At 41.8% G+C, this 72,089-nt stretch overlaps 1 protein-coding gene across 2 annotated transcripts; it reads right to left on the bottom strand.

Moving 5' to 3' along the window:
* Positions 1-27,787: 27,787 nt before the first annotated feature.
* Positions 27,788-57,027, bottom strand: LOC148022126 (protein trichome birefringence-like 12). 2 transcript variants are annotated; one of them, XM_087697771.1, is made up of 4 exons: positions 56,206-56,348; positions 29,807-29,947; positions 28,949-29,198; positions 27,788-28,867 (listed from the first exon to the last, which is right to left on the bottom strand). In XM_087697771.1, the coding sequence occupies exons 1-4, from the start codon at positions 56,214-56,216 to the stop codon at positions 28,577-28,579; spliced, it is 693 nt and encodes a 230-aa protein (XP_087553897.1). In that variant the 5' UTR covers positions 56,217-56,348; the 3' UTR covers positions 27,788-28,576. The 2 variants fall into 2 exon arrangements, with proteins under 2 accessions (XP_087553897.1, XP_087553896.1); XM_087697770.1 differs by having other exon boundaries at positions 27,790-28,867; positions 56,329-57,027.
* Between the last annotated feature and the right edge of the window lie 15,062 nt (positions 57,028-72,089).

Here is a 72,089-nt window from a genome sequence, read left to right as displayed (position 1 = left end):
AGATAGGTGGGATATCTAGAGGTTCCTATTAATCTAGTTTTATCCAAGTCTATGAGGCTTTCTAGGTCACTAGATAAGAATACTTCATCTCTAGATTGTGTCATGGTGGTCACTAATTGTGGTGAGTCTTCTTGTTATATAGATGCTATGACTAGGGATGACAATCATAAGTGGAAGAGGGCTATGCAGTTAGAGATTGATTCTTTGGAAATGAATGCTATAAGGGATTTAGCTCCTTTACTTGAGGGAAAACATACATTTCCATGCAAGTAGATCGGTATCTCCATTTGATGTATTGCCTAAGTAGAAGGCAAGATTGGTGGCCAAAGGATTTAAGCAGGAGAAGGGGATTAGCTTTGATGAGATATTCTCTCATGTAGTCAAGATGATCACCCTTCATACTATTCTAGCTTTGTGACAAGAGAGGATACGGAGTTGGTTTAAATGGATTTAAAGACCACTTTCTTGCATGAGGATATTTACATGTAACAACTCGAGGGGTTTGTTGTGGAAGGCAAGGATCAATTGGTGTGTAGCCTGCATAAGAGCTTATATAGTTTGAAACAAGCTTCTAGTAGTGAATGGTATCATAATTTTGATGTCTTTATGTGGTCTCAAAGGTACATTAGAAGTGAGACTAATTATTTATACACTAGGAAGGCTCAAGATGGTAGCCTTATGATCTTGATTATTTATGTGGATGGCATGATCATTACTAGAAGTGAGACTAATTATTTACACACTAGGAATGCTCAAGATGGTAGCCTTATGATCTTGATTATTTATGTGGATGGCATGCTCATTACTAGAAAGTTTGCTATGATATCGAATCTTTAAAGATGGTAGCCTTATGATCTTGATTATTTATGTGGATGGCATGCTCATTACTAGAAAGTTTGCTATGATGTCGATACTTTAAATATGCTAGCCTTATGATTTTGATTATTTATGTGGATGGCATGCTCATCGCTAGAAATTTCGTCATGATATGGATGCTTTAAAGAAAAGGTTGCATGAAACATTTGACATGAAGGACTTGAGGAATGCTTGTTGGTATGCACATTATGCGAGATCAAGACAAAAAGATGCTCTATTTTTCTGAGAAGGAATACATTGGAAAGGTATTGGAGCATTTCAATATGGAGAGGGTTCCATTGCCTCCATTTTTGAAACTTAGCTAAGAGAACAACCCCAAGTCAGATGAGTGGGAAGGGTGAAATAGTCAAGGTTACATATGCATCTGTAATTGGTGGCTTAATGTACCCCATGGTTGCGACATGTATAGTGTTAGGGGCACAAATCCCTAGGACTCGAATTCCATTAGTGACCTTAGTTTCTTACTTTCATATATGGATATAGTGGTTTGAGATTAGCCTATATAATTGTGTCTTTAAATGTCATGGGAAAGAATACTTGTAGGCCAAGTGCACTAATTTTGTTATGCATGCATGGGTATTCCTAATGTGAGTCATATGGATTCTAATATATAGAAATGGACAACGCCATGCGTTTATGGTTGTTGTTGGCTGTTTTCAATGTTTAAGTCATGTTCTTCAGACATATGAATCTTTGTTTCTATATTATGAGATCATAAAAGGTTTTCAGTTATGAATGATGAAGTGTGAATAGAGAATATATTTGTGTTTACATTCTTTATTTTATGCATTCTTGTGTTCTTGTTGAGCATGCCTTAAACACTTTGGCGATCCTGCTAGTTTCATGGGAAAACTTCTCATGATTTAGGCTTCAAACCTGGGAAGAAGGAAAGAAATATGGTTTGCTAATGAAGGTAGAAATTGTGAGGGTCAGCTTGTGAATGAGAACAGTACTGGTAGTTATCTAATTGCTGATCAGAGACAACCAATCTTTTCCAAGAAGATGTATCACGTCATCTTTGCATAAGACACATCCTGAAGTCACGTTGTTTAAAGGAGGACATTTTGAATTTCTTATTCTTGAAGAATTCGATCTCTTCAAAAGTTTTCAATGCTAGGGATTCAAGGCAGATCACGCAGGTTTCATCTTTCAATTTGCAGTTCTTGCTTTTTATTCAAGATGAAATTTTTAGATCTCTTATCATTTTGAGAGATGGCAAGATGAAGCCATCATATCAGGATTTTAGGATGGCATATTCATAAAGAAAGGCGATCATGAAGTTCAAAGACAAGCAATATCTAATCTGCAATTTTTAGGACATCGTATTGCTATGAACAATTCTGTCATGTACTATATGTGTGTATGTCATTCTTGCAAATCAAATGCTATTTGTGGTTGATCTCAATTCAAGAAATAAAGGGTCTCTAATATTCAGGACAGTGTTTTTTCTTGATGAAGGCACAGTGTTTATGGAAGTCATTTCTTGATTAAGGCGCAAACCTAGAATGAACACTTATTAAATCAGGCGGTTGGAATGCTGATGGCATTGAGATCACATAAGGTGCCTTCTATGGCCAGTCTTTATCTCAGAAAATTACCCTTATTTATCCAATCCTATCCTCACACTAGGAGCAGATCTCGGGAAATCAAGGAGGCCCTAGCAAGACAGCAACAATAGGTTGCAGGGCTGAATGATAGGAGTGAGCTAGAAGGCTTGGGCAGGCTGGATGAGGAGCATTTTATTGATGCAGGGAAGACTTTTGTAGAAGGGGATACCTCTGTAGGTACCCCAACAGCATATCATTCCCTTGACACTTCAACAGACTCTCCAAATTTGTCAGATGATAAGGCACTATTACCTCTTGAATAGCAAGAGACTCCTCCTAGGCAAGCATTTGAGAGGCTACAGCATATAGTACTAGAAAGAACAATTTTGTTGAGGAATGCTAGAATTCCAACTCAAAGGGTGTTGAATTTTAATCCTTTACCACCTCAAAGAAAGCTTAAGAAGAAGACCATAATGAATCTGAATCAGTTAGTTAATCCAAAGGTTCGAGCATCTAAATTTTTGGGCAAAAGGAAGGAGGACCCTGATTGCCATTTGGCACAATTTGAGACAAGGTGGACATCCAATGGATTTAGCTAGATGTATGGGGATTAGGTTTAAAAACAACAGTTTGCTGCTACCTTCTAGGGAAAGGCCGTGGATTGGTTTGCCAGTATCGTATGGCATCCTTCAATTCATATGATGCTTTAAAAACATGATTCTTGGGCAGGTTCCGTAAGGACAAGACTCCGAAAGATATTCTTAGGAAGATTAAGAAGATCAAACAAAAGACTATGTTGCTAGAGGACTATGCCCAGAAGTTTAAGAATATGTTGAACAAGCTCGATACTAATGATACACCTTAGGTGGAAATGCATATCACTTATTTTATGAAGGGCATGAGGGTTAAGATTAGGAACCCCAGTGCCAATGTGGAGATGGTTCAAAATGATACTTTGGATACATTGATTAGGGCCACTATGAGAGTGGAAATGAGACTTGGAACTTGACGGGGAGCCTGAACTAAAGTTGGCTCTAACTCAAAAAACGCATCTAGGTAAAGCTGCAACAATTAAGAATGGTCTGCCAAGTCATCCTCTTCCATCCATTTAGCATCCATTGGTGAATAATTTGGAAATTTTACCAAGTATATCTTGGAAACTTTACCTTTGACCTTTCTTTTCTTATGTGCCAAAATCTCATCCATCTCCTCAACCTCAAGCTGAATTTCAATAGATATATCCTCTGGCACATCACCATGAAAAGACCTCAACAAGTTGACATGAAAGGCATTGTGTGTCTGCCAATGTGGAGGTAATTTTAGCCAATATGCCACATCGTTGATCTTCTTCTACACCTGGAAGGTCCTATACTATCTCATGCTCAACTTCGGATACAATCTCTCTTCCTTTCATCTTTTCCAACATTTTCTTTTCAAGACACAACAATACATAATCACCCTCTAGAAACTGCAAAGCACATTGTGGTGATCAATTGTCCTCTTTTTCTTTTCTTACAATCTTTTAAACGCGTACTTTATCTTTACATAGGCTACATCCAAGTTTTCCACATAACAATCAATCTCAAAGATATTATCCTTAGTTTGCAGAATAGGTGTTACCTTCTTGCTATCCTCAATCACCTTAAATGAAACTTTGCCTATGGAACTATGCATTGTGTTGTTGTAAGGAAACTTAACCAAAGGCAAATACTGCTCCCACTGTGTCTTGTGGTCTAAAACATAGCACCTCAAAAGATCTAGCACTGTAAAATTTACATCCTTAGACTGACCATCTATCTATGGATGGAAGGACGATGAGAATTTTAGCATGGTACCTATATTCTCAAACATTCCCTTCCAAAATAAATCAGTTATCCAAGGGTCTTGATCAGTAATGATCAACTCTAGCATACCATGATAGATGTGCTGCAAAAACAATCATGCCATATGATTAGCCTTTATTTTCTTCCTTGCCAAAATAAAATGGGCTTGTTTACTAAGCGTGCAAATAATATTCCATATCCCATCATTCCCTGTAGGTGTCCTAGGAAGCTCAAAAATAAAGTCCATTGCATTGCTCTTTCAAGGCATATCTAGAATGGGCAAGGGCTACAACAAACCCATCATCTTTTTCCTATCATAAATTTTCCTTCTGACATATGATGCATGTCCTAACAAACTGTTTTACATCATGCATCAAAGTTAGCCAATAAAAGAAATGCTATGCTGCCTTGACCATGGCATCAATACCTTTGTGTCCTGCATAATTGTTTACAGTGAGGACAGACCATCAAACTTTGAGGTACTTTCTAACATAGAAAAAGTTGCTAGAGAAGCATATAAGATGGAAAATTTTTCTCTTTATGTTTCACTTTCAAATATTGATGGTAAAAAGAATGTTGTGACTAATGCACTATCATGTAAGCCACAAATTTCAGCCATCAACATGGTTTATCACACTGAGTTGGATGCCATGAAATAGGAATATGTTGCTAATTCAGATTTTGCTAATGTTTATGATTGGCTTTGCAATGGCCAAAGGCATGAACACTTTGTGCTAAGAGATGGATTTCTGATGATGCATGGAGGACTGTGTGTCACAAAGCAATTAAGGCCCAAAGTTATTATTGAAAGTTGTCCGCCCTTTCTCCCAAACTAATTGAACTATGTCTTGTGCACGATAGAGAAGACTAGCACTACCCCTAGGGAGTGACCACCTATGAGAGGTTTTCAATTGCAGGTATTGAAGACTCCAACGAAAGTGTCGTTCGCTTTTCATTGACACCCAACTCTGAATTCTTATCCTTTATCATCCTGCAAGCCCGCCAAGAATCGTCATGTACAGAATCCCCAACAAACCAACACTTGTGCTGGCCATCAGTGCAATCCCCAACAAAGAACAGCCCTACCACCAACTCCAACAACCCTACCACCAGCCACCTAGGCCACCAACGTACCCCCAACGACCTTCCTCCACACTGCCACCAACACTCCTCCATGGCAACCACCGATGTCCCTTCCACCCAAGTCTTCAATGCATGCCAAAGCCTGCTACCTATGACGATGAGTGCCATGGGATTGGCACTTGTCTAAGAGGGGGGTAATGCTAACCGTCAGACGAACAAGGTGAAATTTTTGGAAAAGCTAAAGCATAAGAAAAATGCCAAGGAAAAGTGAAACGGAAGACAAAGGCGCACAAGGAAAATCTAGAAATACAGGAAGCGCAGAAAAGTCCCAAATAAGGGAGAAAGACGCACAAGGAAAAACGCAAGTCAATACTTTTGTAAAAGAGCACAAGCGCATCGTGATTTAATTTAAGGAGCGCCAGGCTCCCGGACTCTCACCCGTGCAATTTGTAAAGGTAGATGGGCGGTAGGAAGAAAGCTAGGAAGATAGGAGGACAATGGGAAAAAGGGCCTAGGCCACGGCCGGCCATGTAAAAAAGGGGATAAGGGGATGACCGTCCAAAAGGGATTTAGGGTTTTGTATATAAAGTTGAAAAGTGAATGAGAAGCTCATTCTTGTGTGTGGCCAAAAGTGGCTCTCCTCTTCTTCTTCTTCTTCTTCTTCTTCTTCTTCTTCTTCTTCTTCTTCTTCTTGCTTGCTTGAGCTTGTGCTTGAGAGAGGGAGTGTGGGAGTGTGAGGGAGTGAGTGTGTGAGGGTGAGGGACTGGGGAGGAGAAGCTCTCCATCTTCTCCTCTCTTCTTCTCTTCTCTTCTCTTCTCTTGTCTTGCTCGCGGCGATGGAGCTTGGAGCATGGAGCTTGAGGATGGAGCTTGCTTGAAGCTTGCACTTGGATCGTGGAGCTACCGGAGTGCATGAGAGAGGAGGTAACTCAATCGGCATGGAGGTAAGCTCACTACACCCGTAGATATGGATGGCGTGTCGACTATGTGAGAGGTAGCCATTAGTGCTCGGCTTGGAACGCTTGAACAATAAGCAGTCCGTGGGTCTTGGCGGTTGAGCGAAAGCTCCCACAGTGCACGGCCTTTAAGGCATAATGAGACTGATGACCAAGAAAGTGAAGAGGAATTTGATGACCAGTTCAAGAACTAGATGAGGACATCAACAAACTTCTTTATTGAATTGGCAAAGGATCCTCAATTTACCTGGTTTTTTAATGCTCCAAAGAAGGACATCAAGGGCAAGAAGAAAAAGACATATTCTACACCTTCGGATAGCAAGGTGCACCAAAGGTAATGCCAAAGCCTTCAGTTGAAGCTCCCAAAGATGCTAATGAAGCAAAATAGTTAGTACCTAGGGGATAAGGAATGAAAATGCAAGGCCATCATAGAAGTGCCAATCCAATGGATTTTGGATAGCCCGGCATGCATGCTATGATGGGACAGCTAGGATATTTAGGTGAAAGCATGATTTTTCATGCTATTGTTGGACAAGGACTGCACACTGGAATGTATGGCACAAATCCCTATGGTATGTAGCAGCCAATGCATGGTGTGCAAGGCCCAATGTATTTGGATATGGTTGAAAATATGCAAAACCCTATGTATGGGAGCATTGGCTTGATGCATGGGACACAAAGTAGCATGTTTGGTACTGCATATATACCCCGAATGCTTATGGGGCTCAAGGAATGAATAATGGTCATGCAAATGCTCTGTTTGGGATTGGTTCTAATGTAAATTCACCAAACACACCCTTTTTGTAGTAGAGCTAATGTGTGCTAGTCCTGAGTTTTTAGCCGACAAATTACAGCAATATGTCTTCACACAGTGAGATGGACTCAAGCAGTGATGATGTCTCTTAGTATGAAAATTCACACAGGAATGAAGGGAATGCAATGCTTGACTTTAGACAAGGCTCAAATCATGGACAACAAGTTGAAAATGTTGCTACTGGGCAAGATGCTTGACCTTCAAGGCATAGGGAGGCTGATGACCAGCAAAGTGGAGGAATTTGATAACCAATTCAAGAATTGGATAAGGACAGCAACAAATCTCTTTGCTAAATTGGAAAAGGATCCTCAATTTACTTGATTTTTCAGAGCTCCAAAGAAGGACAACAAAGGGAAGAAGAAGAAGATGCCTTCTACACCTTCGTGGGGATAGCTAATGAAACAAAACAATTGATATCTATGAGGCAAGAAATGCAAATGCAAGGCCATCACGGAAGTGCCAATCCAATGGATTTTGGACAACCGGGCACGTATGCTATAGCAGGACAACAAGGATATTTTGGTGGAAGGATGATTTTTCATGCTATGGTTGAACAAGGACTACATACAGGAATGTATGGCACAAATCTCTATGATATGCAACAACCAATGCATGGTACCTGGGGAACAAAGTAGCATGTTTGGTATTGCATTTGCACCCTCGAATGCTTACATGGTGTTATGCGAGCGGTGATCGAGAGCAAGCCTCACTCACAACCCGATAACGAGATGTTATGGAGTGCTGGTTGGGGTAGTTGACTTTGTCGGATACACAACACAATACAAAAATTTTAAAAGTTTTGACAGATACCACACGAACCACACACGAAAAACAAAACAGTAAACAATGCCTCTTATAGCTCAAGTCAATTCAAACCAAAATTCGGGTAGAGCATCACAACACCACAACACAACAAAAAAACCAACAATTTGAAAATAAACAAAGTGAAATATATTATCGTACCTTGAGCCGGCACTCAGCGCCTTGACACCCAAAAGCTCCAACTTCCAAATTGACATGACAAGAGCTCACTCTAGCATGCGACCCTCCACTCTCCTCTCTCACAAAATACAATTATAATCAAGGGGGAAGGCCCTTAAATCTTCAATCTCCTCTCCTTATATAGTTTTCTATCCACACCCACATACATTAGGTTTTTCGCTTTCAGCTTTTGGCTTTTTCTTTTCTACTGCTTTTCACTATTTTCGTTTTTTCTGCTCTATGCCTATTTGCAACTTGTTTGGATCATAACTTTGTCATTTGAACTCCAAATATAGTTGTTCGGGTACTCAAAACGATCAGAACGCATCTGATCGACAAGTCAACATGAGCAAAATTACGAAAATCCATCAAAACTGAGCAAAATTGTTGATTTTTGTAAATCACATCATTTTTCTCCATCTTTTATCTTGGATGACTTATTCCCTTCCTTGGCCTATTGTTCTTGTAATTGCACACACTTTTAGCATACATGTCCTCTTTTTCTTCAAGAAATACTCGCTAATGATGTAAAACTTACGACCTTTTCCTTTGATCCTTGAGTCTTTAAAATAAACATTCTCTAGATATGAACATGTTTCTTATGCAGTGTGCCCTAGCAAGAATATGGTTTTTTGAAATGAACTCCATGCCCAATCATTCATGATTTGGAAAAATATGCAATTTTAGATCCATGATATGCAACCAATCAATCGATGCTACACACAAAAATAATGAATGCATTGAAGAAATTGTGCCTAGTCTATCTACATGTGATCGTGTGTCATACAAAATGCAAACAACATTTCTTGATTAATTTAAAATTCCTTATCCTCACCTCTCAACTCTCATCAATAAAATATCAATCTCCGCTCCACCCATCCAATTCTCACAATCTCTCAGGAAAATGATGATCCTCAAAATGTTGACCAGATAAGAACAACCCATCTTACAATTGATGGCGTCCTTCACGACCCTCTAAACTCACCCAACCTCCTTACACACTCAACTAGAGGTTCCTAACTTGGTGATGAAAATCCCAAATATCGTGCATGTAAGAAATGTGTGTGCTCAATGACAGGTGCTCTCTCATGTGCGCGTGCATCAAAAATTTATTGCATATAGCTGCAGTGGACCTCATGCCGTGCTAGTGCTCAATGATGGTGCAAAACATGCTTCATCCCAACCCATGGCATGGAAGTATTTGATAAGAACAGGAGACAATCCCCGAGTGTAGTGCATCAACAAGTGCAACGTGAAGTGCTCGTGAACCCATTATCCCTGTGATGTGCAAAAGTCTCGACAAGAAAACATACCTAGCTGCTCAATGTTCGATAGCTATTGACAAACACAAGCTTCATCCTATCCGAAAAAATACCAAGCTCGACCAAGGCTATCAAGTTTCACACTCAACAAATCAAACAAAATGACAGAAACAAATCCTAAGCTAGACAAACACAAGAAATCCAATTGGGAAATAACAAAACAAACAGTCACACAAATAACTAAGCTAGTAGAAATCAAATCTAACTACAATTTTACTAAGGCTTTTCAGTTTTCACAAAAACGCTTGACATATTTAGCCCTTCCCCTAGTCTGTAAACATTCATGTGTAGCAGTTGCTTTTATAAAACGATGCAACATTTATGAGGCAATAAAAAATCGAATCCAACTCTCCATCTCTGAGTTCTTCAAATTCATAAATAAATAAAATCCATGACACACCATTCTCAAACCACTTCTAAACGGGCACACAAAAATCATCAACAAATTTCTCTTTGAAATCCTCAAAATTTTCAAATCCAAATTTCTCAAAACAACTCACATTGTCAAAGCAAAACATATCGTCACCCACAATGACAATCCACATACCCATCCCATCCTCCCATAAGAAAAACATGACAAAGCTAGGGTTTTGAAACAAGGTTTGAACCTTTTCTATGTTGCCAATATCAAACTTATCCACAAACATTGCAAAAATCTTAGAAAAATATATCTCTTCAAAACATCCATCCAAACAACTAGACTTCATAAAGTCAACTGTTTCTATTTCTTTATCACAAACATTCTCAAAAGACTTTTCACAAATAAGTACTTTAGGCAACACATTAAGGTCATTATCCTCATCCAAACACCCAATTGTCCAATTTTCTTCAACCTCACAACTTTTTTCACACTTTTTACCCTTAGTGTTAGTTTTCTCTTCCCTCAATTTTTCAATCCTTTCCAAAGCCTTATTCAAATTTTCTCTCACATCCTCTTCAATGTCCCTCTCAGGGTCATCAAAATCCCAATCAGAATCATCACAAACAACATCAAAACCTTTAGGAGAACTCAAAGAAACTAAAAGACTATCAAATGAAGTTTTCTCTTCGTCATTGTTGCCTAAATCAACCAAACAATTATCTACACAACTATCAAGAAGCATGAGGTTAGGTCTACTCAACACAACATCATCAACACCACAAACAAATGCCTCTCCACGGCTACTCAAACCATTAACAACCAACTCACAAGGCTCATCAGAGTCAACAACACCAATACCAGTATCACAACAAGAGTCAGAACCCAAAACCTCAATACTCTCTTGATCATCAAACTCACAACAAATCTCAACAAACTCATCATCCAACAAATTCGAACCCTTGACTTCATCTTGAAAACTTATAGTTTCTAAGCCCTCCCCCTCATAGTCTTCCAAAAAACTCAAAAATTCATCCTCAATTCTCTCTTCCTCTCTCTCAAAACTCACTAACTCAACCGCAACAGATGACACCTCCCTATTAGAATCACTCTCTCCTTCCCCCAAAGGAATGTGAGTAGCATGATAATGTTTCCTAGGTGCTCTTGATTTATTTTCTTTTTTCTTCTCTTTTTTCTCTCCTCTCTTTGTTTTTCTTCCTCTTTCCTCACCAGCCTTACTAGTTTCAGGTTCATCTCTCTCAACATCTCTTCTTCTTTTAATTGCAGGCATTACATCAACAATTTTATTTTCCTTTTTTTGATTTTCTAAAAGAATACAATTTATGGCACTTTTTTCTTTCTCTTCTTCGTTCAACTTAGGTTCTTGCAAGGTAGAATCATTTTTAATTTCTATCCCAAAATCATTCTGTTTGTTAGGAAAATTTTGAGGTAAAGGATACATATCCCCTCCTACTCTAGGCGGATAAGGACAATTTGTACTCACATGACCTAACTCTCCACAGGAAAAACAAGTCACCATTGGTCTACAAAAATATCCTCTACCATTTACTCCTCTTCCACATCCTAAATTTTTCTGATTGGTCTGTCCTACAGGTCCTCCACTTCCTCTTCCCCAAGGTCTTCCTCTCATAGCTCCTAATCTCATATTTTGTAATTGGCCAGACAATCGATCATGAATCTCTGGTGCTAATTGGGCATTTTGTCTCGTTAACATTTGAAAGTTTTGTTCTTGCCAGTTTTGGTCTCTATTTTCAACAGGTGTTCTAAATGACTCTCTTTTTTTAATTTTCTCAAATTTTCTCTCTTTTTCTATGGCAATTATCATAGCTTCTTCAAAAGTACTAGGTTCTTTAATTTCCAATTTTGTCCTCACCTCTCCTTGCAAAATTTCAATGAAATGTTTGATTTTCAACATTTTCAAGGCTCCCTCTCTTGGGCCTAAAGATACATTCCAATGATCCCAAAGTCTAGCGTACTCCATGGCAAAAAATTCTATGGTTTGGTCTTCTCTCTTTTTGCAAATTTCTATTTTTCTCCAAAGGTCCTGGGAAGTCTCAGTTTCGTTAAAACGGTTAAGGAACGCCTGCTTAGTTGCTTCATATTCCATAGGAATAGGAGGATTTCTCAATCTAAGGGTCTTTTCATAATCTTCAAACCAATTACGACCTTCATCCAACAATTGAAATTTCAGAATTTGAAGTTTCAGGGTTGAGTCATTTATTTGTTGGATAATACATCCAAGATCCATTTTTTCGAGAAATCACTGTGGATCCTCTCCCTTCTTATCATAAAATTTAGGAAAAGAACTAGCCATCTAATTACAAATAAGAAATCAATCCACAAATCATGTATAAAGTCAAAAATTTTTCAACACTCCTCAGCGGGGCACCAAAAAAGAGATGTTACGCGAGCGGTGATCGAGAGCAAGCCCCACTCACAACCCGATAACGAGACGTTAAGGAGTGCCAGTTAGGGTAATTGACTTTGTTGGATACGCAACACAATACAAAAATTTTAAATGTTTTGATAGACACCACACAAACCACACACGAAAAACAAAACAATAAACAACGCCTCTTGTAGCTCAAGTCAATTCAAACCCAAATTCAGGTAGAGAATCACAACACCACAACACAACAAAAAAACCAACAATTTGAAAATAAACAAAGTGAAATATATTCTCGTACCTTGAGCTGATACTCGGCGCCTTGACACCCAAAAGCTCCAACTTCCAAATTGACATGACAAGAGCTCACTCTAGCATTCGACCCTCTACTCTCCTCTCTCACAAAATACAATTGTAATCAAGGGGGAAGTCCCTTAAATCTTCAATCTCCTCTCTTATATAGTTTTCTATCCACACCCACATACATTAGGACTTTTGCTTTTGGCTTTTGGCTTTTGCGTTTCTACTGGTTTTCACTATTTTCGTTTTTTCTGCCCTATGCCTATTTCAACTTGTTTGGATCATAACTTTGTCATTTGAACTCCGAATATAGTTGCTCGGTTACTCAAAACGATTGGAATGCATTTGGTCGACAAGCCAACGTGAGCAAAATTACAAAAATCCATCAAAACTGAGCAAAAATATTGATTTTCGTAAATCTCATCATTTTTCTCTATCTTTTATCTTCGACGACTTATTCCCTTCCTTGGTCTATTGTTCTTGTAATTGTACACACTTTCAGCACATGTCCTCTTTTTCTTCAAGAAATAGTCACTAATGATGTAAAACTTACGACCTTTTCCTTTGATCCTTGAGTCTTCAAAATAAACATTTTCTGGATATGAACCTATTTTTTATGCAGTGTGCCCTAGCAAGAATATGGTTTTTTGAAATGAACTCCATGCCCAATCATTCATGATTTGGAAAAATATGCAATGTTGAATCCATGCTATGCAACCAATCAATCAATGCTACACACAAAAATAATAAATGCATTGAAGAAATTGTGCCTAGTCTATCTACATGTGATCGTGCGTCATGCAAAATGCAAACAAAATTTCTTGATTAATTTAAAATTCCTTATCCTCACCTCTCAACTCTCATTAATAAAATATCAATCTCCGCTCCATCCATTCAATTCTCACAATCTCTCAAGAAAATGATGGTCCTTAAAATGATGACCAGATAAGAACAACCCATCTCACAATTGATGGCGTCCTTCACGACCTTCTAAACTCACCCAACCTCCTTACACACTCAACTAGAGGTTCCTAACTTGGTGATGAAAATCCCAAATATCGTGCGTGCAAGAAATGTGCGTGCTCAATGACAGGTGCTCTCTCATGTATGCGTGCATCTAAAATTTACTGCATATAGCTGCAGGCAGACCTCATACCGTGCTAGTACTCAATGATGGTGCAAAACGTGTTTCATCCCAACCCATGGCATGAAAGTATTTGATAAGAATAGGAGACGACCCCCGAGTGTAGTGCATCAACAAGTGCAACATGAAGTGCTCGTGAACCCATTATCCCCGTGATGTGCAAAAGTCTCGACAAGAAAACATACCTAGCTGCTCAATGTTCGGTAGCTATTGACAAACACAAGCTTCATGCTGTCCAAAAAAATACCAAGCTTGACCAAGGCTATCAAGTTTCACACTCAACAAATCAAACGAAATGACAAGAACAAATCCTAAGCTAGACAAACACAAGAAATCCAATTGGAAAACAACAAAACAAATAGTTATGCAAACAACTAAGCTAGCAGAAATCAAACCTAACTACAATTTTACTAGGGCTTTTCAGTTTTCACAAAAATGCTTGACAATGGCTCAAGGAAGGAATGATGGTCATGCAAATGCTCCGCTTGGTGTTGGTTTTGATGTAGATTCAACAAATCTACCCTTTTTGCAGTAGCTAGTGTATGACAACTTGATAGCTAAAGGGGCAACAAAAGACTATGATGAGGGTGGAAAAGTAATGAAGTCTGAGTCCTTTAACAATGCAAAAGATAGGCTGAAACCTTTGACTTTCATTCAGCAATTTGATGCAGCCTATTCAGGGAGAAACTTCACCAAGTCCTCGAAGATTTGAAAGGCAGCCACTTTCTTGAAAGGGGATGCATTACAGTGGTGGTCCACTCTTTTGATGCAAGATAGAGCATTGTCAACATGGATTCAATTCAAGAAAATATCTGCATCGAATTGGTTGACAAGTACCTTTGAGGTGGACATCATGATAGCTTGGAATGAGTTGAATGAAAAGGAATAAAAGAATATTTCCCCATACACCATGAGCAAGTGGAAAAATATGTTTGTGGGCTCCCCAAAGGAATCGGGGATTTGTGCATTAAATCCAATGTGTTTAGCATGTCTCAGCTCATAGAGGCTACTCTACTAAAGCTAATGCTTTGCTACATGGGAAGGATTCAAGCTTCCTAGAGAGTGGGGAGAAGTTGAATAAAAAGTTGTTTAAGGCTCATAAAATGGGAAGATTTGAAAATTAGCTTGAAAAGAGGCCAAAATAGCAAAGAAAGGGCTTGAAAACATTGATATAATGGAGGGAATTGATGGCTGCAAATAAATGTTTTATTTGTGAACAACAGGGTCACATTGCAAGGGACTGTCCCAATAGGAAACAAGCTGGAGAATTAGAAAATTAGGAAGATTCTAAAGGAAATAAGCCCAAAACATCAATGGGATTGGTGCCCAATGTTGTTAGTGATCAGTCCAATGATGATGCTACTTAGTTGTATAGAGCATGGGGCAAAATTAGGGATTAGCATGCATTGATTTTCTTTGATAATGGTGCACAAGCCAACTTCATCTCTGTTGACATGGCAGCCCATCTAGGGATCAGAGAGGATGAGATGGGACCCATGTGGAAAGTTGGAATGGCATGTAAAGGCCATGTGGCCATGCAAAGCCTATCACATTGCTCATTGGAAAGCTTCAGTTGCATATACATGGATATGTGGGTAGCAAATAGTTCTTCATTTCTCCACTTGGGGTTGTGATGTATTGCTTGGTATACCATGGTGTCACTGTATACATAAAATGACTAATTCTCGTGCAAAAAAGATTACTATTCGACATAAGGTAAAGGTACTCACACTTGATGTAAAGTTGAAAGGTGAATCTGTCCTTGTTGTATTTGCAACTGCCATTCCTAAAGTAATGAAAAATCATCTTTCATCTCGCTTGGTTTTTACTAAGGATAAAGATGATAGTGGGAATGTCAGGAACATGTCTAGGTTAGAAAAGGATTGCATGTCATTTCTGAAAATGTATGTTGATTGCTTCTCTCAGTCACTTCTAGGACAATTGCTGCCTGAAAGGCCAGAAGATCATGGTATAGATCTTATCCATGGAAGTAGCCCACCTAATAAGCCACCCTACAGAGTTAGTATAGCCTAACAGGAGGAGATTATGAGTCAAGTGAATGAGCTATTAGAAAAAGGGTTGATTCAGCCAAGCTCATCTCCTTTTTGTTCTCCACTCCTTTTGGTGCAAAAAAAGGATGGTTCATGGTGTATGTACATTGATTATCATGCTATGAACAAGATCATGATAAAGAATCACTTTTCGATTCCTCGGATTGATGATGTTATGGATAGATTGCAAGGGCAACCATATTCAACTGCTGTATAGATTTGAAAAGTGGATATCATCAGATACACATTAGACTAGAAGATGTGCCTAAGATAGCTTTCAAGACATCTTTAGGATTGTATGAGTTTCTTGTTATGCCTTTTGGAATTATAAATGCTCTTGCCACTTTTAATCCGATGATGGATCACATTTTTAGGCCACATTAAGGATTTGTGGACACTTTCTTTGATGGCATGATTATTTATTCAAAGAAGGAGGTAGAGTGTCAAGAATCGCGCGATGGGGGGATTTGCTTGAGCTGCTGCACTAAACACACACTGTATACACAAGAGAAAGCTCACTCAAGAACACAAGAAGAGAGATGGAGGCCAAAACATTTTCTTGCTGATTTTTTCTTCTTCTTCCACACAATACACAATATACACAAAGTATAGATAAGATACAACATAAAGGAAAGTGGCCTTTTAAGTCAAATAGTGCATAACCGACTACACTAATCGATTGGCGCTATATCTTTTCCAGTTGTAGGTAGGTGTAACAAACTAAATATAATAAGTGATAAGTCAGTGGCCATGTGAGTATCATAATGACCACCAATGTGCTAAGTGTAGATGTGTGGACCCATCTAGCCAGGCGGTCCATCATTAATGTCTGCACGTGTTGAGCTTGCCATCTCAACATAGAGCATAGAAGACACTTGGACATTGTGTTGAATGAACTATGTGAGTATAAGCTAGTTATCAATGACAAGAAAAGTGAATTCTTCTTGCATGAAATCCACTTTTTGGGGCATATTGTATCTATTGATGGTATTCACATGGACCCTACAAAGGTTGAGGCAATACAATCATGGACACCTTTGAGGAATGTGCATGAGATTTGCAACTTCTTGGATTTATGTTCTTACTAAAGAAAGTATGTATACGGGTTTTTTGAAATTGCATCTCCATCGCATGCTTTGTAGAAGAAGGATGTGCCATTTAGATGGACAACAGTGGAAATTTTAGCATTTGAAAAGTTGAAGGAAAGATGACTTCAGATCTTATGCTTATGTTGCCCGATCTAAGGAAGCCATTTGTAGTTCAATGTGATGTATGTGTTAATAGCATTGTGACTATTTTGATGCAAGATGACCAAGTTTGCTTATGAAAGCCGAATTCTCCACAATGTAAAAAAGTATTTGCAGATCTATGAGAAAGAGCTTTTGGCTATAATTTGAGCACTGTCTATCTAGCATGGAAGGCATTATACAGTGGGTTATCAAGTGCACATGACGAGAAGGGGAGAGGTGAGGCATGCAGTGTTTGTTGTAGAGGGATGGCTCCCATGATGATGTTCATTTGGCCTCCAACCATTAGCAGATCTTGGCTCATGCTAAGTTGCGTGGATTGGTTGTCATAGAGTGGGACAGGGCTAATCCTCAAAAGGATAGACCGGAAAGGGGGAAAGGTGTATAGAAAGGGATGGTACCCTGTCTACACCATAAGAGATGTTGGTCAAGGCTTCCTATGTTGGTAATGAGGGTTGCATGCCCTCCCCTTGGTGGCAGGAATGGTCACAAAACTTCTAAATGTGTGGTGAGAGGAGGACCTGAGGAGCTTAGCTTGTCAAACCCAACTCTTTTCCCTCCACTTGACTATCATTGCTTGTGTGTGTTGATATTGTCTATACAGGGTCACAAAATTCATTGTTTATTTATGTACATATTTACGAATCCATGTCACTTCACGAGGATGAAAGCCAATTGTAGAACTCCGCCGGATTGTACTGGAGTGTGGCACATGCATCCAGTACTCATGGCAGCTTACTCAATACCGATAGATATTTTGCAACATCGAGTAGCATGGAACCTTGTCCGAGCCTACTAGCAACATGTAACTCCTCCTCAGTGAGAACCTTATCAGACAGAGAGTTCTCTTGGCTAGTTTCAGCTAAGTCCGTACCCCAAATGTCAGTCAGCACACTCGAAAGGAAGTTGGTGCTACATAGGTTGGGTCTCTTTGAGACCGCCATTTGGCCAATCGCTCCTCTGAGACTGTCATGATATGGGCCCCTAGTTCGGTCATTGCAACGTGGTTTTCACACCAACATTATTCAAATTGACTTCGACCCTCTGATTGTCGCTTTAGTTACTCTATCTCTAAGAGATTTGGTTGGTAGAGCACATCATTGAATGTTACAGTTAAGCGTAGTTCGTCGGCTTCCTCGTCAGAGATGAGTCGCATGCGTTCATACAGGAGCCTGTTATAGTGCTCGTCAAGATGTTCTTGCTCTTCCCAGGATAAGGAAAATGGCAAGTATTCTTCAAGCTGCTCTTTAGGGAATGCGCCCATGTCTACCAGGACATAGACACGTGCGAACACTTTGAGCTTAGCATCCAACTCAGTTAAGCATTCTGCGACACTTCTATGTTCAACGAGGGCTTGCTCGGTTGCTATCTTATGCAAGGTTCTAGGAGTTTGCCTAGGCTTTAGCATAGCTGGGGGCTCATGCCTAGATGACCAAGATTGGTCAACGCTAGGATTTCTTATGATCTTGGGGTTTCCATGTTTCTCCTGAGGCTTCGTTATTGCGTCATGGTTCTCCTTGGATGTGACTGGTATAAATTTGTCACCCTATTGTGACAGCATTGTATCCACTCTTGATTGGTCAATGCGAGTCTTGTTGTCGGTGGATTGAGTATTGCAAGCAACCATTGATGGTAACGACTGCTTTGATTTTTCAAAGCACACAAATGTGTCTGAGGTTTCACCGCTATTAGGAGAGGCATCAATGGGGTCATTGGTGGATGGACTCGAGGCTTTATTTTTCAGCTCTCCATCACTCTTGATATCAATGTTCTTGGGATCCACAACCACCTATAACTGATGTTGTTTTTGTTGTTTTCTCCTCTTTTTCTTGGTCAGTGAAGATGCATCTCTCAACGACTCAGGACCCTGGATTAGGTCAACTGTTGATGTGCTTGGTTGGGCCTCAGCATTCTCTTTCTCTAGTGTGTCCTCATGGGACATAGCCATGGCCTGTTGAATAGCCTCGCTAGGTTGTGAGGGTACAACTGCCTCCCTTTTTGGAGAGTATAGCTCTTCAGCCAATTCCCTTCTGTTTAACTCCTCCAGCCTAGGCTTTAGGCACTTTGGAAGTGCTTGAGTTGTCAAGGAAGTTGGTTGCGACACCTCCTCCACAAGTAAACTACCAAGGACACGTTCCGCAAGGGGCATTGTCACGGCCAAGGGCTATGACTATTGTGATCCCTGATTGGAAGTAGTAGCGGCTAGTCCAATGGGCTGGCTACTCTTGGTGGATTGCGGTGTCAAGTCCCTAGGGCTAGCGGAAGTGGTCGTCTTTTGTTGCCCTTTGAGCATTCACCTGTATAGATCGAGCATGAGTTGATGAGCTAATCACAATAGGTTGCACAGGCATATCCTTGGGCCGAGAGCTATGGATGGTGTCATGTCCCACCTCTTGGACATTTGGAAGCTTAGATGGAGATAGAGATTGGGATTGAGCAGCCGTCCTTGACGACTGTTGTTGTGCTTCCTGTGTCTGTTTGGGAAAAGAGGGTGTAGAATATCTAGGACTCTTAGGTGGACGTGGCACTAGCGGAATGATTTGCTCAAGGCTATTAGACGATTATGCCATTTTCTTTGTTGAGCAATCAGCCTTCTTATGAGCAACATTGTGCCTCTGTTGCTCATTATCCTCTTGGGAAGTCAAAAGGTCCTTGAGCACTAGTGGTCTTTGTGCACGCTCAATGGTTACATATGACATCTGCTTATTAAGCATACTAGGCTAAGGCTCTTTCTTTCGAACACTCATGTTTGGTTTATTGCCTCGAGACCTGGAGTTTCTCTTAGATTTCGTCCTATGCTTCATTGCTTTTGATGCAATCTAGCCTTCAGCTCTGATAGAGGTGGTTTAGCAGGGGGTTTTGGTACCCAACTCCATTGGTTACATGCATAATACCCTTGAGCACGTAGCAACGCTTTGGATATCCATCGTGGAGTTGTGCCGGCCCTCCATCGATGCTTTCGTCTATAAGGCTGGGACTTCTTTTGGGGTCTCCTATGATATTTGTAAGTCCAAAGCCCGTCCTTGGCATTGTCTCTTGACCTTCTTGTTTCAGGCATGGCTTCACTCACTAGTTCTCGTTATTCGACCTGTGCTTGTATCAACTCTTCCAACAAGTCCTTGCTCTCGTTAGCAAGCTTGACTGTTATGTCAGTACCCTCTTTGACTTTCCCTCGAGGTTTGATGAGGTCACCCTTGCTAAAGGTTGTGACTATCCTCACACTTGGTAGTGTCAGGTGTATTCTCTGTGCTACATAGTCGGCCTCACACTTGGTTGCCCTTTTGAAGGGTCTTCCTAGGAGGGTTTCCTTCCCGTAATTAGCACTATTTGGAGGAACATGAAATAGAATAGGCAAGCTTTCAGTTTCAATTGTCGCAAGGATTTTGCACTTCCCTATGAGCGCTTGTGGGTGTCCCCCGTAAGCGCTAAGAGTTGCATTAATCGGTGTGAGCTCTGGTTGGCCTAGTAGGGTCCATGCTTCATAGATCAAGATATTAAAATCTGATCCTTCATCAATCAAAGCATCAATAGTGTGCTCTCTTTTCGCGGTGAGTTTGACCCTAAGATAAGCATGTGGTACTATGTCTTCGTCTTTCGGGTCTTGGCTTGTAAATTTAAGCCTTCTGACAAATGCCCTTGAGTCCCCAACTACGCGACCAGATGTGGATTCTCCACTGATGTCTTGGATCGTCGATGTAGTGCTGTTCAAGAAGCATCTATCGTCAAGACTGTCATATCTAGTCATTATCGCTGTTGTAGCTTGATGTTGTTGCTTTCCTAGTCATTATCGATGTTGTAGCTTGATGTTGTTGCTTTGACTAGATGCAGTCTTAATGCAACAGGTATGTGTTTTTGCAGTGTGGCCTTTTTTCCCTTGTTGGCTAGATTGGCCCATTGATGTTCTAGGGTCTCTGTTTTTCTCTGTTCGAGTATGGGCTTTTGGTTGCTCTTTTGCAAGTGAGAATCCATGCTCGTGTAGAGCCATTACTACACTAGGGTCCAATTTGGAGGACCTGTCACGACACACGTTTTCTCTTCAACCTACTTGGGGAAGGTGCGAAAGGGGGGGGGGGTAGTCCCCCTCGGCCCGCAGAGCCGTTACCGTAAACACCATGCGCAATTTGGAGGACCGTTTATAGCCAAATCTTGAACTACTTGCTCTAAGTTTCAACCCAGTGATGGATCTGTGATGTGCCTTTAGCTCTACGTAGCCTTTGGGGTAAATTACAGGGTTTAGATGCGTCAAAATTTGTGTTCTAGATACATGTCCGACTTTGACAGTTTTCTATCTGATTCTCATATGTCCGATTTTCAGGAGTCTGATTATCACAATCGGACGTCCAATTTTGGATTGGTCCGATCGGCCTAGTGGTCCGATTTTTTGTCACGTCCAATTTCTAGAATCAAACATCTGATTTTGACAGGCATCCGATTCTGACTGGTCCGATTCCTTGTGTCCGATTTCTAGGGTCCAAGTGTCCAATTTTCAAAACCGGACGGTCCGATCAGACAGGTAAAGGTGGTCTGATTCTAGGAATCGGATCGAAAAAGTGGTCTGATTTTCGGAGTCGAACAGTTCGACTCCAGAAGTCGAGCAATCCTATTCCGGGACTCGAACGAATTGGTCCGACGAAGCGGACGACGGCCCGCGGGTTGCACGCGATACCTCAAGGTCAATGCCTACTCCATGGAATCGTCGTCTGCCTTCCAAATAGGTGCAAAACAATAGAAGGAACTGCCAGGCATACCTGGAATCAATGTGGGGTTCGAATTGATCAACACTTCAACGATCTCCCCGCAGCTCTCTCTCTCTCTCACTCTCTCCCTGGCTCTCAAGCTCACTCTCTTCTCAGAAGGTAGGATGTCAAATGGGATCTTTCCTGGTTCCCTCGGCCTCTTATTGCCCCATCCCAGCCTGCTGTGACCTCAGAAGTTAGTCCCTCATACTCTTCCAGCCAGAAATCTGAATCTGTGCCCCTATTTCCCTGTTTCAGCCTGTTATACAGCAACAGAAAACCCTACTGTTTGCTCCAATGTTTTGCTCCTATCCTTCTTGAATGCAAGAAAATTTTATAAGAAAAATACCTACACTACTCCATCATGCTTTCCCAAGTCCAAAACAACAAAAACCTACTTACTAAGGAGATCGAATACCTCTTCAAACTCCCTCGCTTCCTACCTATCTACCTCAAGCACCGGTTCAGGGAAAACCCAACTTCAATGCTCGATTCGAAGCGCGCAAGTGCTCAAGGCTTGAATCCGTTGGTCCCGGCAACGGAACCAAAATGTGGGAGCTTTCGCTCAACCGCTAAGACCCACAGACCGCTTATTGTTCAAGCGTTCCAAGTCGAGCACTAATGGCTACCTCTCACATAGCCGACGTGCCATCCATATCTACGGGTGTAGTGAGCTTACCTCCATGCCGATCGAGTTACCTCCTCTCCCGCACACTCCGGTAGCTCCACGATCCAAGTGCAAGCTTCAAGCAAGCTCATCCTCAAGCTCCACACTCCAAGCTCCATCACCGCGAGCAAGACAAGAGAAGAGAAGAAGAGAGGAGAAGATGGAGAGCTTCTCCTCCCCAGTCCCTCACCCTCACACACTCACTCCCTCACACTTTCACACTCCCTCTCTCAAGCACAAACTCAAGCAAGCAAGAACAAGAAGAAGAAGAAGAAGAAGAAGAGCAGAGCCACTTTTGGCCACACACAAGAATGAGCTTCTCATTCACTTTTCAACTTTATATACAAAACCCTAAATCCCTTTTGGGCGGTCATCCCCTTATCCCCTTTTTTACATGGCTGGTCGTGGCCTAGGCCCTTTTTCCAATTGTCCTCCTATCTTCCTAGCTTCCTTCCTACCGCCCATCTACCTTTACAAATTGCACGGGTGAGAGCTCGGCGCTCCTTAACTTAAATCACGATGCGCTTGCGCTCTTTTACAAAAGTATTGACTTGTGCTTTTCCTTGTGCGTCTTTCTCCCTTATTTGGGACTTTTCTACGCTTCCTGGGTGTTGAAATACCGAAAGGGATTGGGAGAATTCCATTGTACATCAACTTATTCTTTAATTAAGTTAAAGAAATACCAAAAGGGGCACCAGTTTTGGGGTTAATAGGGTGTCCATTGTCCAAGATTGTAAGTTAATTTACATTTTTTAGTTTTGTAATAAATATTATTGCTGTAACTAAGTTATAATAAGGGAATTACCACCCGTCCACATAAGCAAGGTTGATTTCATGGTTCCATAGCCAGGATACCACTCAATCCCTTGATTTGATGGGCCCGAGGCTCCTGATTGCAAGCCAAAGCTTTGTGGTAGTGCTGATTTTTACACTCACCTAAGAAATTACAACAATACGTCGTCATATAGTGAGATGGACTCAAGCAATGATGATGCTTTTCATTATGAATATTCAAATGGGAATGAAGGAAATGCAATGCCTAACCTTGGACAAGGCTCAAGCAATGGATAGCAAGTTGAAAATATTGTTGGGCAAGGTGCATGTTAACCATCAGACGAACAAGGTGGAAAATCTGGAAAAGCTAAAGCGGAAGAAAAAGGCCAAGGAAAAGTGAAACAAAAGACAAAGGCGCACAAGGAATTGGAAATGGAAAATGCCCCAAATTCATTAATTTGCTAGTCCCTTGACTTGAATTTGACTTAAAACAGCTTCAAGCTTGTTAAATTTGAGTCTTGGAGCTTTCAATTTCGGCATGCTTTTCGAGGCTACTATTAAACCCTAATTTTTGCTACATGTTAGGACTATAGAAAGGCTAGGAGATGAGAGAAAATAGTGATGAGGAGAGAGAAAATTCATACTTTCTTCACGAATAATTGAAGAAAATCAATCATTGAATACTATTGTCATGTCTCAACGGCTTGTATATGCTATCTCCTACTGTTGATTGGTCTTCTCCTATCCCTAGCTGCCTCAAAAGATCCTGCAATGGTTGCAGATCACAGACCAATAGCATCTCCTTTTTCTCTCTTGCAGGTTAAATACACTAAAATGTCTCTCATCAACCTCTAAAGACGTCGTTCAGTCTTACATGGACATTTTTTAATGAGCGGTAATCCAAATGGTTTTTCTAGTATTATCCATAATTAAATATTAATTATTAGTCTTTAAATATTAAAAATTAATCCAATAATTATTTTGATACCCAAAAAAATAATATAATTGATCAATAATTAAATTAGTTAGGGAGATTCCATTCCCAAGTGTCTCTGCGTCATTTTTGACCATCAGATTGACATTAGGCACCATTAAACACCACTTTTCTAATGTCACCAAACTGACACTTATGATCAAATGAATGACCTAAGATAACAACTGGTACTATCACAAATACCACCAAGTACCTATGCGACATAACTTACAGAACTTTTGCCTTTAACATCCTGTAATTTCCTCAAGTCTCGGGCTCATAAATTTTCTCTAACCCTAGTTACACCTCGCATGTGTAACATTCACTTAACCATGTGATTAAAAATTAATCCACATGTTATGTGAGGTTTTACAACTATATGTCCTCATGATAGATAAACTTGCATATAAACTTCCACTTTATATCATGAGACCTCAAAAAGTCACTAAATTCATTAGAGAGGTATTCTCCCTCTCCATCTGATCTCAAGCATTCAACTTTCAAATATATTTCTATTTCAACATGGTAGCCTTGAAAGTTTTAAAATTCTCAAATGCCTCACTCTTTTTCCTTCATAAAGTACATCCACATCTTTCTAAAATAATCATCAATGAATTTAACAAACTACTTGTTGCCACTGAGAGATATATTCTACATAGACCCCCACACGTCTCTATATACAACATCATATATATTCGTGTTTACATTTCTATTATGTGAAATATTATCTTGCCTACTTTCCAAACTGATAAATTTTACAAACCTTATGTAACTTTGTAACTCTAAATGCAAGCAAACCTATAACCAATCCTTTGGATTGCATTAATTTTAGCCTTTGCATATTTGCATCTCTAATATATTTGTGCTATATTTTAATGTTTATAACTAAACATTTACCTTTAGCATACATAGTAATATTTATAGTAGATATGTCACATGCGACCAATTGCTTTCTTTTGGAAAATCAACCTCCACTTGTTATTAAAATTTCCACAAAACAACCCTTCACATTAACTCTTACCTACAACCCTTGCTCTAGTATCTAACCAATAGATACTAAATTCTTTGCCTGCACATTTTATTTCACAACCTCCTTAAGAGGATCTACCATGTATCCTTCCTAAGCTTGAGTAGAATACTTGGACTTGTTTACCACTTCTTTCTGATAATTTATCCTACATGTTAATCTCTTCCATAATCATGAGAGAACTCGTTAAAATCTAGAAACAACTTTTGTGCATATATAAAAGTAATGAAATACTTTCATACATTTTCATTATTAAGCTACCCAAAGTAGATGAAACTAAATCATTATCATCTAACATTGCATTAATAGCTAGTAAGGCATATACAATGCTTACCTTTAAAACCCACTCATTTACAAATATCTATTTCTTTAAATTATTCAACTTTTTGAGTTGAATCTTTTATCTTTGTATTTACTATAAACATATTTTCAAAGATCATCTGAGTTGCATACAAACTCTCCACATTTGTAATATATCTCAATATAGTATTATCAATTATTACAAACAACCAATATATTACTTTTTAATCTTTTACATTCTATTTTTTCATACCTTTAATCCTTCTACAATCGAAGAATCACTTAACTCTGATTCATTTTTTTCACATAAAATAAATTCATATATATATTTTTCAATAAAAATTTTCATCACATGAAACTTTCATAATGAATACTTGTTTTTGTCTAGCTTTTCAATAATGAGATTTCCACTATTCTTAGATATTGTGACAAAACTAAGTATCAAATCTTTCACAAGAAATGTACAATGATAAACTAACCTTTTTTACACTAAACACATACAATCAACAAGTATGTAGATAAACCTTATGTTTACTTCTTAGCAAATACCTCAAAACTTATAAATTTAAAATTTGTAACTTATACCCTCAAGAGCCACTAACATGATCGAAATTACTCATAATCTTGTGGAGCTAAAATAGGATTTAAAATGGTCTCAAATGGCAAAAATATAACAAAAAAGTTTTAAAGAAAATATTTTAAAGATATATGCAATTCTTTGTACACGCCAAATCTCACAATAATATGAGATTTTTACACTATCCTACTTGTGTGCCGTCGTAGGTACTATCCAAAGAAAAAGAGAATGAAAGTGCTTATAGCATTGCTTGCTTACACGAATCGATACTTTTCCTCCTTCACTTTAACCTTCAAATCCAACTTTTATCAATGGTGCAACAGTACACAACTATAGATAGATATAACTAACCAAATACAATAAGTGATGATTTAATGGCCATATGAGAATCATAATAACCACTAATATGCTAAGTGTAAATATATCAACCCATCTAACCGAGCAATCCATTACCTATATCCACACATGCTAAGCTTGCAATCTCAATAATATAGCAAATAATACCCTTTTTATACAACCTTTTGAAATAGAACGTAACTTGTCTCAACCCTTATATAGCTTGCAAGCATTTTTTAAGCTCTAATTCATAAAACTTTGTACTTTCCATTATCTATCTTTACGTTGCATGTTTTAAACGTAAATTAATTTTATATATAATGTTATACATATTTTTTAATAAACGTATAAAAGTATCAATTTCAGTATACATTCCATATTGTACATATTTATGTACTAAACATAATCATACAAACTATACCTAACCACCCTCATATCGAACTTCACTAAAGGGCAAGAGTAAAAATATAAATGATGAATGTGAGAGAATATGGTAGCTAAACATGACTAAGTGTGACATGGAGTAAAGAGAAATTAATTACAATGTAGGGACAGATGGAGAGGCTATATACAACCCGAGTGTGCAACAACTGGCAAACTTGCTTATTAATAAAGTCAATGACCTCCATATGTCTAGCCAACCTGTTTGAAAATGGCCACCCTAGTCAACTATAATGAAAAATGCCTATTATCCATGAAAGAGGTCTTGCCCACCCAAAATTGAATTGAAAACTATTCACCCATGCATGCTAGAATATCCATGCAATACAAGAACTATCCCAATAAGGTTACACAATATGCTTTCAAGAACAATGTAACCCATGGACAAGATGGCAAAACCCTAATCTCCACCAAATGTGCATATGACGAAGACTACAATTGCAAGGAATCTAACAAAAAAAGACAATGTCCAAGCTACAAAAGTCATCACCAAACTCTAGCTCTGGCTCACAAACAACAAATGGCCACAAAATAAGATATAGAAACACATCTCTACTCACATTATAAGGAGGTCATCGTTAACAAGGCACATTAGTCTTTTGTAACCTATAAATATGAGCAAACCTTTGAGATTTGCACAATTTTATTCATACTTACACCTTTGTGCATGCAAACAAGTACTCAAAGTGGAAAGATAGGCAAAACTCTTTCCCTTAATCTATGCTCATAATGCTTGTGTCAAATAATGCTCCTAGTAAGTGTGCATTGCTTCCTCTATACACGTTAGTATACTTGCATCGCTTCTCTATTCTTGTGAGCTATGGAAAATGGATCACAAGTCCCTATGTCCCTATTAATCTCTTCCTCACTCCCATATTTTCCTCCTTTGCTAGTTTGCTTGCAACTTTGAGCGAGTTTAAATCTTGAGGATGAGAGAAGGCAAGTAGTAGGAAATAGAGGATACAATAGAGAAAGCAAATGAGGCAAGAGCGTAGGACTTTATTCTTTTTGGTTAATCACAACCTGCCTTATTAAGCTCTTCCTCATCCCCATCTCTATGGCCTTATTAAGCTCTTCCTTATCCCCATCCTTTCCTCCTTTGCTTGTTTGCTTGCAACTTTGGGCAAGCTTCAAGTTCGAGGATGAGAGAAGCGAGTAGTAGGAAAGAGAGGATACAATAGATAAGGCAAAGAAGGTGAAAGTGTAGGATTTTGTTTGTGTTGGTTCATCACAGACTGCCCACATGAGTTTAAACCAGAACAACTCCTAAAACCCTGTTATTTAAGCATGTTAGGTTCCACAATAGCCAGGCCCACAAGCCCAATGTCTCCATGTTTGAGCCTGAGTACAGCTCGGGATTTATGCCATCATGTCTATTGAACTTAGGTAACCTTGTTCTCACTGGCAAATTTGAGAAGACGTGGTTCAGATTATTAGTCAACAGTTCTCGATGGACCAATGAAATATTTACTAGTGTCATCAGGCTTTTTGTTGCCTGTTATCTGCATCAAGTTAAGGATTACTCCTGAAGATGGTTTTTCGGTCTTCCAACACACTTTTCCTATCAAATTTCATGCTCAAAATTTAATTGGCTGAGAACACACCTCACTCTCTGAGGTCAACTTGGCATCATCACCAGATGTGCACAATAGACCCCTGAGATGCAATGAAACACCACATTGCTCCTTCAAATGTAATCGTATCCATACAAATGTAGAATAAGACATCAAAAGCCATTTGCCTTTGTAAGTTTGTCTTGATCAGCATCTCTTTAGCATGTCTATTTTTGCTCACGACTGGCATCAGTACTCAAAAACGATTGCATAGAGACATATTTTAGCAAATTTTCCTGGATTGTAAATGATCCAAAACCATTGTTGACAACATATCCACCCATACGTCAGGGAGCCCTGGAAGGCACCAGTGCATGCAATCTTGGCCCCAAATTACATGAGCATTTTTCTGTCCTAACCATATGGCTGGATGTGCATCCCTTCTAAATTCACTCAGATAAGAAATATTGAGCACATGGAAACTTGAACTTTTCAAGGCCTTCATTATTATAGCATTTAACTCCCGAGCTTCACGATTCACCCCACCTTTACCCAGGCCAAACCATTCCTCCACCTGTAAAAACTAATCAGTATCAAAGGCACTGGTAGAAACATTGTCCTGGCTCTGTCTGTTAACAATGTCTCATATTATCACCTGGTTTATCTCCAGGAGGGTATTTGATAGGCAGCTACCGTTCTGATTCCATTCTCCTCCTTCAAAATGTCTTGGTGATTGTAGTCTCCATATTTTCAATGCTGTTGATGGAATTGATCTCTCCAGGTAGGATATCATGTGCTGGAGTACAACTTCCAGGCCATCACGTAACCCTAATGGTGGAATGATGGGCATTCCTTGCTTGTAAAAGATGAGAGGATTGCTTGGAGGAAACTTATCTAATCCCCACCTGTAGGTTTCACAAACAAGAAGCACAGAAACCATCACTAGGTCCAACAAACAAGAAGTAAAAACATAAAACCATTCAAGAGACCAGCTTGATCAGTAAACTGTCCATGCACAATTGCGGCCTCCTTATAATCAACATTAAAACATAATCTTTTACATAGGCATTCCAAACTACAGATATTATCACTAGAAGCATGTGTTCCTTTCTCACATGTCTACACACTGCTCAGATACCACAAACAGAACAGTCTGCACAGCTTGATTAGAGCATACACCCATGTTTCCACATACAAATACTTTGTTTTCTTGCGCACAACTACACCCATGCTTGTATTTAACACCCGACTACACACACAAACACACATATGCACAGATGGATGATTTTTCCACGAATCTGAAGAATAGAAGCTTATATTTTGAAATTGTGAACTTGAAGACCGAAAAAATGCTCACACATTTTGGACAAACCATGTCAGAATCAGCAAAATAGCCCAGTAAAATTTTGGACCCAAAATGGCGCACACACACACCCAACACACCCCCACCACCACCCAAACAGGCTCTCTTGAAACTTTGAGAAAGTCTTACACAATCACCATTCAAACTTACCAATGTCCTGTATTAAAGACAAAAATGTCATAATCACTTAAGATGTTGATCCAATCATTAGCAGGAACATCAACATTAACTTGAACCCCGCTAGTGAATCCACGGCTTTCTAGATCCCCATGGGGACTTGTTGGTCGCCACCTTCAACATACAAATAAACAAGACACAGCTTACAACTTTGCATGAGCCACCTTCAACATACAAATAAACAAAATATAACTTACAACTTTGCACGAGTCACCTACTGCAAACACACCAAAATTTGTGTCAAATTCTTACACTGGAAGAATTTCTGCAGAAGCACGAGTACCAAGATACCACAGGCCCTATTGAGTGCCCAATGAATGCTTCTTGGTCATGAACATGCTGTGCCCATATATAGACATTTGTGCAGAGATCTTGGTATAGAAAAAGTTACATGAAGGTAAAAGTGATAATAACAGCCTTGTAAAATGCATGGTGTCATATAATCCAAGGGAAAAAGGACAAGAATTTTGCCCATAGCTTGTTCAGTCTGAGGTAGGGACAACAAAACAATATAATCGTAGCCATCATGGAAGTAGAGAATGTCAGCACTAAGATCAGCTGCAGAGGAAAAATGCTTTTGAGTTTAAAAAGGTGCATTACACATTAAAACTTCTTCAGCTCACTGAGCAGCCCCAAAACTCCAATGCACTGACTGTGTGTTTCAGTTTCCCATAAGCAAATTCCCCTATTTTTTGTTGGTTCCTCATCTATAAATAGAGAATGTGCTAGGTCAATTACATGTTAGAATTTGCCAATTCTGGGCAGAGACCAATGTATCATTGTGTGGTGTGGACAAAACTAAGTTGTGTCACTATCTAGACTGAGTTTGACACTAGTTGAGTTGGTATAGGTCCAACTTACTTTAGACCTATTGTACTTTCATTCATTCATTCCAGTATTTGCAACTATCAATGTGGGACTATAGTCCACTCTTGTGCACTGTCCTATGTTCACCATCTCTCTCTCACCTCCATATCCAGCAGTTGGTATCAAAGCCTCACATGTGGGTTCTATCCTGTCACCGCTCAACTGGTACCACTTGCCTAAGGTATGTGTCCCCTTTAGATCAGCTCAGCCCACTCAGCCTGAGAGGGAGGAGCCACTGGTTTTGGAGGAGGAGCAGCTGCTGAAGGTCACCTGCTGTCAGCTCATGCCCACCTGTTGTCTGTCTTTTGCACTGCCCGTCAATCTCAGCCCATCTCGGACCATCCAACTCATCTCCAACACATTCAACATCTATGCATGCATCTTGAGGACTAGAAAATTTGGGGCGTTCAAGGTTCTTTGCATGTAAGATTGAAGAACATCAATGGAGCAAAAAGAAGTGAACACAACTAATAGAGAGAGGGAGTGGTCACGGCATGATAGTTTTCATTAACAGAACGTGAACTCAAAGTACAAAGTACAACCCTTAGACTTTAGGGTTGTGAAAGTGATTTGTTGGACTTTACTCGTGCCTACACTCACATAGGAGTGTCAGTGATCCAAATAGGACACTAGGGCACCTTCTACTCTCCATAAGAGAGGGTTTTTCCCCCAATCACCTTTATTTTCATCTATGTATTTACGTTACACATTTTGGTCACTTACCACACAATACACACATTTGTGTGTGAATGCACTTTAAGTCACTTTCACAACCCTAAAGTCTAGCAGTTGCACTTTGTACTCAGCACTTCACATTCTATTATGCCAACTGTCCTGCTGTGACCACTCCCTCTCTCTATCAGTCATGTTCACTTCTTTCTACTCCATTGCTGTACTACAATCTTACATTTGGTATCACAGCTGTTCAGCCAGCTGTCTTTCTGCTCTCTTCACTCTCAGCTCAGCCCACGTGCTACTCTTGCCTGTGCCGACCTGTGTTTCTGACATGCTTTCTCTGTTCTCCTCAACCTCTGGAACCTGTCGTGGCTGTTCAGAACAGTCAGAAACCCTAATTCGCAGGCACAGTTTAGAACCGTCACGTCAGCACCTGTGCAGTCCAAAACTGCTCCAGATCTGTTCCAGCCTGCCATGTCAGCAGCCACGCGGCTCAAAACTGGTTCTGCTTGCTCTCGAGTCGCCACATCAACATATTTTTAGATCTATGCAGCTGCTACAGGTATATTTTATTATTTTAACCAGAATTTCAGAGCCAAAAGGGTTTTTGCAAGAACAGGTCTATTTTTGATTCAGCAAGTGCTTCAATGCACAAATTGAAGAAATTGAGCTTGGGATGGAGGCAAGCACCCTGGCAGTGCTTTGGGGGAGAGTAAGAGTTGACTGGGATTCGGACCCAGGCCGAGGGATACCACTCTTCTTCATCTACTGAGCTACTTTGACCCGTTGTTCCTCTGGGATGTGCTGCCAAAGGAGGTCGGATTCCACCTTCCAGTCCCGGTTCAGGTCCAAGACAGCTTGTTGTTGTAGGACTTGAATCCCCTCCTCTGCCTTAGCATTCCGCTGCTTTAGTGCTCAGCAGTGTTCGACCATCATTTGCGACTTCAGATCCGCAAAGCTTGTGCCAATCGACAAGCCAAAAAAATCCGAGACCTGGATCTTGGGTGAAGCTTTCTCGTCACTCGAGGTGTAGTTAGGCTCCTTCGTGACAACATGCATCCCTTTTTCAGTAAGCGCAAGGCACTTGGCTATAGGTTTGGACTCCCTATCCAGCCAATCAATGATGATCTGGAGGGTGGCCACTTGGTTATAGGTTTGGACTCCCTATCCGGCCGATCGGTGATGATCCAGAGGCTGGCTGATCCGGATCAAGGCAACGAGCTTAAATTTCTCCACCAAAGGCGGGCGCCAGAGGCAACGTGTGTTGGGGCGAAGTCAATGGGGGCACTCTCACCTTGTTGTTGAAGAGGGGACGGGGCCACAACGCTCAATGGTTGGGTGGGAGGGGTGGACTCAAATGAAGAGAGCAGAATGACAGCTGGCTGAACAGCTCTGATGCGAAATGTAAGATCGAAGTACAACAATGGAGCAGAAAGAAGTGAACACGACTGATAGAAACAGGGAGTGGTCACAGCACAATAGTTTTCATAATAGAATGTGAAGTGCAAAGTACAATGTACAACCCTCAGCACAATAGTTTTCATAATAGAATGTGAAGTGCAAAGTACAATGTACAACCCTTAGACTTTAGGGTTGTGAAAGTGACTTAAAGTGCATTCACACACATATGTGTGTATTGTGCCATAAGTGACCAAAATGTGTAAAGTAAATACACAGATGAAAATAAAAGTGATAGGGGAAAAAACCTCTCTTATGGAGAGTACAAAAGTGCCCCAGTGTCCTATTGTGGATCACTGACACTCCTATGTGACTGTAGGCGCGAGTAAAACCCAACATTGCACACATCATCAGCATACTTGCCAACATTCTGCAATTTCATCAACATTTGCACAAGAAATTTGTGGCTTTCGCTGAAATCGACTTTGATTTGTGTTGAAATTTGCGATCCATCACCGACATTGATAATCAAGGGTAAACAATTTGAGATGGAGTACATGACAAAGCATGATTCAATGGATGCCTACATAACACATGTAAAGAATATGACAAAGCAGCTTGCAAATATCAATGAGATTACTCCTCATGCTTCTCTTGTTTCTAAAGTCTTGGCTGGCCTAACTAAGTCTCATCAAAGTTTCACCACTACACTTCGCTTGCTTGCAAAAGGAGATATTGATGCATACATATTCGATGTGTTGGTGTTATTGTTGTTGCAAGAAGAGCAATCATAGGTGAATCACTCTAACATAAGTATGGAAAGTCAAGCTTTTGCAACCAGCCATAGGAACAAAGGAAAATCATGGTAGCCATCAAAACCAAAGGGCAAAGGCAAATTAGCCTCTTCTACAAACTCTTCAACCACCAACAATAAGGGCACTAAGAAAAAGAGATAATTATTGCACAAAAAAGGGGCATGTCATTGAGGATTGCTAGTGAAAAAAAGAAGCAATTGGGCATGACCATTGCTGAAAATTCAGCGAGTGCGAAGGATGCGATAGCATATGTAGCAAGTTTAGACATTGGCTACTCTTATGCTTTTGTTGTGTGCTATTCCCATGATCCTTCTTCTCATGTTCGTGGCTTGCCAGTGGCTGAAAAAAGCAATACATGGTATTTTGATTGTGGTGCCTCCAAGCACATAGTATCCTTTTGTGGCTTGTTTATATCATATGACAATATACAAAAGGGGGGATCAATCATACATGCTAGTAACGCTTCGTATGCAAATTGGACAAATTTCCATTGTTACAATAGATGGAAAATTATCATGCTTGAAAAGGTTTTATATGTGTCTAGCATAAAGCACTTGCTTTGAATTTCAACCATTGCATGTGTTGGTTTTGTGATCAAATTCCACATGGATCGATGCAACATTTATGACCATAGTGATAGGAATGTCCTCATTGTCACTAGCAATGTACAGTGGCCTATATTAGCTTGATTCATATGAGAGGAGAGCATCAGAGGATGCATGACAGGTTGATGTCACCATTATGGATGACACCAAGTTATAGCATGCTCAATTTGGTCATCTTAATTATAGCAATTTGCTTTGCTTAAGGAGCAAAAATATGGTGCTTGATCTTCCTCCATTGAAAGCAACTACTTGTTGTTATGAGGGCGACAATAACATGTCAAGGACAAGGATTGTAGCCTCACACACAAACATCACCAATGTCATAGGTGGCTGGCATTTGAAATTGATCATGTGAAATGCAGCATTTTCAGCAAATATGGCATCCCTACTAACAAAAACTTTCTTTGTGTGTGGGTCATACAAGCGATAGCCCTTGCTTTCCAAACTATAGCCAGTAAATATGCATTTTACAGTCTTGTCATCAAGCTTCCCACGAAGCTCTTTCGGAACATGTGCACTATGCAGCTAAGCACCCGAAAGTAGTCGACCTTGGGTTTCTTGCCATGCCAAGCTTCAAATGGGGTGATCGTCTTTAGTGCCTTAGTGGGTGCACCATTCAACACATGATTTGCACACTGAAGGCCTTCTAACCAAAATTTATGAGGCAGCCCCTTGCTTTTGAGCATGCACCATTCAACACATGATTTGCACACTGAAGGCCTTCTAATCAAAATTTATGAGGCAGCCCCTTGCTTTTGAGCATGCAACAAGTCATCCCCATAAGAGTGTGATTCTTCCTTTCAGCAACACCATCCTGTTAAGGAGTCATTCTAACAGTGGCTTGATGCATAATGCCATGATCAAGCAAATATGTATCAAAAGCACGAGACATGTGTCAGAGTGCAGCGGTGCGGAAGCGTAGGACTGAGAGAGAGAGAGAGCGCAGAGAGAGAAGGGAGAGAAAGAGACAGTGGACGATGAAGATCTGCTGTATATAGAATGCTGAATACAAAGATATGCAGATATATACACGGGCGCAGTGCGCTGGACTGCGTGTCTCCACCTCGACGATGCAACCTGCTGTCCACCTCGAAGTCTGCTGCAGTCTGCACTGTCTGCTGTCTGAAATCTGTGAACAGAGACAGAAACTGCGCGTCACCAGTCTGTAATCTGCATCAGAGAAGTGTGTCCAGACTGCTGAAAGTGTCGACTATAAATAGCCGAGATCTGCTAGAAAATAGGCGCCAGAAATACCCTGTCGGCTGCATTAAATGCAGCCGACTGACTGTACAGGTCGGACTGCCACGTGGCAGTCCGACTGTGCAGTCCGACTGCACTCTGCCTGTCCGACTGCACAGCGATCTGATCTCTAACACCCCCTCTCAGAGCCTGGGCAGGGCAGAAGCCTGAGGGATCTGGAATGTCTCCGAAGTAGAGCCTGAGGAAGCGCCTTCGTAAACAAATCCGCAAGATTATCCTCCGTCTTGCAATACTCCACAGTGATGGTCTCATCCAGAAGCTTTTCTTGGATGAAGTGGTACTGGATCTCAATGTGCTTCGTCCGGGCATGAAAAACATGGTTCCTCGCCAAGGCAATGCAACTTTCATTGTCACATCGCAGCAATGTAGGACGAGACTGGGGGCACCCAAGCTCCTCCAATAATCTCTGAAGCCACACAACCTCGCACGTGGTGGAAGACGCGGCCCGATACTCCGCCTCAGTAGACGAAAGGGCTACCGTGGGCTGCTTCTTGCTACTCCATGAAATAACACCTGCACCCAAAGTAAAGCAGTAACCTGTAGTAGACCGCCTGTGGTCCATGTCACCGGCCCAATCCGAGTCGCTCCAACCTGCAAGTACAAGATCTGACCCATCTGTCCCTGCGGGGTAATGAATCCCTAAATCAGACGTCCCCCTCAGATACCGAAGTATCCTCTGAGCAGCCTGCCAATGCACCGTCTTAGGTTCACTCATGAACCCTGCCAAGAGCCCAACAGCAAAACATAGATCAACCCTCGTGTTGAGAAGCCAAATCAAGGACCCAATCAACTATCGATAGCGGGACGCATCCGCCAAAGGAGAATCTGAATGGGAAGTGGCCTTCCAGTTCGGATCCATAGGAGTAGAGAGGGCCCGACAATCTTCCATCTCAAAAGACACCAAGAGCTCCTGTACATATCTCTGTTGGGAGATAAAGATCCCCCTCTGAGATTGATAAATCTCATGGCCCAAAAAGAAATGGAGTAGACCCAAATCCGTCATCTCGAACGTCCGATGTAAAGCTGACTTGGTCTCCTGGACCTGCTGTGCAGCATCACCTGTGACAATCAAATCATCAACATATAATACAAACAGCACACAACCATCCTCGGAAGTGTGTACATACAGCTGCGGATCGGCCTTGGACCGCCGATATCCCAACTGAGTCTGGAGGAACGAATCAATCTTCTCGTTCCAAGCACGCGGGGCCTGCTTGAGGCCATACAAGGCCTTCTTCAACCTGTAGACTTTCCCATCTGAAGAACCAAAGCCAGGAGGCTGCTCAACATAGATCTCCTCCTTCAAATCACCATTCAGGAAGGCCGACTTCACATCCAACTGATAAACAGGCCATCTCCTATGACCAGCCAACTCTAATGGTCGCCATACGAGCTGTGGGGGCAAAAGTGTCATGACAGTCAATCCTTGGGCGCTGTGCAAAACCTTTAGCAACAAGGCGAGCCTTGTGCTTATCCAAAGTACCATCACTGAGATATTTGGTCTTGAAGACCCACGAACTGACTGTACAAGTCGGACTGCCACGTGGCAGTCCGACTGTGCAGTCCGACTGCACAGCGATCTGATCTCTAACAACATGTACCGCCCCCCCCCCCCCCTCTAACAGTGCAAAGTGTTTGCACTTTCAAGCCAATTTCAGCCACAAGCTTTGCAACAAGATGTTTAAAATGCATAAACACATCAGACTTTGCTTTCAGCCCATACACCCATGTATACCAAGAGTAGACCTCCAAGTGCACGTGTCCTCATGGGACCACAAACATCAAAGTCAATAAGCTGCAATTTCCCAAGAGCACGTACTACACCATCCTTTTTTAAGGCACATCTGTGCATCTTTCCCAAAATACATCCCTTGCATGTATGAGGAGCTCCACTAGAGGCAATGCATCTTCCATATAACACCTTTGAAGGGTCATCAAACTCCCAAAACTCATATGTCCATAGCAAGTTGCTCCGCATTCTGCATAGCATGCGAGAAGAGTAGTGACTGCCAAATCATCATGAGACTGTGCACCATAGATATCCAACAAAAACAAACCCTTATACAAAGTCCCAAACAACCCGAGTGCATAATCCATCTTCCTGGCTCTAACAATGCATTTGTCATCCTCAAAGATGACCTGAAAGCTGTGCTTGTTAAAAGCAATGATAGACAACAAGTTCTTTGTACTGCCAGGCACAAACAAGACATCTAGAAGCATTAAGTCAGAACGATCTGCAACAATAATAGTCATTATCCCAATGCCACAAACATCATAACTGCTATTGTTCGCACATGTAACACGCTTCCCAGCAAGGGCTAAATGCAAAAAGGAAAACAAACACTTTCTAGAAGTGATGTGCTTTGAAGCCGCACAGTCAAAATACCATGTTTGTTGTGTTTCAACAGCATTAAATGCTGAATCAACAATTGAAGAATCATAACTGCAAGTTAGAAATGCATAGTCCTCCTCCACAAAGTTGGCTGAAGTATCACCATCAGTAGATTTGCTAGCTGATGTTTCTTAGATAGCCAAACCGAAATTCTTTTTCTTCTCTTTGGCTAATCTCTTATGGCATTCATCAATATAGTGACCTGGCTTCTTGCAATAATGACATTTTCCCTTCATTTAAGACTTTTCTATGTCTTGGACAGCCTTACTTGATGACTGTCCAGCATCACCCTTTTGCTGAATTTTTGTATTTTGCTTGACTTTTCCTTTGTCTTTGAACTTGAAAAACATAGCCACATCTCTTAAACACAATGCAACATTCTTTTGACTTTGTCCCTCTTGCAACAAGAGGCCTTCCAATTCCACAAATGTAAGGGCCTGCTGCCCTAGGCCCCCCAAAAGACAACATCAAAGAGGTGTGAAAACCAAGATACAACTTTGGAAGAGAGTTCAATGTGATATTTACCAATTCAGCATCCTGAATGATTTCATCCACATTGAGCAGCTGCTCACGCAAATCCTATGTGTGAGTAAGGCGATCTGTCATGCTATCACCGGCATCCATGTTCACATTGGCCAACTCTCTACGGAGATAAGATATTATGGCCTCATTACGTGCTGCAAACATATACTCAAGTACATCCCATACTGATTTTGAGATCTTACTTTTCATTGACAAGGCAATCGAATAAAGTGCATGTGCATATTTTGAGTCCCATCTCCTTTAATCCTCAGTAGGAGGGGGAGGAGGGGCAACAACACCAGCAGCCTATCCTCTAGCGTTACACTAAGGTGTTTGAGGTGTAAGACCTCCTGGTCGCTACAAATCACCTGTAACATAGTCCCACAAGTCCTTCACTACAAGAAGGTTGTGGACCATAAAACTCCACAACGGGTAGTTTAATCCATCAAGTTTATCCTCCTGAGTGAGGACACCAAGGATGTTGCTCTAATCATTAGTCCTCTGACATGTCATGCTGTCAGTAATGGACAAAAATCTGCAACTAAATACTTATCCGTTGAAGTATAGGTTGTACTCCTCATAGTACCAAAAATCCCCTCAGGATTATGCAAAAAGTACCAAACTGTCACACAAATGCCAAAGTATGCCCAATTTGACCCAAATCAGCACTCAACCAAGAAATAACAACAATGTATTGCTATACCACACCTGCCTCGTAATGCATGTCCTCAAAAGTATCAATTACAACAATTTAATGCCAATTCTTACCAAAATTTACTGAATTTTCTCAAAAAATTCTGCACAATCTAACTATAACAATAATTAAATGTTGTTATGCCGCTTGTTTGCTACCTTGGAATGTGTGTCAAGCAAAAGTCCCAAATTTCTTCTCGAAACTTCAAAGAAATTGAAGAAAGTTGTACCTTATAGCTTAAATTTCTACAATAATGTCACCTCGAGGTGCATGCCAACAGCAAACAACAGCTGGAATCTACCCCGTGATACGTGCCAAGAGCCTCCAAGATAAAAAGCCCCAAATTTATTGCACAAATGTCGATGAAATTGTGCAATGTCGATGTTTCTAGTGAAGATTCATGCGTGGGACTGCAAATTGGGCAAAACCCCCAAAAATTTTGGCAAGAATGTCAAAGAAATTGTGAAATCTCTTCGAATTGGTTGTCAATTTCAACTTCGGGAGCGAAAATTGACAAAAAGCCCCAAATTTTGGGCAACCCAGGAGGTGGCCAAAATGGATGGAAAATTGCAGAAATTTCCAAAAAAAAAAAAAAAAACCAAATTCGAAAATTAAGGGTTTCTGCATTTTTTAGGGTCTACAAAAAATTGCACGCAAGTCTGAGAATATGGCAGGCAAAGGTGAGAAAATAAGGGGCACAGCTAAAAACAGCAACAGCTCGTCCTTCTCTTCCTTGGGTAGAGAGCTAGCTGACAGCAACAGGACCTTATGCAAGGCGGCACCAACTGACAGTGGCTGAGTTGAATCCACGCGTAGAACCTGCTCTGATACCAAATGTTGGAAAATGACAACCAGCTATGGAGGAGAGAAAAGAGAGACAATGAGTGTGTTGAAGCAAAAGAGTAGAGTGTTCTTGCTAAACTGAAAGAATGAGAATGAAAGGTACAAGATAGGTCTAAGATAGACCTAACTAGAGTTGATTGACTCTAACTTTAACTCTAAGAGTAGTGACACAACTTAAAACTTTATTTGTGTTCACACTAATAACTAAAAAAGAACTAAAGACTAAAACATTGGACACTGCCCGTGAATTGGCAAATTCTAACAATTAAATGTTGTCATACAGCAATGTTAACAAGTCACCTGAGCCTTGGAACAAGGTATAAACATAAAATGCAAATTGTTGCAAGAAAAATGTAGTTAGGTCAAGGAAAAATCAAGCTATTTTGACTCAACAAAAGGTCATCTAGGTCGCCACAATCAAGACAGGTCCAATGAGCAGCAGCAAAGGTAAAACACAGACCTCAACAACAAAAGAATAGCAGCAGCACACCTCAAACAGTTGATACCAGGCAGGAGCAAAACTCAACCTGAAATCTGATACCATGTCAAAAGTGGTTGTAGCAACGGAAGTATAGAAAACTACTAACACGAAAGAAGAGAAAAGAGAAACACTGAGAAGAAGAAGAAGACGCCTGTAGGAAGCAAGAAGGAGAAGAATATGATTATCAAATGATGTTTGATGATGATGATAAGGAGGAGGAGGAGGAGGAGGAGGAGGAAGAGGAGGAGGAGACAAATGAGAAAGAAGAAGAAGAAGAAGAAGAAGAAGACGAGCAAGAGGTGGCTGAGGAGAAGCGAGCTGCGGAGACGAGCATGAGAGCAGGTGTCACAGGAGTCGAAAGGGAGATGGAAGCTGATCACAAGTCTAGCGGGAAGAGGGACGCAAAAGACGGGGGGGAGAGAGAAGACCGAAAAGCGGGGGATAGTGACTGTCCGACAATCCCGTCCCCCGACACACAATCCACCCCCGGAATGAGGGGACACCGCCGAAGGAGACATTCCCTGTTCCTCCACGTCCCATACAAGCGTCCTATCTCAGGACGGCGTTCCGATATCCTAGGGCCTGGGACAAGCATCCCCTATTTCTATGGTTAACACTTCTGTGTACATCCTTAATTGATGTCCGACTACAATGGTCCCTAAAAAGACTTCGTATGAGGCCTTGTTTGGCTCTCAACATGTTATTTCTCACTTCAAAGTTTTCGGTAGTCGTGCTTATATATACACTCCTAATGACAAGATAGGAAAGCTCACACCTCGAGTAGATCTTTTGATCTTTGTGGACTATTCTTCCAAAGCGAAAGCTTATCATTTATTTGATCCTCAAATAAACAAGGTGATCGTTAGGAGAGATGTTGTATTTGATAAGAGGAACATAGTATAGTTCTTTGCCCTGGACTCTTCACCATCACCTCCACTCACATCATTTGAGATCATGTCTACTAAGCTGGGTCTACTACCCACTCCTGACTTTCCTGCAGATACTTACAGCTCCCAGGCCACCTCCGCAAGACCCGTTACCTTGTCGATACCAGCAAACCATACGGGATTTGGGGATCCTTCCACCAAATCCCTCTCCGAAGGGTCCTAGAAGGTTTGCTCAGCTCACCCCTCATGCTTTATATGCATCATTGTTTACAGCTGATTACATTGCACATTCTAAGCCAAAGGCTCTCCAAAACCCTCTGTGGCGTAAGGCTATGGAGAAGGAACTTGATACTATTGATCAAAACACGACTTGGACATTGGTGGATTGTCCTCATCACAAGCCAGTCATCAGGATGAAGTGGATTTTTAGGACCAAGCTAAAGGCTGATGGTACTTTAGACAAATACAAGGCTTGTCTTATAGTGCAAGCTTTTAGGAAAAAGCACGGCATTGACTATAAAGAAACCTTCGCACCTACCGCTCAGTTGACATCATTTCGTTTGTTAGTTGCACTCGTCACTCAACACGGTTGGCTTCTATCAAATGGACATCAAAAGTGTCTTTCTGAACGATCATTTGGAGAAAGAAATCTATGTGGAATAGCCTCTCGATTTTTCTTCTGCTAACCGAATTGATAAGGTATTTCGCTTGCAAAAAGCTTGTTATGGACTAAAGCAAGCACTGAGGTCTTGGTACCATAAGATGAAAGAGTTCTTATGGACTCATGGATACCATTCTACCCCCTATGATCCAAATCTATATGTGCGCACTACAAGCACACGGTCAACTATATGCTACTGTATGTTGATGATATATTACTCACTGGCTCAGATTCTGCGACTATCACAAAAATTAAGGCAAAGCTTTGCTCTACATTCAAGATGGACTTAGGTTTGTTGTCTTATTTCTTGGGGATGAAGATTGCTCAATCCAAGAGAAGTATCTCTCTGTCATAGCAAAAGTACGCCCTACAGCTGGTGGAATAGTATTGCACTGATCAAACACGGCCAATGGCCACGTCTCTTCATTCCACTATCCATTGACATAAGGATACCTCGAGTCAACCTTTTGATACTTATACCTATCATTCTATTGTAGAGAAATTACTCTAGTCGATTCATACTAAGCCAGATCTTGCATACTCAGTTAGTTTGTATAATCAATATTTTAATGCACCTAGAATATCTCATTGGATTGCTCGTCTTCTGTGTAAAGATATTTAAGGTATACCTATAATTATGGACTAACTTATGCTCATGGTTTATGCTTGCAAGGCTACACTCATTCTCACTGGGAGCAACAAATGCTCACACCTAGCATTCCCATGGCAGTTACCTCTATACCTTGGGCACAACACCTATCTCTTAGGCTAGCCATAAGTAGGAGACAGTGGCGGCTTCCACAACCGAGGTAGAGTATTGGGCTCTCTTCGATGGCACTACATAGGCCATCTATCTGAGAAACTTCTTGGCTGCACTATAGTCTCCTTGAGAGTTGCCTACAATTGTCTATTGTAGGCAACTAGAGTGCCATTGCCTTTGCGGGCAATCCTATTATCACCCCTTAAACACGGCACATGGCAATTCATTTCCATTTCACCAAAGAGCAGGTTGAGCTAGACACCATTTACCTAGAGTTTGTGCCATCCAATGATAATTTTGTAAATATTTTGACCAAGGCGGTCAACAAGCCAATTCTACAATACCTTCTACTATGGATGGCTTGGATACACCCTCCTCTACTTCTTCAAATTGACAAGGAGAGGATGCTTCTCTCTTTCTTCTCCTTCCAGTTTGAGAGGGAACGGTTTCCTTCTCTTGATAGTGACAATGATGATGCTTATGGTTTTTCACCTTCAAACATTTATTTATTTTGTATTGTACATTTTAGACATTTGTAACTTCGTCTGCAATGTCAAGATAACATGATTGTAAAAGGACACTTGAATAAGTAAATAATTTCCTTGCGAGGACACTATCCAAGTGGCATCGTTGCATCGCATTCTACACGAGTGTAAAAACTTCCATCTTCCTTTGCATTATCCCATGCATTGACATTCTATTCATATAAACATGCATCTATGCGAATTTATCCATTTTTAATCACCCTTGAAGTGGTGTCACGGGAACGTCAAATTTTAAGATGATTTAATATTGCCCATAACATTTGATTAAGTTATTAATCAAATATGCAAGGTTGTTATTGGAAATAAAGACCATCGTGCCTTTTATATATGCACGAGTGTGAACACACCCTTAGCACATTTGTACTTTCATATATATCTATCTAAAACGTAAAGAGGTACACACTCGTCATTGTACCCAAGAACATCATGCATCTCTATCTCTGACTCTCACTCGCTCGCTACTCTTGCTCATGTTTTGCTCTCTACATGACATTTCCATCGTTGGACATTGCATTGCCACTGCGCATTGCTTACTTCAAGCTGGTAACAGAGCTGCGGCTAAGGTGTTTGCACCTCTCGGAGTCCGTGCAAGTCAGCTCGTCATTGTTCTTTCACGTTTTAGTTAGGCGACAGCTCATGCAGTCAGGCCATAGGTCAACAGGTCACGCTTCAGTCAGGCGACAGTTCTAGGTTGTAGGCGCAAGTCAAAAACGTCATTCCTTGTCAGACGCAATCACGTGGTTGCAGGCGCACGTCAAAACGTCATTCCCTGATCAAACCTAGTCGCGTGGTTGCAGGTGCAAGTCAAAAACGTCATTTCTAATTAGACGCAGATCATGCGAGCAGGCGACGGGTTGGCGATTGTAAACGGGGCAGATTTGTCATTTTTTTCCTTTGCAAAATTTTTAATTATTTCAAAGGTTCCCTGCAAGGAAGCCCTTTGCTCACTGACGAGCGTTCATGCGTGTAAGCATAGTTCAGGGTTTTGGGCAGATTTGTGCTAGAAATTTGGGGATTTGTCTAGATTCGATGCAAGCAAGACACAACATTTGTCTCAGAAATTGCAAGGATTTGTGACATTTTGCCTCCGACATGTGGGGCTTTTCATCTACATGCAAGAATTGGGCTGAAATTTACCCAATTTCTCGACATTGATGCACATTGGACCCCGTGCAATTTGGGGCTTTTGCTGTTTGGGTAAAATTTGTGCGCCATTTGGTCATTTTATGTACATGCGGGTTTAATTCCATGCAATTTGGACATCTAGCACTTGGAAAAGTTTGGGGGTTTTGCTGAAATTGCTCTATTTTGGCCAAATTGGCCTATTCTATGCATGTTAGAGACAGTGCACATGTATGGTTGATGCTTTGAGCACAAAAATTTTAGGGCTTTTGACCGTGCGTGTCAAATTTTGTGCCCATGGGTGCGTGTACAACAGAAATTGCTGCTAAAATTTGGGACTTCTCATGTAATGTGATGTATTTGTCCTTGGAACAGTTGTAATCAATTGTGGAGCATTGTAGCACAAGGTTGAGTGCTTCTGAAAATTTATTTGTAGATCTGAAATTTCTGCTTTTACGTGGTTATTTATTGTTTGTTGGTACTTGTTTGTACCTTGGTCACTAGTGTGACAGTTTGGGTCTGCATTTGCTGAATTTTTTGGTCACATTTGGGCTGAAAATCATGGCTGGCAGCAGTGACAACAGTCATCTCATGCACATTAAGAAGCTTGAAGGAGCACATAACTTTGCACTCTGGCAAAAACACTACTATAATATCTTGTTGCAAAAGAAGCAAACAGAGCTGATTAAGACCAAAGGGGCAAAGCCCGCAGCTATGGAACAGGAAGACTGGGATGAGTTAAATGAGCTTGCACGCTCAACCATCGAGCTATCGATTTTTGATGACTTGCTATTTAGCATTGAAGGTTTGGATTCTGCCTATGTTATTTGGACTCGACTAGAAGAACTGTATGCACAAAAGAGTGCCACAAGCAAAGCTTATTGGCTGAAAAAGCTTATGGATTTGCATATGAAAGAGGGTACAGCAATGTCTACTCACTTGAGTGAGTTTAACTCCATTTTCAGCCAGTTGGTTGCCTTGAAGTTCATGATTAATGAAGAATTTAAGGCTACGTTCTTGCTTTGCACTCTACCAAAGAGTTGGGATACATTCAGGACTGCTATGAGCAATTCGCTCCTTTTGTATGCTCATGTAGAGAGTGCTCTACTCCTGGAAGAAATAAATCGGCAGAACAATGCATCCAGTAAGTCTTCTAGTGCTTTGCATACTAGGGGCACATCACAGCAGAAAGGCATATCTGATAGCAAGGGACGCATTAAATCACGTGGTAAGGATGTTGAATGCCATCATTGTGGCAAGAAGGGTCACTTTAAACGTGACTACTACAAATGGAAGAAAGAGAAAGGAAAGGGCAAGAAGACAAATGATAGCAAGGAAGAGAAGAAAGAGAGTTAGTCTAAGAAGAGCAATGTCAAAATTAAAGAGGTGAATGTAATCACTCATGACAGTGACAGTGGGAATGACGTACTCTTTGTTTCTTCACACTTTAGTACACATGCTTTACTTGCAGATACAGATAATGACATGCACACTTGGATTCTAGATTCAGGTGCTTCCTTTCATATCACCCCTCATCATGAGTGGTTTTCTGACTACACAAGGGGTCGACATGGTGTTGTCCATCTTGGGGACAACTATGCATGTGACATTGCAAGTATTGGCAATGTGCAATTGCAGTTTCAGCATGGTTCTGTCTTCACACTTTAGCATGTACGACATGTACCTCAACTCAAAAAGAGCTTGATTAGCACAGGGCAACTAGATGACGATGGATTTCATACCACCTTTGGTGATGGGAAGTGGAAGATCTGTAAGGGATCTAGAGTGATTGCCAGAGGGTGTGAAAGTGATACCTTATATCCTCTCCATGTATCTAGTATGAGTGATTATGTTGTTGCCGTGATCTAGAGTGATTGCCAGAGGGTGTAAAAGCGATACCTTGTATCCTCCCTATGTATCTAGTGTGAGTGATCATGCAGTTGCAGTTTCAGCATGGTTCTGTCTTCACACTTTAGCATGTACGGCATGTACCTCAGCTCAAGAAGAGGTTGATTAGCACAGGGCAGCTAGATGACAATGGATTTCATACCACCTTTGGTGATGGGAAGTGGAAGATCTATAAGGGATCTAGAGTGATTGCCAAAGGGTATAAAACTGATACCTTGTATCCTCTCCATGTATCTAGTGTGAGTGATCATGTTGTTACCATGACCGAACAGCCAAATGTTTCTTTGTGGCATGCCCGGTTGGGACACATGAGTCAAATTGGAATGAAAGTGCTCTCTCATTTGGGTTACTTGCCTTGTCTTTGTTATGCTGATTTTGAGCATTGTGATCATTGTGTTTATGGTAAACATGCATAGATGCCTCATAAGAAGTCTCTTTCCGTGAAATCTTCTCCTCTAGAGTTAGTACATTCCGATGCATGTCAGATGCCAAGATTATGATGACCCGTGTTATGCAGGATCGAGAGCCCACCTCCGTGAAGGAGGCTTTACAGTCCGCACCATGGAAGAAAGCTATGGAAGCCGAGTTGGAGGCTATTGAGAGGAATGGCACTCGGTATCTCGTGCCTCGCCCCTCGCATAAGAAGGTGATTGGCGTCAAATGGGTCTTCAAGACCAAGTACCTTAGCAATGGTTCTTTGGACAAGCACAAGGCTCGCCTTGTTGCTAAAAATTTTGCACAACACCCTGGGATTGACTGTCATGATACTTTTGCCCCCACTGCTCGTATGGCGACTATTCGAGCTATTCTTGCCTTGGCTGGACATAGGAGATGGCCTGTCTACCAGTTGGATGTGAAATCGGCCTTCCTCAATGGTGATTTGAAGAAGGAGATCTATGTAGAGCAGCCTCCTGGCTTTGGATCTTCAGATGGGCAAGTCTACAGATTAAAGAAGGCCTTGTATGGCCTCAAGCAGGCTCTGCGTGCATGGAACGAGAAGATTGACTCATTCCTTCAGTCACAGTTGGGATATCGGCGTTCCAAGGCCATTCTGCAGCTTTATGTACACACTTCCGAGGCTGCTTGTGTGCTTTTTGTGTTATATGTTGATGATTTGATTGTCACATGTGATCATGCACAGAAGGTCAAAGAGACGAAGGCAGCTTTACATCAGACATTCGAGATGACGGACTTGGGTCTACTCCACTTTTTCTTGGGCCATGAGATTTATCAGTCTCAGAGGGGAAATTTCATCTCTCAACAGAGATATGTACATGAGCTCTTGGTTTCCTTTGCGATGGAGGATTGTCGGACCATTTCTACTCCTATGGATCCGAAATGGAAGGCCACTTCACATTCAGATTCTCCCTTGGCAGATGCTTCCCGCTACCGTCAATTGATTGGATCATTGATTTGGCTCCTCAACACTCATGTTGATCTTTGTTTTGCTGTAGGTCTCTTGGCGGGGTTCATGAGTGATCCTCAAACGGTGCATTGGCAGGCTGCTCAGAGGATACTTCGGTATTTGAGGGGGACCTCTGACTTAGGGATTCATTATCCAACAGGCACAGGTGGTTCCGATCTTGTACTTGCAGGTTGGAGCGACTCGGATTGGGCTGGCGATGTGGACCACAGGCGGTCTACTACAGGCTACTGTTTTACCTTGGGTGCAGGTGTTATCTCATGAAGTAGCAAGAAACAGCCCACGGTAGCCCTTTCGTCCACTGAGGCGGAGTATCGGGCCGCGTCTTCCACCACATGTGAGGCTGTGTGGCTTCGAAGATTGTTGGAGGAGCTTGGATGCCCCCAGACTCGTCCTACTTTTTTGCGATGCGACAATGAGAGTTGCATTGCCTTGGCATGGAATCCTGTTTTCCATGCCCGGACGAAGCACATAGAGATCCAGTACCACTTCATCAGGGAGAAGCTTCTGGATGAGACCATAGCTGTGGAGTACTGCAAGACGGAGGACAATCTTGCAGATTTGTTTATGAAGGCGCTTCCCCAGGCTCTACTTCGGAGACATGCCAGATCCCTCAAGCTTTTGCCCCGTCCAGGCTTTGAGAGGGGATGTTAGAGATTGTCAGTCATCCCTTGGCGGAGTAGGCAGCCACGTGGCAGTCTAGTACAATCGGACAGATCTGTACCAGTCGGCTGCATTTAATGCAGTCGACCTGCCATATTTTTCGCATTATTTCAGGCAATTTATAGCCGACAGTCTGCACATTGTTCCCACTTGTATTTGCAGATTTCAGGCTGGAGATTCGTGCAGACTGCAGCATACTTCGAGGTGGACAGCAGGTTGCATCGTCGAGGTGGAGACACGCAATCCTGCGCACTGTGCCCATGTATATATCTGCATATCTTTGTATACAGCACACCTTATACAGCAGATCTTCATCTTCCACTGTCTCTTTCTCTCTCCTCTCTGTGTTCACTCTCTCTCTCAGTCTTGGTCCCACGCTTCCGCATCGTTGCACTCTGACACACACCACTCATTGGAAAGCTTTGGTTGCATATACAAGGATATGTGGACAGTGAAGAGTTCTCGATTGCTCCACTTGAGGGTCATGATGTATTGCTTAGTATACCATGGTGTCACCATATGCATGCAATGATTGATTCACGCACAAAAGATATCATTATTCAACATCATGAGGGAAAGATACTTGCACTTGATGTAAAACTAAAAGGAAAATTTGTCCCTATTGTATCTGTAGCTCCTATTTCTAAAGTAATGAAAAATCATCTTTCAACGTACTTGGTTTTTTTACCAAGGATAAAAATGATAGTGAGAATATTGGAAACATATCCAAGTTAGAGAAGGATCACATGTCATTTCTGAAAATGTATGCAGATTGCTTCTCTCGGTCACTTCTAGGGAAGCTATCACCTGAACGGCCTAAAGATCATGGCATAGATCTTATCCCTGGAGGTAGCACATCTAATAAGCCACCCTACAAAGTTAGAGCAACCCAACAATAGAAGATTATCGATCAAGTGAATGAGCTATTAGAAAAAGAGTTGATTCAACCCAGCTCATCTCCTTTTTGTTCTCCAGTGCTTTTGGTGCAAAAAAAAGACGGTTCACATCGTATGTGCATTGGTTATCATACTCTAAACAAAATCACGATAAAGAATCGCTTTCCGATCGCTCAGATCAATGATATTATGGATAGATTGCAAGGGGCAGCCATATTCAGCCGTATAGATTTGAAAAGTGAATATCATCAATTATGCATTAGACCGGAAGATGTGCCTAAGACTACTTTCAAGACATCTTTTGGATTGAATGAGTTTCTTATTATGCCTTTTGGACTTACAAATGCTCCTGCCACTTTTAATCAGATGATGGATTACATCTTCAAGCCACATAGAGGATTTGTGGACACTTTCTTTGATGACATGATTGTCTATTCAAAGAATGAGACACGGCATAGAAGACACTTGGACATTGTGTTAAATGAACTATATGAGCATAGGTTGGTTATCAATAACAAGAAAAGTGAATTCTTTTTGCATGAAATCCACTTTTTGGGACATTGTTTCGGCTAATGGTATTCGCATAGACCTTGCAAAGGTTGAGGCAATACAATCATGGCCACCTTTGAGATATGTGCATGTGATCCGCAACTTCTTGGGTTTATGTTCTTATTACATAAAGTATGTACGCAGGTTTGCTGAAATTGCATCTCCATCGCATGCCTTGTAGAAGAAGGATGTGCCATTTAGATGGATAGCAGTGAAAATTTCAGCATTTGAAAAGTTGAAAGAAAAGATGACTTTAGATCCTGTGCATGTATTGCATGATCTAAGGAAGTTATTCATGGTTCAGTGTGATGTATGCAATAACAGCATTCGGGCTGTTCTTATGCAGGATGGTCGAGTTATGGCTTATGAGACTGAATTCTCCACATTGTAGAAAAGAATTTGCAGGTCGATGAGAAAGAGCTCTTGGCTATAATTCATGCATTGTCTACATGGAAACATTCTTGTTGGGGGGTGATTTTACAATGCAGACAGGCCATCAGATTTTAAGGTACTTTCTAACACAAACAAAGTTGTCAGAGAAGCATATAAAATGGGCAAATTTTCTCTCTATGTTTCATTTTCAGATTGTACATATTGATGGTAAAAAGAATGTTGTGGCTCATGCACTGTCATGTAAGCCACAAATTTCAACCGTCAGCATGGTTTATCACAATGAGTTGGATACCACGAAAGAGCAATATGTTGTTGATTCCGACTTTGCTAATGTTTATGATCAGCCGTGCAATGGCCAAAGGCATGAGCACTTTGTGCATATGGATTTTTTATGATGCATGAACGACTGTGTGTCATGAAGCAGTTGAGGCCTAGAATTATCACTAAAAGTCATGCTCCTTTGTATACAAGGCATAGAGGTATTGATGCCATAGTTAAGGCAATGGAGCATTTCTTTTATTGGAGAGCTATGAGGCATGATGTAGAGTAGCTTTTCAAGACATGCATCATATGTCAAAAGGTAAAGCATGATAGGCAAAAGATGCCGCGTTTGTTGCAACCCTTGTCTATTCCAAATAGGCCTCAGCAGAGCATTGCAATGGATTTTATTTTTTAGCTTTCTAGAATATCTACAAAGAATGATGCAATATGGACTATCATTTACATGTTTAGCAAACAAGGCCATTTCATTCCGGTGAGGAAGAAAATAAAGGGTAATCATATGGCACGCTTGTTTCTGTAGCATATATTTAAGTATCATTATATGCCAGAGTCGATTGTGAGTGGATGAACTAATTATTTTGGAAGGGGTTGTTTGAGAATATGGGTACCACGTTGAAATTCTGATCATCCTTCCATCTGTAAACAAATGGTCAATCTGAGGAAGCAAATTCCATAGTGTTAAATCTTTTGAGGTGCTATGCTTCGGACCACAAGACACATTTTAGCAGAGCAAGGGTCCAAAGTATTGCTTGATGCTCAAGGGGAAGGTAGCACTTCCACTCCTCTAGTTGTGGGTAGCTCTCGTATATAGTGGATCTCAGATGTATTCAGCATGCATCCAAGGTATTGTGCTAACAATATGTCTACCACGGGGTCACTACTCAATGTACTAGTTAGTGTGAGATGTATGCAAATGAGTATGGTTGTTACCGTGGCTCTGAGACTATACTTTTGCTTCAGTTTGAGATCAGTTCATGATCAATTTGACGTAAGCTTTTGCCTCAATTTTGAAATCAATTTCTAATCAGTTTTAACTCGGTTTTTGATCAATTTGAGAACCATTTATGGTCACTTTTAAGATCAGATTTACATTAGTTACTGATCAATTTTTGCAATCAATTTGTGATCATGGGGTTACATTTGCAGCAGTTTGTGATTAGTTCTTAGATCAACAAGTGATTGGTTTATGATCAGATTATGCTCAGTTTTCAATGGTTTACAGCTGGTTCCATGGACAACAACATATTAGTAAATGCCATTGACAGTTTCAGATGTTGAGAATATGCTTTACTATGGTTCTAAAGCGAGAACCATTGAGAAACATGAGTTACACATGCATCCAATGGGTTTCTAGCAACAATTTTGGACTATTTCTCAATATTATTTTATGTTTATGCATGCTGGAAATTTTTAGTAAGCTTTGGGGCATACAGCATGGTTAAACAACAATGGCCAATGTTGTGACTATAATGCCTTATGGAAATCCCAGCGCAGTATGCTTTTCTTTAGGCACAATGCAGTGCAATTGAGGATGATTGCAAGTATTTCAAGGGGGAGGTTTGTCACAAAGACATGAAATTTTAAGATGCTTTAATCTTGCCGATAACATTTGATTAAGTTATTAATGAAATATGCAAGGTTGTTTAGCACATGTGATATACATGGCAATTATTTCATAGTAACAAGCCAAGGATCCCGTGGATGTAATGGGAGTCAAAGGTAAAAGTTGTGATAAGTTATGCCAATTGGGTTTTGGGGGTCAATTGGTATCAGTTTAGACCCTAGGACAATTATTTGACTAATAAGTGTCAGTGGTGACACTAAGAACTAGCATTAATTAATTAATTAATGTTAATCTAAGGGCCAACAGAGGTTGGGGACCACTCCATGTTACAAATGGCCTAACCAATTTAATTATGGATGGGCACATTTAATTTAGGGCAGGGTTAGAAATGCTAAAATAAATTTTCAATATTATTTAATTCTGAAAATTAATTAAATGGCTGGATAATGCTAAAAAATGGATTTAAAAGGCTACCACTTCGGAGGGAGAGAGAGGGAGCTGTTGGTTCATTTTTTTATTAGAGAACGGCAATTCAGTAGATAGGGGACAGCAAGGAGACACCTTCCAAGGGCTGGCAACAGCATTGATGATCAAGAGACTACTTTTTGAAGGTGCCAAGCAAGAGGTGACTACATTAAATGCAAGCTGGAGCAGACAACAAGCAGATTTTAGGATTTTCTCGCAAAGAAAATAAGATTTTTCTCTCACCCTGGCTTTCTCTCACCTTCTCAAACCCATTCTCAAGAGATCTCAACATTTCTCAATCATTTTGAGCATATCTCAATCAAATTTGGTGGGCAACAGAGAAATCTCTAATATACCCTATATTTCTGCAAAAATTAGGGTTTAGCAGCCACCTTGGGACTCGTGCCAACAGGTGAAGATATCATACACTAAAATTAGCACCTGAAATTCGTGGAATTGACATGGATTTCAGATGCCAAGCCATCCATTGTAAATTGGGGCCAACTAGGTGTCTATTGTCCAATATTATTAAGGTAAATTGTGCATTTCAATTTATGTTCATTTGCTGATTGCTGTAATTAAGTGCTTAATCAAGGAATTACCACCGTCTCCCAGGAAGGAAGGTTGATTTCAAGTGGTCGACTCCAGATCCACCATACTCGTAGCATTGCACACGGCAATCTCCAATGGCATTTCTTTTTCTCATATGCTTGCATGCTAGCTTTGCTCATTTTGCTTACTTACGCGTTGTGGTGCTTTTCTCTCCACATATTCTCCATATGATGGTGCACACACAATCCCTTATGAATCCCTAGGCCCTTGTCCTAGCAGTGTATTAGATTGTTTTGCTTGTTTTCTCAAGGTCGTGGGGCTATCCATTCTCCTTTCTCTTACTTCAGGGCCTAGTGACTCAATGGGCTGAACACTTGTTTAAAACCCTCAATGCTAAATCTTGTAAACAAATTAACCCAAAGCCTTTTTTTTTTTTTTTAACCAACAAAAAAGGTTCATTGTTGATTCCATTCACCTTTGCAAGACTTGGTAGGCCCCTGAGCAGCCAACATGCACCCTTGGTTCAATACCCTAACCTCTCTGGGGTGATCACTTGGCCTCCCTCGATAAGATAACCATCGCCTTTGTAGTCTTGATAGGTCACTCAACAGCTGATGTGCACTCTTTGCCCCATGCCCTAGCTGCTTTGGTGTGGGACACCTTGGGGAAAAAGAAAAAAAAATTCATATAAGGGCTTATTTCTCATGGCTCAATTTTGGGCTTAAGAGGGGGTGATGAGCTAAAAATGCATTAGCCAAACTTAAACCACCCCAAAACACACTTAAGTAATGAAGAGACCGTCTTATTTTAAAAAGAAACGTGATTCTAGAGAGTTATTGTGTCCCACATGCAAAACCCTAATTTGGGTATCCCAAACTCTCTCTAAATAGGCATGCAGGCTACTACTCTCCCACAATCTCGTTTTTGCAGGTTTCAAGAGCCGCATCTCTGCTGCCCACACCTCGTTCACAGACATCGCAGTCAGAGTCTTCCATTGTTGTCTAGTACCATTTGGCACCTAATTCCAACCTCCATCACCCACATCCAATTGTTACTTGCTGCTCCACACTGCCAAGCTTGCAATCGCTGCCACACGTCCATCCCCAACTTCTCACGTCATCATCCAGGCTGCGTTTGCAATCATCAAGGGTCTCTAGAGCTATCGCCATCATCCAAGTGTTGTCGCCTTGCACCAACTACCTGCATTTGATCTTCTCTCTCCTCCACAGGATCATCTATACTATCACTCACCTCTAGACTATTGCGTTTGCCATCTCCAGCTATCGCCAATTTTCTCTCTCATTAGGTACCTGTGCTTTGGTGTTTGACACACAAAGGGTGCCTTGCTACGTTCATAACCTCTGCCTTGATCCCCCGAGATATGAGGTTTCAAGGTTCGGTATTCATTGCATAGTGTATTTGCTGCATGAGCATTATATATTCAATATTCATTCACTTCATTATTTATTATGTTCACTGCCTTTGAGTTACCGTAACCCTAGCTATATTCTACATTTATCAGTCTGTGTTTTGTCGTACGGTTGGTTTTGTATTTTCTGCGTTTAGAGCATTTCTTCACAAAGAAGACACCAAGAGCCATCATTGTGCAAAGTAGAGCATCATCAAGCCTATTAAATGCACTTTTTCGAAGCACCTATGGAATAGTTAATGACCAAAAAGGTATCCTTCCCCTTGTGGCTAGTTACTAGTGACAAGCTAGTAGTTGTCAGTGAAGAGGTAATGATATGGGTATGGAGTTGCTGAAGGAAGTAAGATGGATGTTGATAATAGATTGGTTGTATCTTCCAAGTGTACCTAAAAGAAAACTATGTGCTCCCTCCCTAAGTGCTCATGTAGTGCAATTGAGAGATGGGTCTAATCCTAGGTAGGTTGGCACATCCTAGGTATGTTCCATGATGAAGGACCCAATCATTCGAAAGGTGATTGTGCATTGAATTCAAGGTGACAAGTTTATCAAGTGAACCTCGGTGTGTTCTACCATTGATATAGCCTAAATGGCGATGTGGGAGAAGTGGACTAGGGGGTTAGAGATGGAGTCGGCCAAACAAGGCCACCAGTGGTGGCATAGATGCAGCAAGACAGGGTTTACTAAACATGTCCATAGTGATGCTTGAGGCAACAATGCATTCCCTTTGAGTGTGCAGGGCAGCACAGGTGATTTGGAGGGAGGCCGGCATGGCAGACCTGAGCTTGGGGTGCATTACGTGGAGGGCTTCCCAGTCAATCAGCCAAAAATGCCAATGAGGCTGAGATGCATGACACAACCTTTGTCATTGAGACTAGGTCGGATGTGGCCATGAGGTTAGAGGCCTGTGGCAGCAAGCAGATCCCAAAGTCTTCTGCATTGTGAACAGAGATCTAGGAAGCCTCACAGGATAATATATCTGGAAGAGCTGCTATCAGTTAACTGATCTTCAGCAGAGAGTGTTCTCCAATATACACCCAACTGTAATCTTCTGTCATCGAATTGTTCAGAATGATAGGAGCAGCTTCAATGTGACTCCAGCATTGGCAAGAACTCAAAAAGGTGTTGCTTCACACTTGAGGATACCATGGTTTGTTCTTCATGCTACAGGATGGCACCTCATGGTGGATCTATACTATTCCACCTTGGCTTCTTTGCCTTAAACCACCCAGACTGCCCTGAGAGGCTTCATATTTATTTGATGCAGCTCCTGCATTGCTATGAGTTCCTCACTCTTTGCTCCATTGTCATATTATTTTCTTAGCAATACAATTAGCCACCCATTTTCACAAAAAAAAGGTTCACACAAACTACCCCCAAAAGAAGAGACTCGCACATTTTGTTTTACACATCCATTTGATAAATCTTGCATGGAGGCAAAGAGGAGGAACTGATGGGGAGAATCATACATAGTTACTTAAACAATGGTACAACAACAGATGCCCTCTTCAAAACACATAACAAATCAGCTGCTATGATGATCTACTTGTGAGAGAAGTCAGTGCTCCACTTCTGCAAGCTAAGAAAACACAACACAAACTAATAATTATGCATGTAGCCCTTTTGCTTGAAATTTGATAGAAAAAAGGAGAGATGCAGAAACAGTAGAAGTTCAAAAAGCACTTGAAAAGGCCACAGGTGTTTAAACGTCTTGTTCATCCTACCTAAACATCATGACGTGATCCACCACATGGAAATCACAACTTCCGTGTTCCAACAACTTTCATAGTGCCCTATATCCTGCTGAACATATGGTGTGAAAGGGGTGTGATGTTCAGGTAGCATACTCTTCATAATCCGCGAGGAGAACCGCTCTGTGGTACGCAACCGTCACATTGTACTTGGGGAAGAAGGCCCCCCTCCAAGCCTTCTTTTTCTTCCATTTAGAGGCCCCCGGATCAGCAGTACTCAGGATGCATAGCAAAGACACTAAGAAATTCTCATTGAGAGAATCACCCACAAAGCCGATCCTCATGTTCTTGATGGCATGCATGAACTCATGCGGATCAATGGCAGATGAGGAGCAGTTCTGGGGCACCCATTTCCACTGGTAGATGCGCGCCAGGCCGGGTCTCTTGTTTTTACCACAGTTCCATGCATTCCTCTGGAAGGGGCAACTGTCTCCATAGACAGGGCTCCTTGATGGGTCGAGCACCCACTTGCCTTCGGCCAAATTGCAGGAGCTGGGCAGCTGGAAGGCGGATCTCTGTGACTTGGGTGAGAGAGGGCAAGCTTGTGTGGACTTGGCTTTGATGTTGGGTGATGAGCCCCACAGCGTGCCCAGCAAGTAGAGCCCCAAAACCCCTGCAATGGCAAGGAAGAGTGGGGCGAGGCGCGGTGGATCCTTGTGTTTGAGTCGATGGACCGGTGATTGAGCTGGCATTTCCTGAGAGCAGATTTTCACGAGTGTGTCAAGGCTTAGAGGTCAGAACTCCATTATACGATGACGGTAACTCGCGGTAGAAAGAGAACCTTCAGTTTTTTAGTTTTTTTTTAAGCTGCTATATGTCAAAGCTGTGTTTAGGGGAGTATGAAAAACTTCAAGCATGTGTATAAAATAGCTCCTAGAGCCTTTAGTAAGCTCACACTTTCACATTTTTTAAAACATTTAAAAAAGAGCTTTGACTACTCTCTTATGAGGATGTTTGTATCTTTGAGAACCTTTCATTCAAGACAGCCATTTTCGCGTAATCAAGGGAGGTTGGATGAAGAAACTACATTAGAGGTGTACACTGTAACCATAAAAGCCATATCAAGCCTCATGAACTTCAAGAGGACTTGTAGACCTTTTTTAAATCTTTTCTTGAGAGCATCAAAGAAGGAGAGGAGACTATGCAATCATTGAAAGGACTGAGAAAGAAGTGTTCTGTATTCAAAAGCTTCTAGAGACTTTAGTAAGCTCTCACTAACACATTTTTTAAAAAAATAAAAAAAGAGCTTTGACTACTCTCTTTTGAGGATGTTTGTATCTTGACAACCTTTCATTCAAGACAACCATTTTTGCATAATCAAGGGAGGTTGGATGAAGGCCATATCAAGCCTCATGAACTTCAAGAGGACTTGTAGACCCTTTTTTTAATCTTTTTTTTTAGAGCATCAAAGAAGGAGAAGAGACTATGCAATCATTGAAAGGACAAAGAAAGAAGTGTTCTATATGCAATTGTTGAAAGGATTGAGAAAGAAGTGTTCTGTATTCAAAAGTTTTTTTTTTTAAACAATGTGATTGGTATATTAATCAATAAAAAGTAAAGAGATAGCTTTGTTAAATATGCACCAAGGCAAAAGCCTAGTGTCAAATAATATCTAGTTTCTTACAAAAAAACTTATGGACAATAACTTGGGGTTAAGTTTCGTATTAACTACCACTAGCGTTCTATAAAAAGTAAAGAGATAGCTTTGTTAAAAATGCACCAAGGCAAAAGCCTAGCATCCAATAATAGCTAGTTTCTTACAAAAAAGCTTATGGACAATAACTTGAGGTTAAGCTTCCTATTAGCCACCATATAGTCTTGATAAAGATTGAAGATGTCATCCATGAGAGCCTTTTGGCCATTTCTCCAAAAATAGTTGCATTCCTTTTCTCCAAATAAATGTTAAAGTCAAAGTTTGGAGAATATTGATTAACTTTTAGCTCTCCTCATCCAATCCATCTTTTTCTCGAAGAGGATAGTCTTCATCTCAAAATGATCTCTTAGGTTCACTCCCTTTAATCACTTTTTGAGTCTTCTTCACACCAAAACTACCAAACACATTCCTATAAATAATGAGTTTTCATTTTCTCTTCCCTCTTGCATTGAGGGCAAAGTGAGGAGATAGGCAAACAAACCATCTTTGAGAGGCAATTTACAATTTTCTATCTTCCAAAAAAAAAAACCAAATTGAAGGAGTGGTAGTCCACACTCTACAAGCAGAAACACCTTATTTCACTTAGTCCGTGCCTATATGTACAACCTACTTGTGGAGCCACTAAAGTCCTACTCTTCTTACAAAACCACAAAAGTTTCCCACTCAATGCTGCTAGAAACTTAACTAGATGTAGATCTCTCTCAGTGTTTGAAGTGGGCCATCCCTCCTTGAGCCTTTGCATGGTCCTTCGAATCCAATCCTCTCCTTGACATTCAATTGAGACTCATGCTCCATTGGAATTCTAGTCTACCTAGTTTGAGACATCAACCAACTTTCTCATTATTTTGGCATGCATTTTGTGTATTGTCTTATTGTCTTCTAAAGATGGGGCATTAGAAAGGTCATAGGCATAAGGGCTCAACTAAACACTATGCAAAAGAGAAGAGTCAACTTTAGAATCTTGGGTAGTGATCCAACAAAATTCCCTTAAAATTTTGGACCAAACCTTTGAGCAACCTCCAAAAGCTTTAACTTGATAGGAGCCATGCGATATTTTAAATGATCATGGCATCAAATGCTCATCCACATCCCTCCTTAAAGAGGGGCCTTCACCAACCTATGCCTAATCAACTTTGCCCACAATTCCAATTTTTGGAGCCTTAAAAAGAAGTCAAGGCAAAGTCTTTTGAGTTTGTCCATTAGAGGCTCAATGCCAACTCCACCATCCTATTTATTGATGGTTGAGATCTCCCACTTGATTTGATGACAAGATTTCCTACCTTTATGTGACCATAAGAAGTCCTTACAGAGCCTCTATTACTCTCCCCCCCCCCCCCCCCCCCCCTCAAGAGCTCTTTTATTGAAGCTAATTATCAAGCCAACAAATCTAATTGCTATAATCAAAAAGTGCTTAAGAACAAATAGTTTACCTATAGTGGACAAAAGGGTCTAGTGCCACTTTTCTAACTTCTCTCCTACCTTAGAATAAGACCATTCAAATCAAAATTTAATTGTGAGGCTAACACTTATTGGGCACCCCATAAACATGATGACTTCCCCAAGCATTACCAATCTAAATCCACAATTCAACACCATTTATGAGGCTCCCCCCAAAACTGAGAAGAATCAACTCTATTTTGGCTTGATTTATATTAGAAGCTCATAGATATGCAAATTCCTCATAAATCTCTAGAAGTCCATCCACTAATTGCTTCTCAACTACAAGAATGTTGCAATATCATTGGTAAAGAATTGAATCATGAAGGATCTTCCCTTTGTATTAGTAGACCTTTGATGACACCATCTTGAAGTTTCTTAACAATCTTCCACAATGTTAGAGCTATGATGAGGGCACACAAGAGCAAGACCAAGGGGTAGCCTTACCTAATGGATCTCTTCAAACCAAACAATGGAGATACCAACTCATTGATCTTAACACATGCAAAGGCATTACTGAATAGGGATCCATACATCTTCATGAAGATAAGACCAAATTTAAATGACTTTAGAACATCCATAAGGACAGACAAGCTTACCCTGTAGTAACCTTCCTCTGGTACATATCAACCAGCACAAAAGTCAACCTAAAAACTCTAAGCACGATCCAAGACTTTAACATAGCAACATGTGTTTTCTAACTAGTAAAAACCTATATTGTAGTGGATGAATTACCATGGCTAGAAACCCATATTGTTGTGGACAAATTACAATGGCTAGAAGGTGCTTGTCCCTCAATGTAAGAGTGTTAGTTGAAACTTTGTAGGTACGATATGTTGCAAGAGAGGGAGAGAGACAGAGTGGAGTGGAAGATGAGCCTCAACTCATTGTTGTTCTTCTTCCATTGTTCTTCCATCATACTAACTGAAAGAGACTTACACACATAGGTATGACTAACCAAGACTAATTGTGGTTAAGTCACTGACTACGCTGACTTATTGAATGTCACACGTGTACAAATGTATCTAGCTAATGTCGATCACACACATAAAGATATACTAATTGAAGAGTAACGTGAGCTTGACATGATAACACTCCCCCTCTAGCTCAAACCATCTTATAAACTCCAAGTAGCTGTCTGAAGTATATGAACTTTTCTTTACCAAGAGACTTGGTAAATATGTCTGCTACCTGGTCTTCAGTCTTCACATTAAGCAAGTCAATCTGCCCTATAAGAACCATTTCTCTGATGAAATGGTAGTGAATCTCAATATGTTTGGACCTAGCATGGTAGACAAGATTGCTAGCCAACATAACATTGCTAAGGTTATCACAATGCAATCTCACTCTGCTTTCCAGTTGTATTTCCAAGTCTTTCAGTAGTTTCATCAACCAAACTACTTTGCAAGCTACTAAGGCAGCTCCTCTGTACTTAGCTTCTGTACTAGAAAATGCAACAATAGGTTGTTTCTTACTCTACCAACTAATCATACTATTGCCCAATCCAAATGCATAACCACTGGTTGACCTCCTGTCATAGGCACAACCAGCCCAATCAACATCAGTAAACCCTGTCAAGTCAAGAGATTTTCCATATGCATAAAACACTCCATAATCTATAGTACCCTTTACATATCTCATGATCCTCCAAATTGCATCTAAATGTGGTTTGCGAGGCTTCTACATGAACTGACTAATCAGCCCCACTGCATAACATAAGCTAGGACGGGTAATAGTCAAGTATATCAAGTTGCCCACCATCTGTCAATACATGGTCACATTCTTTATGTCATTCCCAACATCAGTCTGCAGCTTGACATTATGATCAAGAGGTGTCTCCATAGGCTTGCATTCAGCCATACCATACTTCTGTAACATGTCACGAGCATACTGCTTTTGTAGCAGCCATATACCTTGAGGCGTAGAGACTCCCTCAATCCCAAGAAAATACATCAGCTCACCAAGGTCTTTGACTCTAAATTCAGCTTGTAAACATGATTTAATTTCAACAATCCCCTCTTCATCATCTCCAGTGATGATAAGATCATCTACATAAACCACTAGAAACACATATCCATGATCTATCTTCTTCGTGAATAGACCGTGATCTGCATCACCCAATTTAAATCCATGTTGTTGTAAATAACTGCTGATCCGAGCGTTCCATGCTTTAGGTGCCTATTTCAGTCCATATAAAGCCTTTTTTAGCTTACATACATGTGTAGGAAAGTCTGGGTGAGCATAGCCTTCAAGCTGCTCCATATATACTTCCTCAACCAAATCACCGTTCAAGAAAGCAGTCCATTTGCCATAATTTCTAGCCTTTGCATGCTGCCAAAGCAATGATAGTTCTGACTGTTGCCATTTTAGCCACTGGACTAAAAGTCTCCTCATAGTCAAGGCCATATTGCTGTGCATACCCTTTTGCAACCAGCCTGGTCTTATAGCATTCTAACGAACCATCTGACTTGCACTTAACCTTGTATACCCATTTGCAACCAATGGGGACTTCGCCTTCAGGCAACTCAACCAATTCCCATATCTCATTTTCAGCCAAGGCTGTAACTGCATCATCAAACTTTGTAGGTTCTTTGTAACTTGTCATTTTTGCCTCAGTTTAGTTTTAGAGGCCACCTCTACGCCTTTGCTCTTTTTTCGTTCTTTTTGCACTTTTTTCTTTATTTTTTTGCCATTTCGATTTGAGGTTAACATTATCCCCCTTCGAGATGGGTGCCAGCCCCATGGCACATCGAGCTGTTTGTTAAGGAAGGGCAAGCGGTTGGCAAGTTGTTGGTCCGGTGATGGTAGGGCCACAGGTGGGCTGGGCTGCCGTGGAAGCGTGGGAAATAATGTCAAGTGGATGATGGGGCCTCCGAAGTTGATGGTTTGGTATATCTTGCAGTATCTGAGAGGAGAAAGTGCGGCGCTCTACCTAAGGGGAGTGTCTGCTTTACGGTGGGGTGCCTTGTGCTCATGCTAGTGGAACAGGGAGCTGAGTGTAACCATAGGTAGGCCTGGTTAATGTCCCACACTTGAGGATCCCGTTCGTGCGATAGGGAGGTGCGGTGAGTGTAGTGTAGGACGACAAGTCTAACCATAGGCGATTGTTACCTCCCTAGGTGTGTCCTGCCCTTGGGGTGCCCTAAGCATGAAGTGGGGGCAAAAAAGGGCTAGGGAGTTAGGAATGGGGCTGGCTGACCGAGGTCACTGGACGCCCCTAACTTAAGGATCCCTAGGTGGAGGGATTGTGAGCCATGTGCCGCGACCTGCGTGTGGATTCGTTTTTTTTTTTTTTTTAATAAGTAGTAGGGAATTGTTAGTCCTCATCCTCAGGGGGGGTGATGAAGGAGATTTAATGGAATGGCTCAAAATTCTCAAACTCTGCATGAAATTCATAAGGTTCAAGCGAATATGGAGAGGAGTGGTGGAGAGGAAAGGATGGCTGTAGCGAGTGAACCGGCTGTCGCTTATGTCTTCAAGAACAGCGAGGCAGAAAGAAGGGAGGAGGCTGGCTCACATCATCAGGCAGGTCATCACGTAGCCGTCAATTGCATTAGGATCAAAAAAGAGTAGGGGAAGGCTGCGTTTGGCCGGGGTAGGGTCTTGCCTAAGTAGGATTTTTAGGAACCTAAGACAGTTACGAGTGGTGATGAAGGTGGGATTCGGATAGGAGGAGAAATCAGTGATAAAGCGTGTCATGGTGGCATCTAAGCTGTCGGAGGTAAAGGTGAGGGCTTGGGCTAAAGTGGTGGTACAGGGGTTGTATATTACAGGGAAGTTGTAATGGCCATGGGCATTTGCATCGAAGTCTACTCCTATTTGTCGAGGGTGCGCCATGTAGGCAGGGTTGTTCCTCTCCGAAGGGAGAGTGTTACAAAAGGCCATCCATGCAAATACGTTGTCGTTGCAGATGCGCCTTTGCCACAGTAGTTGGCACTCGTATTCTGGCATGGACCGAGGCACTTTAAAAACTTTATTTTTCCAGTATTTCGCATCCTCGGTGCCCCAGAGGGTGGGATTATTCTCTCTTTCCTTCAACCACTATTGGCTTAGGCAGCTTCCGACATTGATCACCTTGTCCACTATTTTAGTGGAAAGAACTCTGCGTAGGGCATTGGGGATGAGGAAGCTGAAGGTGAAGGGTTGCTTCTCCTGTTCATGTCTCTCCCAGAGTATGAGCTCCACATGAAAACTGGGAGGCATGTCATTTGGGCATGGCGGGAGGGGTATAGAGGGCTGGGCCATAGGGTTAGCTCTTAATCTTTGTCTGGCTTCTTCCACCAGCTTCCTCCTCTTCTCCCTCAGGGTGGTTTTCCTCTCCACAGATGCATTTGTTGGCTGCCCTTGCCCTTCAAGATGGGGTGAAGGGGGTTGTGGAACCACTTCTTCTTCAAATCTGCCAAGGTCGATGCGTAGTTCTATCTCACTCCTTGGGCGCTCTTGCTATTGCATCCCTTCTACGAACCCTAGGGCATCAATTTCCTAGGGGTTTAGGTTGGCTGATAGCAGATACCTACGTTGTTCCCCCGGGCTTAGCCCCACTGTACTGGGTTGGGAGGGCATGTGTAGCACTACTCGCAGGGCTCTGCACGCTATGCGCAGTTTCTTTTTTACTGCCTCCAAGGATTCCCCTTCCTCCTCATGAGTGGCATCCATCAAGGTGTTCAGGAAGATTTGTTGTTGAGTGTTGAGTGTGGAAGGCCACTTGGGCTCCCTCTGCTCTACCTTCTACTAGGATTTTCTCTTTCTCCACTAAAGCCAGGCAATGCATCAAGGTCTTCACTCTTTGCTCATTCTGGCTTGCCCACTCTTCAATCCTCTTTTTCATTTCTTTCATGCCTTCTCCATGTCTTTGCATCAAGACTGTGAGCCTCCCCTGTGCTGATCTTCCAACTCTCTACTCATTTGCTCATGTTCTTCTCTTTCGAGGCTCAATCTTTCAATCATTGTTTCCATTTCTCGGTGGTGGTACTCCTCTTCTTGTTTCCTCCCTTCCTCCCCTGTGGTAAACTCCTTCATGCCCTGCTCAATCCACCCTATTTTTGCTACTAGATCCTCGTATTGCATGATCAGCATGTCATATTATTTTTGCATCTTCTCGAGCTCTTGATTTTCATCTATGAGTTGTCGCTGCCAGCTTTGCTCCTTTTCTTCTTTGGTCTTTAGTTCCCTCTTCACGTCGAGAATTTCCTTTTGTTGCGCAGCCATTTGCTTTGTTTTTTTGAGCTAGAAGGCCGCTACTTCTTCCCTTTCTGCCTCCAGCTCAACCACCACTATCCTCCTTTCCTCCCTTGCCCTTTCTAACTGCGAGAGCAATTCATCGACGTATTCATCACGATTTGCATGTGGCGTCATGGTGGTGGGGATTGGGGTGGTCAAGGCTTCCATTTTTTGGCATTTTGGCTCTTGCTTGGATTTGGCATCTGTAGTTGGCATTTTGTGCCCTCCCCGCTCCTTCCTTGTGCTAGTTCCTTATTGATAAAGTATTGCATCCATGCCACAAAGCTATCCATGTCGGTGCTTCCCGTAATGCTGGGGGTGGCAGTGGTGGCTTCGTTGGCGAGTACCAAGGGGGCCGGAATGGGATGGAGGGGGGCCTTACCCTTGCCCTCGATGACCATGGACGGACATGGCTTCATGTACTTGTGCGCTTGAGCCGGGTCTATCTTCCCTATGCGGACTTAAGGTCCCTAGGCCATCGAGTCGGCTTTGTTGTTCTATAGACCGGTGGATTGCTTCGGCCATGTCTTCCTCCTCTTGTCTTCTCAACTCTGCCTCCTCTTCCATAGCTCTTCTTTCTCTCTCCTATTTTCCTTGCTTTCTCGGCCAACCTTTTAGCTTCTTCCTTCTCCTTCTTTTTCCACTCCATCGCCTCTCTCAGGGATTCTTTTTTTGCTCTTTCTGGATCTTCTTCTTCCTCTTTCCTGCTTGCCTTCTGTTTCTTCTTCTGAGTCGCCTTCCTAGCGAACTCCTTTGTTTTTCTTCGTGTGGATTGAGCCTCTCACTCCTCCTTCTCTGTCTCGATTTCTGTCTGGTCACTCGATTGCTCCTCCTTTTGATGGATCAATGACCTATTTGGGGTCTCATCTTCTCCTTTGCTTCCCTGTTGGGCCTCTTTCACAGTCTCCTGAATGATGGCCATCAGTATGCTTCCATACCCAATGAAGGAGGCTTTCAAGGAAGGTTTCTTCCTCTCCATATTCGTAGATGTGGGGGATTCTCCACCTGCCTGTTTGTTGCCCAGGGCTAGTGCTTTGGCCGCTTAGTCTATTGTTTTGCGCACATAGCCATTCCAATCCACCTTATCCAAGGTGCAAGCTACCACATTCTCTAACACAGGTACACTGATCCGGTGCATGAGGGAATTGTAGCATTGGCTGGAGAAAAGGGCATGCACCAACTTTGCCTATATGCAAATCTCAGCATCGGGGATGTCTTGTAAGCTGATGCCATCATTTGTAAAGACTTCTTCCCTATTCATCTTCAACATGCATACACATCCCTCTTACGTTTTTTTCTCCACCCTAGGTTTTGGCCCCAGTGCTTTCTCCACCAAGGCCTAGGTTAGTGGTACCTTGTCGAGCATTGTCCCCCCTTTCCACCGTCACCATTCCGCACTCTCGGTCGGGGTTGTACATTCTCAAGAACTCTACACACTTTGCGTGGTTAGGTTCATGTGCAAACTTCTCTACATACTTATGGAGGTGGCAATGTTCCACTATTCTCCTTGTGGCCTGCTCCTTGGCCACCATCTTCTCAAGATTGTGAATGCTGCAAAATTTTAGTTGACTATAAGCTTGATTTTCCAGGCTGATGCCATACTGCGCTTTCTCTTCCTTCGTGAAGGGGAGTCGGTGGGCACGGTCTTGTTGCGACATCTCTCATTCCTGTCATGAACCATACTTTCCATTATTGCTATAATTAATATACATACAAAAATTTATTGAAAAGAAATAAAGATTTTATGTTTGTTGAATGAAAGCATTAAGATCCAATATAGATTTTTCCCTTCAAACTTTTTTTTTCCAAAGTTTTTGTGACATTCCTCCTACATCACCCGTTTCTTATGTGTTTATTGCGTTTACTTTATCTTTCTAGGTTTTAAATTGATTCATCTTGCATTTACTTGATCTTGATTGGTTTTAATTTGATTGACATTTACCCTATTCACCTTCACGCTACCGTCATACCCTCTCCCCTTCCAGATTGAGAAGAATCCTTCCTAGGATTGAAGGTTAGGAGATCCAGGGCATTCAATGTTCGGGTATAAGGGTTACTTGCGCATGAGCCAAGTATAGAATTCTAGGTTATATTCCAACTGAGCCTTGGGGTCCAGAGCGAAGGGTCAGGTACTTACATGTGTGATGTAAGTGAGGATATCTGTTAGGAAATCGCCTGAATCGATGTGGCTAGTGATGTGGAGCTCTTTCTCGGTCAAGAGACGATCAAGATATGGATGTCCCTTGACGTGCTCTTCCATGGGTCAGCCACAAAGAGTGATTAATACTTTATATGAGGTGGGTGCGACATAGGTTGGGTCATACTCCGTGGGCCATACTCCGATGTCTTGATTGTGCGGTGCTGCTCAGCATTGGTCATGATTTGGCATCCTTCGAGTTTCCACTGCAATCGCAAAGTGTACCACTTTTGTAAAAATGGGGTGTGGGAGCTTTCACTCAACCGCCAAGACCCACGGATCGCTTATTGCTTCAAGTGTTCCAAGCCGAGCACTAATGGCTACCTCTCACATAGCCGATTCGCCATCCATATCTACGGGTGTAGTGAGCTTACCTCCGTGCCGTTCGAGTTACCTCCTCTCCCGCGCGCTCTGGTAGCTCCACGATCCAAGTGCAAGCTTCAAACAAGCACCATCCTCAAGCTCCACGCTCCAAGCTCCATTGCCGCGAGCAAGACAAGAGAAGAGAAGAGAAGAGAAGAAGAGAGGAGAAGATGGAGAGCTTCTCCTCCTCGGTCCCTCACCTTCACACACTCACTCCCTCACACTCTTACACTCCCTCTCTCAAGCACAAGCTCAAGCAAGCAAGAATAAGAAGAAGAAGAAGAAGAGGAGAGCTACTTTTGGCCACACACAAGAATGAGCTTCTCATTCACTTTTCAACTTTATATACAAAACCCTAAATCCCTTTTGGGCGATCGTCCCCTTTTCCCCTTTTTACATGGCTGGCCGTAGCCTAGGCCCTTTTTCCCATTGTCCTTCTATCTTCTTAGCTTCCTTTCCACCACTCGTCTACATTTACAAATTGCACGGGTGAGAGCCCGACGCTCCTTGAATTAAACCATGATGCGCTACACAGGTGAGAGCCCAGTGCTCCTTGAATTAAACCGTGATGCGCTTGCGCTCTTTTACAAAAGTTTTGACTTGCGCTTTTCCTTGTGCGCCTTTCCCCCTTATTTAGGACTCTTCTCCTTGTGCGTCTTTGTCTTCCGTTTCTCTTTGCCTTGGCCTTTGTCTTTGTCTTCTGCTTTAGCTTTTCCGGATTTTCCACCTTCGTTCGTTTGAGAGTTAACATTACCCCCCTCCTAGACGAGTGCCAGTCCCATGGCACTCACCGTCGTAGGTAGCAATCATTTAGCATGCACCAAAGACATGGGTGGCAAGGACGTGTGTGGTTGCCATGGCGAAGTGTTGGTAGTGGTGGGGAGGAAGGTCATTGGGGGCACATTGGTGGGTTGAGTGGTAGGTGGTAGGGCAAAGGGAGTTGGTGGTAGGGATGTTCTTTGGGAGGGTTGCATTGATGGAGTACAAGTGGCGGTTTGTTGGGAATTCTATACATGCTAATTCTTGGCAGGCTTATAGGGTGATAAGGATAGGAATTCAGAGTTGAGTGTTGATGAAGAGCGAACGACACCTTTGTTGGAGTCTTCAATACATGCAATTGAAAACCTCTCATGTGGTCTCTCCCTAAGGGGTAGTGCTAGTCTTCTTATTGTGCATAAAACATATTTTGATTGGTTTGGGAGACATGTCGAACTCTAAGCAAGCTAAGAGTATTGTCCTGCACTTGAGGACCCAAACTGTGTATATACTTCAGTGCAGATATTATGTGAGTGCTCGTGCATACTTAGATATTACGTAGTTAGAAGACCGCAGGCTAGTTTCTTGTAACAATGTGTGGATGAAGCAAAGTTGTCCATGTTGAGAAGCAGTACACGTGAATGTATATGAGACATCCTTTGCATTGTGACTGCACGACGTAGCATAATTGAAGATAGGGACACCGCACTTTTGGTAGCTGGAAACTATTGGACTCGCTTGATGAGGACGGTGTACTTTTCATGGCCAATCGTGCAGTACTCACCACAATTGATTGCAATGGTATTAAGGTAGAGTGCAAGAGGGAATTGTGCAAGTGGGTCAGGGTGACAGGTCTAACCAGAGGCGAGACAAGCTCCCTAGGTATGTCCTGCCCTTGATGTGCCCTGAACGATTGTAGGTGATGCTAAAGGGCTAGGGGACTAGGGACGGAGCCAGTCGACCAAGGTCACTGGACGCACCTAATTTGAGGACCCCTAGGTGCTGTGTTGTGATTGTGGGTGCTTTTGATCTTTTCGTTCCTTTTTTTTTTCTTCTTCTTCTTTTTCTTCTTTTTTGGACTTGCTTGAGTACAACCATTGCAATATGTTGAGGCAAACGGCCTTTCAGTGGGTTGGAGAATGTCAAGCTTCGAAGGCTCAAGAAATGGATATTACAGTGATGATTGTGCCCTAGCCTCGTTGTTAGAGAAGCGGTTGTTGAGATGGGGAGATACACTTGAGATATTGCAACCCTCCTTGCGACACACGCGATGTTGGTACAATTGAGGTAATGACTATCGTGAGCTAACTATAGAGCTTGACCTAGGAAGAGAGCGTAGCCCATGAATATGCTTTGGGCTATGCGATGTGGGCAGTCGGCAAGGGTGATTTTTGCTTTCGGCAGCGTGGCTTTGCTGCGGCCCTTTGTGGGGTCGATGATCTTGCGGTGATCGGGCATTGAACACTTTTGCACAAAGACCTGTATCGTCCTGCATCCACTTGTCACTTCATGAGAGTACATGCATAGTATATGCCACCACTATAATAAACCAGTGCAACGCAAGGAGACATCACTTATCTGAATTCTATGGTGTTGACTTAGATATTTATCACCTGCGCTTGATCAGCTTTTTCTTTTGCTAAAGACGTGAAATACATTAAATGCAGATATGAAAAGTTCATACAATTGGGGAACATGTCAACACTTAACCATTTAAAGACAAAGAGTCCTGGCCAGGTAATTTTTAATAAGCCTTTATTCAACATGGGGCTACTCTATTTGTACGAGGCGGGGTGAGTATGAGTGGTCGGGCGATTGGGGCTCTGCTAGTGCAGGGCTCCCGCGGGGTTGGGCAAGGAACATGTCGGCCGGGACATGAATGGTGTAGTCTCGGCCCGCCACCGTTTCCAAAATACCTTTGAACAATTCATTAAATTCTTGCATGTCCCGCTCTGCCTTTCCTGCGTTTGAGCACCTGGTGCCCGAGCATACGTTGGGGGTTTGTGCCACTGGTGTTGCCACATTGTGTGCACCTCCTTGAGCGTCCGCTCCCCTGACCCACGAATTCTTCGGCCTTCGTCCGGGGAGGTGTCGCTTGGGGCCGCGTTTCTTTGCGTACCTTTTAAGAGCGGGCATGTAGCGCACCGGTGGAGGGGCATGTGCTGCATGTTCCCGTCAGCTGCGGAGAGCGTCCTTGCAAGCTAGCTGCCCTTGGTTCTCTATGTTTTCCTCGCGGGGGGCTTGTAAGATGCGAATCAAGGATTAGGATTTCTTACATGATAAGACCATTCATATGTAAGGGATTAAAAAAAGAGAAATGCAGGTTATCAAGCACATAGGACGAGAAGGGGAGGGGTGGGGATGGTCACACGGCTTTTAAATGCGTGATGAGAGGAGGACTTGAGGAGCTTAGCCTGTCAAAAAAGACCCAACTCTTCTCCGTGCACTTGACTATCATTGCTTGTGTGTGTTGATATTGTTTATACATGGTGACACAAAAATCAGTGTTTATTTACATACATATTTATGAATCCATGTCACTTTACGAGGATAAGAACCAATTGTAGAACTCGGGGTTGTACTAGAGCGTGGCACATGCATCTAGCACTCGTGGAAGCTTACTTAGTACCGATAGATACTTTGCCACATCGAGCAGCATGGACCCTTGTCCGAGTCTACTGGCAACATGTAACTCCTCTTCAGTGAGAACCTTATCAAACAAAGAGTTTTCTTGGCTAGGTTCAGCCAAGTCCATACCCTGAATGGCAGTCAGCACTCGAAGGGAAGTTGGTGCCACATAGGTTGGGTCTCTTTGAGACCGCCATTTGGCCAATCGCTCCTCAGATACTGTCATGATCTGAGCTCCTAGTTCGGCCATTGCAATGCGGTTTTCACACCAACGCTGCTCAAATTGACTCTGGCCTGTCGACAGTTGCTTTAGTTGCTCTATGTCTACGAGATTCGGTCGGTAGAGCACTTCATTGAACGTGATGGTTAAGCGCAGTTTGTCAGCCTCCTCGTTAGAGATGAGTCGCATGCGTTCATGTAAGAGCTTGTTATAGTGCTCGTCAAGATGTTCTTGCTCTTCCCAAGATAAGGGGAATGGCAAGTATTCTTCGAGGTGCTCCTTAGGAAATGCGCCCATGTCCGCAAGGACGTAGACACGTGCGAACACTTTGAGCTTAGCATCCAACTCATTTAAGCATTCTATGACACTTCTATGTTCAACGAGGGCTTGCTCGGTTGCTATCTCATGCAAAGTTCTAGGAGTTTCCTTAGGCTTTAGCATAGCTGGGGGCTCAGGCCTAGATGAGCAAGATTGGTCAACGCTAGGATTGCTTATGCTCTCAGGGATTGTGCATTTTTCCTGAGGTTTTGCCGCTATTTTTTCATGGTTCTTCTCGGATGTGACTGGTATAGATTTGTCACCCTGTCGTGACAACGTTGTATCCACTCTTGATTGGTCGATATGAGTTCTATTGTCGGTGGATTGAGTGTTGAAAGCAACTGTTGATGACAACGACTGCTTTGATTTGTCAGAGCACACGGATGTGTCTGATGTTTCACCACTATTAGGAGAGGCATCAGTGGGCTCATTGATGGATAGACTCGATGCTTTATTCATCAGCTCTCCAACACTCTTCATCCCAATGTCCTTGGGGTCCGCAACCACCTGCAACCATTGTTGTTTTCATTGTTTCCTCCTCTTTTTCTTGGTCAGCGCAGGTGCATCTAACGTCTCAGGACACTGGGATATATCGACCGTTGATGTGCTTGGTCAGGCCTCAGCATTTCCCTTCTCTAGAGGGTCCTCATGTGACCTAGTCGTGGCCTGCGGAGTAGCCTTTCCAGGTTGCATGGGTACAACTGTCTCCCTTTTGGGGGAGTCTAGCTCTTCCGCTCGTTCCCCTGTGCTTAACTCCTTCAACCCAGGTTTTAGGCACTTTGGAAGTGCTGGAGTTGTTAAGGAGATAGGTCGTGACACCTCCTTCACAGGTAAACCACTAAGGACACGTTCCGCAAGGGGCCTTGTCATGGCCAAGGGCTATGACTGTTGTGATCCTTGATTTGCAATAGTAGCAGCTAGTTCAGTGGACTTGCTACTATTGGTGGATTGCGGTGTCAAGTCCTTAGGGCAATTGGAGGTGGTCGTTGCTCTTAGAGCATTCACTTGCGTAGATCGAGTATCAGTTGAGCTAGCCACGGTGGATTGCACAGGCATATCCTTAG

This window comes from Lygodium microphyllum, chromosome 17 (genome assembly GCF_053477565.2).
Source record: "Lygodium microphyllum isolate KBCC chromosome 17, Lygodium_microphyllum_v1.1.10, whole genome shotgun sequence".
Lineage (NCBI taxonomy): Eukaryota > Viridiplantae > Streptophyta > Polypodiopsida > Schizaeales > Lygodiaceae > Lygodium > Lygodium microphyllum.
Note: the sequence above shows the minus strand (reverse complement) of the source record. Positions and strands in the feature narration are given on the sequence as shown.

What these genes read in the sequence shown, in the direction of transcription:
- LOC148022126 (XM_087697770.1), bottom strand. Translation starts at nt 56,924, where the DNA reads ATGCCAGCTCAATCACCGGTCCATCGACTCAAACACAAGGATCCACCG. An exon ending in CTCCTCGCGGATTATGAAGA is followed by an intron (nt 29,948 to 56,328) that starts GTATGCTACCTG and finishes TGTATGTTGAAG; the next exon opens with GTGGCGACCAACAAGTCCCC. An exon ending in GTCTTTAATACAGGACATTG is followed by an intron (nt 29,199 to 29,806) that starts GTAAGTTTGAAT and finishes TGAAACCTACAG; the next exon opens with GTGGGGATTAGATAAGTTTC.